The 72089-nt window shown below is 44.6% G+C and overlaps 1 protein-coding gene across 2 annotated transcripts; it reads right to left on the minus strand.

Annotated features, from left to right (window-relative positions):
- Positions 1–30777: 30777 nt before the first annotated feature.
- LOC138769120 (indolethylamine N-methyltransferase-like) lies at positions 30778–57008 on the minus strand. 2 transcript variants are annotated; one of them, XM_069947350.1, is made up of 4 exons: positions 56952–57008; positions 45758–45981; positions 32655–32862; positions 30778–31334 (listed from the first exon to the last, which is right to left on the minus strand). In XM_069947350.1, exons 2-4 carry the CDS (start codon positions 45909–45911, stop codon positions 30911–30913), a joined length of 786 nt encoding a protein of 261 aa, XP_069803451.1. In that variant the 5' UTR covers positions 45912–45981; positions 56952–57008; the 3' UTR covers positions 30778–30910. The 2 variants fall into 2 exon arrangements, with proteins under 2 accessions (XP_069803451.1, XP_069803452.1); XM_069947351.1 differs by lacking the exon at positions 45758–45981 and having other exon boundaries at positions 56952–57001.
- Positions 57009–72089: the final 15081 nt, after the last annotated feature.

Below are 72089 nucleotides of genomic sequence, written 5' to 3' on the forward strand. Positions count from 1 at the left end.
TCCTTGTAGAAGAAGATGTCCCGTATGAGCCCCCCATCCAGAAGGACTGGCATCTGTTGTAATGGTCTTTACTTCTGTAATATTCCATGGAAGACCCTTGTCTAGATGTTCCTGTTGCTCCCACCAGGACAGGGATCTTAAAGTCTGTGGAGATAGAAGAAGAGGGAAATCTAGGGAATCAGTTACACCATCCCATTCAGACAGAATCTGATATTGGAGCCTTCTGGTGTGATATTGTGCCCACGGTACTGCCTGGATACAAGAGGTTAGTAGTTAGTAGGTTAGAGGGCAGCTGACCGTGCTGATAATTTTAAGGCGTCTGCCGATGCTTCGGCAATAAATGACACTGCATTGTCAATTGTAGTAAATGCCTGGTTATACTCCTGACTTGGATTACTTTCTTTGACTTTATCTTTAAGTTCAGTCATCCACATTTTCAGTGATCTGGCCACTGAAGTAGTCACAATTAAAGGCTTGAATGCGGATGTAGAGGCCTCCCAAGATTTTTTCAAGTAGATGTCAGCCCTCTTATCTAGAGGGTCTTTTAGCACTGCTGTGTCCTCAAAGGGTAGTGCATTCTTTTTTGAGATCTTTGTAACTGGATGATCTATCTTGGGAGCCCCTTCCCAGGATTCACAGTCCTCCTGACTGAAAGGATATTTCCTTTTGTACTAATAATAAGAAAGGTTAGAATTAATACAAGTGTTATACCACACAGTATATTTCAAAGATGGAGGGATTTAACACCAGACTTACGGCCCGAGGGATAAAGAATTTCCGATCTGGATTGGCCCACTCGTGGCAAATAAGTGTCTTAATACTCTGGTGTACTGGAAACACCAATTTTTTCTTTGGAGCTAACCCCTCGAACATTATGTCCTGTACGGATCTTGGTTGAGGAGTATCATCTATTTCCATAGTCAATCTGACATTCTTAATAAGAGAGTCTATACATTCAATCGGCAACAAGGACCTTGCAGATTCCTCCCCTGAGGCCTCCTCTGGTTCGGAGACTAATTCGCCCTGATCGTCCACCCCAACTGATAGATCCTGATCTTCCTCATTTATTGGAGAAGGATCCATATGCTGACTCGGTCCCGCAATTACAGGTGGCTGAGAGTCAGGAGGGGGGATTACGCTGACTTAAGGCGTCTCAGAGGAAGTAGAGCGAGAGGGTAAGGAGGCCTGCAGAAATACAACAATAAGCACACCTTGGTGGGGGGAGTCTAAAATAAAATTAAATAATGTAACAAGATACTTCTACCTACCCTGATTTCTCGCCTAACCATGTCTCTCATGTTTCTAATGAAGGATGGTCCTTGATCTTCTAATACTCGGTTCATGCACCCCCCACACAAGGTCTTATTGTATGCATTACTAAGTCTCTTTCTGCAGACCGGACACTCTTTAATCTTAGTACGCTCCTTTTTAGAGGATCCCTCCTAAAATATAAACCATAACATCCTGATAAGATAGTGTAACTTAATATGTATATGGGGAGAACCCCTCTTACCACACCATACCGCTGGATTTTCTGTAGCAGAGGTCTGGGATTGTTCAGCGCCTTGGGACTCCATCTGACCCATGATTGGCCTTAGGTCCCACAGCTGGCACAGCAGAAGCACAGCAACCAAATTTTAGTAGCAGGCTCCTTCTGCAAGTGCAAAGCACTCTGAGCCATCCTGCTGCTTGTTTAAATATGGCGCCAAAAAACGCACCTAGGGCCGGCTGACCCCGCCCCCGCCGCGGTGCTGATGCGGCACACCCTCCCGCAGTGCTTTTCCCGGCAGGCCGTGGCCTGGGCCTATTGAACATCCCCCCTCCGGAAGCCCGTCCGGCGTCATCACGGCTTCCGGGAGCGCGCCGCGACACGTGGGGACGCCGCGTCAGACGTCATTACGTCATCGCGTCCCCCTGTTCGAGCGTGCGCACACCTGCCGCCACTACTCGCCTGGAAGGACGCCAGAGGGGCCGGGAGGACTCGCGGGGCCCGATCAAGTGGAGGTGCTGGACGGGCATCAGTCTTCAGGCTCGGACGCCTCGGGAGCCGGTAAGACCGCTATGCCGGTGATCCCCAGCCCTATGAAGGTCCTCCTAAAGGAGACATCCTCCATGTCCTGCTCCCATGGGACAGAAAACAGTAACTGGTGTTGGTGAGAGGAGGCGATTCTTTTAAGGTCCAGTGTTCTGTTTCCTGTCCAATGGGAGTAGCAGGTGGTCCTCTCCAGGGGTGCCGTCATAGGGCGAGAATAGAAAAATCGGGCCGGACTGGTAATCTGGCAAGCCGGGCAAATGCCCACTGGGCTGGCCGAATTACGTGTCCGTGGGCCGTCCGGGCTGCATATTAAAAAAAAAATCATTGCTGCGGCCCCTCGTTGTTAGGGGAGCACGTCAGGAGCGGGAAAGGGGCGGGCCAGCCGGGCCAAGGTGAGCGGGCTGTGGTGGCGTGTCTCCGCCCCGCCTGATCATCCCCTAAGTGCCTAGGCCGCAGACGTCAGGCACCTACACCAGGTCCCCAGCGGCTGAGGTCACTTCCCTGACGCACTGCTGAGGACCTGGAGAAGAGAGAGGAGAGGTTGCTGCCGCCGCCGTCCTGTACCAGCGTTCCCGGCTGAGGACAAAGCTGCTGGGGAGCATGTGGCCAGAAATGCAGAGGAGATTGGGGTGGGTGGGTGCAGGGGACTATTCTGTATGGGGGGATGCAGGGGGGCTATTCTGTATGGGGGGATGCAGGGGGGCTATTCTGTATGGGGGTGGTGCAGGGGGCTATTCTTTATGGGGGTGGTGCAGGGGGGCTATTCTGTATGGGGGGTGCAAGGGGGGCTGTATGGGAGTGCAAGGGGGGCTATTATATATGCGGGGATGCAGGGGGGGCTATTCTATATGGGGGGATTGCACAGGGGAAGCTATTCTATATGGGGGATGCAGGGGGGCTATTCTATATGGGCGGATGCAGGGGGGCTATTCTATATGGGGGGATGCAGGGGGGCTATTCTATATGGGGGAATGCAGGGGGGGCTATTCTATATGGGGGGATGCATGGGGGCTATTCTATATGGGGAGATGCAGGGGGGCTATTCTATATGGGAGAGATGTACATGTACAACAGGGGGCTATTCTATATATAGGGATGTATAGCAGGGGGGCTATTCCATATGGGGGGATGTACATCAACAGGAGGTTATTCTATATGGGGAGGAAGTACCATGGGGGGGGGGGCTATTCTATATGGAAAGATGTGCAGTGATGGGCTATTCTAAATGGGGGGATGTATAGATGAGGATGTTGCCTAAAATGTCTGTCTGACAGATCCTGTGGAGATGATTCATGACCAGAGAAGCCTTCATGATGGCCGGAGTCAGATGGAGAAGAAAAGGAAAAGTGGATGCCCCTCCATGCAGAGAAGATGCCTACTGTGAGTCACTGAATGTAACTGCACTATTATTACTTAAGGTCTGCAGAACCTTTATAAAGCTAGGATCTACCTCTGTATCAGGGGTATCAAACTCGGTGTCAAACTATCTCTCTATCGAGATAGATAGATAGATAGATAGATAGACAGATAGATAGACAGATATCCAGTAGGAAATATCTATCTAGCTGCTCATTATGTAGCTTTGATTACACATGAGATCACGACCAGCAGACACATTTTAATAATTAAATCCTTACTACTTATACCGCCATTATATGGGGTGCAGACATAGCCAGGATAAAAGGGATTTAGAAAATATAGTAACTTTTGTCCAAAAACAGCACCACCCTGTCCTCAGACTGTGTGTGGTATTACAGCTTGGCTCCATTCACTTCAATGGAACTGAGCTGCAATACCTCACACAAACTGAAAAAGAGTGTGGCGTTGTTTCTTGAAGAAAGTGACCAGGGAATCTGTGAGGTCCATACCAAGTCTAGGGCTGTAGATCTCAGCAGACAGGTGTGAGGGAGATATCACTGACAGGACCTTTAGTCCAGTGTAAACTCTTACAATTGTCCTTTTCATTACCAACTAAAGTTTCACAACAGCAACAGCAGCCTATACGTTCATCAGTCAGAACAGGAAGGGGCGGGGCAGAGGGTGCTGCTGTGGCTCCACCTCTGTGACACTTCAGCTGGTAATGAAAAGATTGATTATAGAGGTTTACAGTTGACTAAAGGTCCAGTCCCTGACCCGTATGCTGAGATCTACAGCTCTGTACCTGGTATAGACCTCAAAAGTTCCCTTTAAGGGCACGTTCATACCTAATCCAATGCGGATTTAATGCTTCTGATTTAATTGAAATAAACACATAAATATGCCGCATCAAATCCACAGCAGATTATGTTATATCATTATTTTTAGGTGCTGATGGTGGGGTTCACATATTTAAGGGAGTAGTGGGGACACGGCTAAATAGTTCGGCCCTGCTGCCCATATTACATTGTACTACCACACAAATAGACACATGACATATATTTACAATAGATGCACAAACCCAGACTATACAAATAGGCAGAGAGACACAAATATGCACAAATACATCACCCCAGTGGCATAGCTACCATGAAGGCAGGGAGGGCGACTGCTATGGGGCCCCTGCAGGAAGGGGGCCCGAGGAAGCCTGCCCTGCCTTCATGGTAGGTACCCCGCTCCCCCAGGGGTCCAGAGAGGAAGAGGAACCCCCACTGCACTGTTCAGCCCCCTCACTGTAGTGCCGGGTGAGCGGGCTGAACAGAGGAGCAGGACCTGCCAGGTCCTGTACGGCACAGGAGAGGGATGAAGGACCTTTGGGTCACATGACCCAAAGGTCCTCAATACTTCTATGTGAAGATCAGCCCGGACTACAGGAGGAAGAGGGGGGGAAGCCTGGGAGCTGTAAGTGCTGTGTATGTGTGTCAGTGAGTGTATATATGTATCTGTGGGTAAATGTATATGTCAGTGTGTGTATATATGTATCTGTGTTTATATTTATATGTCAGTATGTGTATGTATCTGTGGCTATATGTGTGTGTGTGTGTATGTCAGCAATGTCTGTAGCACTGGTCTATATGTGTGTGTGTGTTTGTGTATGTCAGTAGTGTCTCAAGTGATTGACAGGTTTGCTCCCAAAGATGTTCTGCAGCAGCTTCTATTAATGCTGGGCTCTAATAAAAGAACCCACCATTAATATCTGCTGCATTTTCTTTTATTTCTGGTTGAGTATTTCTTATTACACTGAGATGATTTCACTGTGTACAGTCTATTCATGGTGTATACATCAGCACTAGTGTAATCACATTACAGTGTATGGCTAGGTTCAGACGCTGTAACTGTGCGGCTGTATTTTTTATGCGGCTGTAAATGTGCGGGTGAAACTGCGGCCGTGGGAAAAAATAGACATGCGGCTCAAAACATACGGTCATTTACTTGGAAATCTGGTTCAACTAAAAATAACAAATAAAATCTTAAGAAAGTGATGCAAACACCTCTGGATGCATCTGGGAAAGCAGGGAACACAGTTTACATGACTTGCTATTACCGGGGTTTGCGATCCTCTGCACTATAGCCGATGCCTCTCATGGTTAATATATTGAATTAATAAAACACATTTTCTTTGTAATAAAGTCCCTTTCATTGTTCAATAATTAAATGTAAACGATTTCATCATTTTGCAATTAAATATACTGTTAAAATAAATATATATATAAATAAATGTATATTTATATATATATTTATTTTTTGACAGTATATTTAATTGCACAATGATGGATTCGTTAGAATTAAATTATTGAACAAAGAAACTGTATTTATTTCAACGAAAATGTGTTTTATTAATTAAATATTAATTAGTACAGGAAGCTCCATAAGCCGTTAATTCATATTCCCGGCAATAGAGCTTTCTGTACTAATCATCACTTTACTTTAATTAAAACATCAAATGTTTCTTCTAATTATGTTATGACAATAGCATTATTAGAAGAAACACTTAGAATTATATGTGCGCTCAGCTGATTGGCTGTTCGGCTGAGCGCACATATAATGAGCCGGTCCGCAGTACAGTCACTTCATTGTGCTGCGAACCAGCGAAGAGGACACATCGGGGTGAGTATAGAGCTCTCCCCACCCCCTCCCCTGCACTGCACCCCTCCCAGCAAGGAAGGGGGGGGTCACTTAACCCCTTCCTTGCTGGGATGGGTGCAGTCTGGCATCAGTCTGGCCCCCAAGGGGTTAAGGGGGATGCAATACATCCTCCCTTAACCCCTTGGGGGCCAGACTGTAAGCAGCGATCTGTAAAGATGCTGCATACTGTAAGGAGCACAACACCGCTCACAATGATGGGTGTTGTGCTCCTGTTTGTGTTTTTTTTGTGTGTTTCTCCCTTTTTGTTTTTCAGATATCGGTATCCTGTGGATTACGTCGGATTCCGTGGACTACGTCGATGACCAGCGGTTGTTGTTTTAATTTTTTAATAAAATGGTCAATGAGGGGTGTGGGGGTGTTTTTATTTGAATAAAAAAAATTTTAAACTTGTGTCTTCTCTTTATTTCTTTACTTTATAGACTTAGTAGTGGAAGCCGTCTAATAGACGGAATCCATTACTAAGTTGGGGCCTAGTGTTAGCCGGTATAAAATGGCTAACACTAACCCCCTATTATTACCCCAGTACCCAATGCCACCAGGGGTACTGGGAAGAGCCGGGTGCCAGTGGTCCCGGAGCGTCAAAATTGGCGCTCCTGGACCGGGCGGCAGCAGGCTGGTAAGATTTAGGCTGGGGAGGGCCTAAACCAATGGCTCTTCCCACCCTGGTGTTACCAGGCTGCTGTCGTTTGGTTTTTAACCCGGCTGGTTATAAAAATAGGGGGGACCCTATGCGTTTTTTTTTTAAATTATTTATTTATTTAAAAAAAAAACGCATAGGGTCCCCCCTATTTTTATAACCAGCCGGGTTAAAAACCAAACAACAGCAGCCTGGTAACACCAGGGTGGGAAGAGCCATTGGTTTAGGCCCTCCCCAACCTAAATCTTACCAGCCTGCTGCCGCCCGGTCCAGGAGCGCCAATTTTGACGCTCCGGGACCACTGGCACCCGGCTCTTCCCAGTACCCCTGGTGGCATTGGGTACTGGGGTAATAATAGGGGGTTAGTGTTAGCCATTTTATACCGGCTAACACTAGGCCCCAACTTAGTAATGGATTCCGTCTATTAGACGGCTTCTACTACTAAGTCTATAAAGTAAAGAAATAAAGAGAAGACACAAGTTTAAAAATTTTTTTATTCAAATAAAAACACCCCCACACCCCTCATTGACCATTTTATTAAAAAATTAAAACAACAACCGCTGGTCATCGACGTAGTCCACGTAATCCGACGTAATCCACAGGATACCGATATCTGAAAAACAAAAAGGGAGAAACACACAAAAAAAACACAAACAGGAGCACAACACCCATCATTGTGAGCGGTGTTGTGCTCCTTACAGTATGCAGCATCTTTACAGATCGCTGCTTACAGTCTGGCCCCCAAGGGGTTAAGGGAGGATGTATTGCATCCCCCTTAACCCCTTGGGGGCCAGACTGATGCCAGACTGCACCCATCCTAGCAAGGAAGTGGTTAAGTGACCCCCCCCCTTCCTTGCTGGGAGGGGTCTAGTGCAGGGGAGGGGGTGGGGAGAGCTCTATACTCACCCCGATGTGTCCTCTTCGCTGGTCCGCAGCACAATGAAGTGACTGTACTGCAGACCGGCTCATTATATGTGCGCTCAGCCGAACAGCCAATCAGCTGAGCGCACATATAATTCTAAGTGTTTCTTCTAATAATGCTATTGTCATAACATAATTAGAAGAAACATTTGATGTTTTAATTAAAGTAAAGTGATGATTAGTACAGAATGCTTTATTGCCGGGAATATGAATTAACGGCTTATGGAGCTTCCTGTACTAATTAATATTTAATTAATAAAACACATTTTCGTTGAAATAAATACAGTTTCTTTGTTCAATAATTTAATTCTAACGAATCCATCATTGTGCAATTAAATATACTGTCAAAAAATAAATATATAAATATACATTTATTTATATATATATTTATTTTAACAGTATATTTAATTGCAAAATGATGAAATCGTTTACATTTAATTATTGAACAATGAAAGGGACTTTATTACAAAGAAAATGTGTTTTATTAATTCAATATATTAACCATGAGAGGCATCGGCTATAGTGCAGAGGATCGCAAACCCCGGTAATAGCGATTCATGTAAACTGTGTTCCCTGCTTTCCCAGATGCATCCAGAGGTGTTTGCATCACTTTCTTAAGATTTTATTTGTTATTTTTAGTTGAACCAGATTTCCAAGTAAATGACCGTATGTTTTGAGCCGCATGTAGCAGCAGATATTAATGGTGGGTTCTTTTATTAGAGCCCAGCATTAATAGAAGCTGCTGCAGAACATCTTTGGGAGCAAACCTGTCAATCACTTGAGACACTACTGACATACACAAACACACACACACATATAGACCAGTGCTACAGACATTGCTGACATACACACACACACACACACACACACATATAGCCACAGATACATACACATACTGACATATAAATATAAACACAGATACATATATACACACACTGACATATACATTTACCCACAGATACATATATACACTCACTGACACACATACACAGCACTTACAGCTCCCAGGCTTCCCCCCCTCTTCCTCCTGTAGTCCGGGCTGATCTTCACATAGAAGTATTGAGGACCTTTGGGTCATGTGACCCAAAGGTCCTTCATCCCTCTCCTGTGCCGTACAGGACCTGGCAGGTCCTGCTCCTCTGTTCAGCCCGCTCACCCGGCACTACAGTGAGGGGGCTGAACAGTGCAGTGGGGGTTCCTCTTCCTCTCTGGACCCCTGGGGGAGCGGGGTACCTACCATGAAGGCAGGGCAGGCTTCCTCGGGCCCCCTTCCTGCAGGGGCCCCATAGCAGTCGCCCTCCCTGCCTTCATGGTAGCTACGCCACTGGGGTGATGTATTTGTGCATATTTGTGTCTCTCTGCCTATTTGTATAGTCTGGGTTTGTGCATCTATTGTAAATATATGTCATGTGTCTATTTGTGTGGTAGTACAATGTAATATGGGCAGCAGGGCCGAACTAGGAGCCCTGGCAGTCAAACCCCAGCAGCCCACATAACCTATCATGGATAGCTGTGTAAAATACGTGCTGTAGCAAATTCTGCTTCATTTAGCCGTGTCCCCACTACTCCCTTAAACATGTGAACCCAATGAAGTGTCTGTACTGCGGACCGGCTCATTATATGTGCGCTCAGCCGAACAGCCAATCAGCTGAGCGCAAATATAATTCTAAATGTTTCTTCTAATAATGCTATTGTCATAACATAATTAGAAGAAACATTTGATGTTTTAATTAAAGTTAAGTGATGATTAGTACAGAAAGCTCTATTGCCGGGAATATGAATTAACGGCTTATGGAGCTTCCTGTACTAATTAATATTTAATTAATAAAACACATTTTCGTGGAAATAAATTCAGTTTCGGTGTTCAATAATTTAATTCTAACGAATCCATCATTGTGCAATTAAATATACTGTCAAAAAATAAATATATAAATATACATTTATTTATATATCTATTTATTTTAACAGTATATTTAACCCCTTAACGACATCGGGCGTAAATTTACGCCCTGATGCCGGTAAGGGAGTTCAGAGCGGGGCCGCGCGGCGACCCCGCTCTGAACCGCGGCGGTCCCGGGTGCCGTGTGTAGCCCGGGACCGCAGGTATTAGCGGGCACAGTCCGATCGCCGTGCCCGCTAATACAGTAATCAGATGCAGCTGTCAAACATGACAGCTGCATCCGATTACCGGATCCAGCATCTCCCTGGTGTCTAGTGGAGGAGATCGCTCCTCCGGGATGTTATCCCGGAGGAGCGATCTCCGTTTCTGAAGCCGGCCGGGGACCGCTCCAAGATGGCGCCGTCCCCGGCTCGGCACTCGTTTACTTCCGGCTGCAGCAGCCGAAAGCAAACGAGTGCCGATCTCATGGATCTCTGCAGCATATCTATGCTGCAGAGATCTCTATGAGAGATCAAAGCACTTATACTAGAAGTCCCCTAAGGGGGCTTCTAGTATAAGTGTTAAAGTAAAAAAAAAAGTGTTGTTAACAGTAAAAAGCCCCCTCCCCTAATAAAAGTCTGAATCACCCCCCTTTTCCCAGGTTATAAATAAAAGTAAATAAATAAATAAATAAATAAACAAACATGTTTGCTATCGCCGCATGCGTAATCGCCCAAACTATTAATTAATCACATTCATGATCTCGTACGGTAAACGACGTGAGCGCAAAAAAATCCCAAAGTGCAAAATTGCGCATTTTTGGTCTCATCAAATCCAGAAAAATTTAATAAAAAGCGATCAAAAAGTCGTATATGCGCAATCAAGGTACCGATAGAAAGATCACATCATGGCGCAAAAAATGACACCTCACACAGCCGCATAGACCAAAGGATAAAAGCGCTATAAGCCTGGGAATGGAGCGATTTTAAGTGACGTATATTTGTTGACAATGGTTTAATTTTTTTACAGGCCATCCGATACAATATAAGTTATACATGTTACATATCGTTTTAATCGTAACGACTTGAGGAACATATATAACAAGTCAGTTTTACCCCAGGGCGAATGGCGTAAAAACACATATCCCCCAAATAAACAAAATGCTTTTTTTTTTTTTCAATTTCACCACACTTTGAATTTTTTTCAGGTTTCGCAGTGTACTTTATGCAAAAATTCAGCCTGTCATTGCAAAGTACAATTAGTGATGCAAAAAATAAGGGCTCATGTGGGTTTCTAGGTGGAAAAATGCAAGTGCTATGGCCTTTTAAGCACAAGGAGGAAAAAACTAAAACGCAAAAATCGAAATTGGCTCTGTCCTTAAAGGGTTAATTGCAAAATGATGGATTCGTTAGAAATAAATTATTGAACAACGAAAGTGGCTTTATTACAAAGAAAATGTGTTTTAGTAATTTAATAGATTAATTATTATAGGTATCGGCATTCGGCATCATTGCCGGCTATTTTTGAAGTACTCCGTACGGACCGCCTGTCAATCCTCGGCCGCATGTCCAGCCGCAAACAATGGTCTTGTTCATTTTTTACGGGTCCGTTTACGATCGGGCCGTAGATTCAGACATAGTGTGCACTGTGCAGCCGTATATCCTATACTTCCAAGCATACACACGAACCACCAAAAATACCGCCGCACAATTACAGCCGCAAATACAGCCGCACAGTTACAGCGTCTGAACCTAGCCCCCATATGTATGTCAGTGGTGTATCTGTGTATATGTTAATGGTTCCTCTGTGTGTGTATATGTGCGTCATTGTCTGTGTTTGGCGAGGGGGGGGGGGGGGTAGGGGAGCATACAGGATTCATTTGGCCCGTACAGTTTTTTGCTATGGGGCCCCATGAATCCTAGCTATGCCCCTGCATCACACAGATACAAACACAGACAGATTACATATATACCTCTATCACAAATAGACACAAGACGTAGATGCAGAAACACACACATGCACATTACACAGACAGACAAATATGAACATAGTCACACAGTCACTTACTTTTTAAACATGACGCCGGGGGTTGGGGGTCCACTAGTGAAGTGTCTGCTCCCAGCCTGGAATGCAGCCTGCAGGCCCTCCCCCCCCCCCCCCACCTGCAACGACTGCAGAGCTGTACACTGGAGGGAACAGACCTCACTGCTGGGAGGGGGGAGGCAGGATAGAGGAGAGGGGAACCCACTGCGTCTCTGCTTCTTCCTGTCACGTGGGAGAGTGTGGACACGGTGTGGTAAGCCCCCGCCGTGCTATGGCAAAGGAATGGCCATTCACTTGCTAGATGGTGAGGTGTGACGCCACTTCTTTGGTGGTTGGCCAAGATGTAGCTGGTCCCTGAGATGCTGTGTCGTGACGCCAGTGCCCGTTGGGCACACAGGTATGGTGGCACATCTGCTTTTATTTTAAAGGGCCAGTTACACCTTGTTCCCCTGTGGACAGTGACCTTCCGGGTTGCTACGGGGTCCCTTGGGTTAGTGTAGTAACGATTGGCCGGAGTGGTGTAGTGACCCACCTGGACGATTGGTACCCCCACCCACAGAAAGGGGAAATGTCCAAAGGATATAGTGTGCACTGTGTCGGTGTGGAGCGAAGAGTCACAATGTCTCTTTATGATAAATATATATATTGAGGGATGTTATCTATAAGGAAGGGGATTATTCTCCTAGGGGATGCCTGCTTAAAGGTAGAATATCTACAGGGGAATTGGCTACAAATAGAGATGAGTGAACTGGGTTCGGGTTCGAGTCCATCCGAACCCGAACAATCGGCATTTGATTAGCGGTGGCTGCTGAACTTGGATAAAGCTCTAATGTTGTCTGGAAAACATGGATACAGCCGATGACTATATCCATGTTTTCCACATAGCCTTAGGGCTTTATCCAACTTCAGCAGCCACCACTAATCAAATGCCGAAAGTTCGGGTTTGGATCGACTCGAGCATGCTCGAGGTTCGCTCGTCTCTAGCTACAAGTTACCTAATATACATGTGGCACAGAGGAAGACCTGACTAATATATAAGGGGGAACAGGGAAGGGCCTGACTACAATATGTATGCACAGAGTTGGGACCTGACTACTTTATGGATGCACAGTGGAGGCCTGACTACCATATGGATGCACAGAGTTGGGCCTGACTACTATGTGGATGCACAGAGTTTGGCCTGACTACTATGTGGATGCACAGTGGGGGTCTGACTACTATGTAGATACACAGTGGGGGCCTGACTACTATGTGGATGCACAGTGGGGGCCTGACTATTATGTGGATGCACAGTGGGGGACTGACTACTATGTGGATACACAGAGAGGGACCAAACTACTATATGGATGAACAGAAGGGGACCTGACTACTATACAGAGGCAGGGAGGCACAGAGGAGGGCCTGATTACTATACGGAGGCACAGAGGAGGGCCTGACTACCATACAGAGGCACAGAGGAGGGCCTGACTATTCTACAGAGGCACAAAGGAGGGCCTGACTACTATACAGAGGCACAGAGGAGGGCCTGACTACTATACGGAGGCACAGAGGAGGGCCTGACTACTATAATGGATGCACAGAGCAGGCTTATCTACTATATGATGGCACATACTGGGGCCATTCTACTATGTGATGGAATAGAGGGGGCCTATAGTGATAATATGATATCAGTCCAGGTGATAACAAGGTCAGAGTGTTGCTTCTCACTAGTTTTTCATTGGAGGCCCCCAGGATCAGTTCCACTGGTGGGCCCTTTGTACCCCAGTCCCACACTGGGCTCACTGCTCTACAGCGTTATACAGTAGTCACCAGACACAGAAGATCATGTTGTAGTGTTTTATTATCCAGGTATAGTAACCTGGATTCAGGTAATTCAGGTAAAAGGCTGACAATATTTTTTGCTGGTAAAGGGGTATTGCTACAATTTACAGCTATTCCCTATCCACTAGTTGATTGGTGAGGGTCCTACTGCTGGAACCCCTGCAGGATAGGGGATAACCAGGAGATTTGTAAGGAAAGGTGTTATACCTCCCTTTCTGCTCAAACCACCTCTGGCTTTCACCACATTTTACCTGCAAAAAAATCAGCAGTGTGTGGAGCTAGCCTGGGGCGTGTCTATAGAGGAGTGGCTATGGAGGGTTGCTATTGTGTGTGTGGCTACATGGAAGTGTCCCTCTTTGCTCTAAGTAAAAGTTGGGAGGTATGTACACTTGATAACACACACAGTAGAACACTTAATAATAAAGGATGCAGCTCTGTGATAGGAGTATAGTGAAGAGTACAGTCGTGTTGACTGACTTGCGTGTAGAAGATACAAAGAATCAGAGGGGCAGAGAGGAAGATGTTGAGAGAGTCCCAACCCAAGTAGTACTGTGCTCTGCCAGGATGTTAGAGGATGAGGTAGAAGAATACTTAGAAGAAGAAGAAGAGAATACCTTGTGCTCGTGTTTTGACCTTTGGGTCTTCACACCACCTAATGCCCACCAGTGTCGGGTGACCCGTCCTATGAAGGTGACACAAGGCCCCAGACCTTGTTATCTGGGATGAGCGGAATGCTGAGGGTTCCCTGCTGCGAGATAGAGTTCCTAGGCTCTTTCTGGATCAGTTCCTAGCTTACTGCTGGCTGTCGATACTGTCCTGCACTGTGACTCTCCTAGTCCACGGCGTGGTTTGAGATGACCTCTGACTTGTCCTCTCTTGTAGAAGTTCTAACACTGTATAGTGTTGTGTAAAGTAAACGGAGGAGAAAATGTTATCTGTGTCTTGTCTTGCTTCCTACTCACACAGGAACCTGACTAAGATTGACTCGAGATTGGGAGGACCAGGGCCTGAAGGAACAACTGTAGGGAGCTTTCTAGCTTTCGTCTTTCCCCTACAACGTCCAACACAAAAGACTCACACACTTCCTCTACCCATGTGACTTCCTATCTCCAGCGTATCTAAAGGGCACTGTGAGTGGGTGAAGAGTGCATTAGAAGAAGTAAAGTAAGAGGTGATAGGATAGAAGTAGGAGAGACTCCTATAGGTTCACAGAACCATGTGACACACCAGTAAACAATACCCCTTTACATACATCAGCTGTGTAGCATTTAAGTACATACATCTATAATAGCGACATGTAGTGGCGAAACTTTACACTACCTTCATCACCACTGATTATTAATAAGTACAGGCTTTTACGAAGGGTGTAACCAATAGCAACACCTGTGGTGGGACACCACAAAGGCACAGCTACTGAGGAGGGAGACCGTTTCATTGGGGAGAGGGGGTTCTGCAGCCCATCCACAGAGAGTGCAGAATCATCAGCAGGTCCCGTCTCCTCCCCCTGCACTCTCTGTAAACCAGGCTTTCTACAAACTGCAATGATGTGTGTGGGAGGCAGCGTTGGGCCTCTGATGGCGGCCCTGCAAAAGTGATTGGCAGGGTCCAGAGCCACTGGCTCCTGACCCTGTTAGTCACAGCCATACATTTAATTGGGAGCGCTCATCAGGAGTGCTCGCAGTTAAAACCCCATACCCTCTGGAAAGATTTGCAGCACCCAGGATGCCCGCTCTGTGGCCGATGTGCGGCAAGTGACTGCACAGGGGACCTGATTCATTATAGGACCCCCTTATACGGCGGCCCTATAGCAGATTCTATGGCTGCTATAGCGGTATATTGATCATGCAGTATGGATTGACAAATGGATTGTGAATTGCACCCAGTAGGCGACCACCCAATAGGATTAAATTTGCAGCAAAGACAGAGGGGGAGAGTTATCAAAGGGTGTAAAATATACACTGGTGTTAACTGCCCATTAAAACCAATTACAGCTCAGCTTTAAGTAAAGGCATAGCTACCGCTGAACCGCTGCGACCTGGCCCTCCACAAGGGGGGATGGGGGGAACGCAAGGCCCTTGCCCCTGCACTGCCCCTCAATCAACCACTCTTGTGACTGCAAGCATTGTTTTGCTTGCGGTCACAACAGGCAAGCTCCGTCTCATGCGCGGCTGCCTGGGGTGTCCCGCCCTATCCCCAGGCAGTGCACATCAGAGACCTCACTGTGTGCCTGTGGCCATGACTTTCGGTACAGGGAACGCTTGTTAGATATGTTCCCTGTGCCGGAAGTCCCATCCCCGGCGCACAGTGAGGTCTCTAATGCACGCGCTGCCCGGGGATCGGACCAGACACCTCAGGCAGCCGCGCATCATCTGGGGGCCAGACAGAGCCTCAACGGGGGAGAGCGTTGTTAGGTGAGTAGGGGGGAAGGGTCAATCTATAAGGGGACAACATAGGGGGGCCATCTATAAGGGGGACAACATGGGGGGCATCTATAAGGGGGACAACATAGGGGGGCCATCTATAAGGGGGACGACACAAGGGGGCCATCAATAAGGGGGACAACACGAGGGGTGTATATAATAGGACATGCATAGATGGGGTCATCTACTATAATGGGCTACACAGAGGAGCCATCTATAGGGAGGCAACCGAGAGGGGGGCCATATACTATAGGGGATACACATAGAATGTCATCTACTATAGGGGAACTACACATGGGGGGCTCTCAAGGAGAGGCAAACGGGGCCATCTATATGGAAGACAGAACAAGGGGCCATCTGTAAGGTGGCTACATAGAGGGGGGCATATACTATAAGGGGGGGGGGTCACATAGTCTCAGTGCTACCCACTAAATGAGGGTGTAAAGGGACCAATACAGATGTGCAGTTAGTATAGAGATAAGGATGGAGCCAGAGTGAGGAGTGTCTGTCTGGCAGATTCTGTGGATTTGTGGCTCGGAGAAGTTCTCATAATGGCCCAGGGCAGATGGAGAAGAAGATAAAAATGACTCTTTTCAGAGAAGATGTCCCCTGTGAGTCACTTGATATAACTGCACTGTAATTTATATGGAGTACAGAGCCTGTGTAGAGCTGGGTCTACCTCTTTATGACTGCATGAGGTGATATTGGTCTTTGTACAGTGGATTATTCAGTAGCAGCGGTGGTGTTAGTCAGTATGTGATTGAGTTAGTCAGTATGTGGTGGTGTTAGTCAGTATGTGGTGTTATTTGTTACTTGTAATCTTGTACTGTGTTTTTGTCTTAGTATACTGGATTTGGTCAGTAACAATATGATGGTAGTGGTTGTAATGTGGTGGTAATATTTCCTGCCTATATACTGGTATTATTGGTTATATTGGTCTCAGTATACAGGACTTGGTCAGTAACAGTATGGTGGTAATCTATATGGTCAGAATATTAGAATATTTCCTCTTCTAATATACTGGTATTATTGGTTATATCGGTCTTGATTATATATATATATATATATATATATATATATATATATATATATATATATATATATATATATAATCAATAGCATCGCTTGGTCGTGAAAGCTGAGATGTGGGCAATTGCTTTTGGCAGTTTATACCAGTGTATATTTTACAGTCTTTGAAAAATCTGGGGAAGTGTTTGTCTTTTTGTGTGTTAATCGTATTTGTTCCTAGGGTGTCTAGGGAGCCAGTCCATGTTCTTTTTTTCCGTTTACCAGGCAATCTCTAATAGCGTTATATTCCCTCTAATAGCCTTATATTCTCAGTTACCTAAATCATGAACAATACAGTTTTCTTAAAAGGCCCTGAAATTGGAATCCCCACTCTATCAATCCTTTAAAAAGTATCCATGTATGAGATGGCAAGTGCGATAGCTCTGAAATCGCTGAACCACCAGTTGGCCCAGGCATGGCACGTGTGGGAGTTAGGGGTGGGGGTGGAGGTGGAGGAGGGGGTCAGTGCCGAAGAACAGGGAGACAGGACTCCAACATATACCCATGTTTGAGGCACTTTGAATTTAAATAAAAATTTACATTAAAATTTTTTCTTGAAATTGAAGATAAAAAAAAAAAAAAACATCCATTAGAGTCATCTCTACCAACCTGTGTAATCTTTCCTGTGAAACAGCGACTACTTCTACGGAAGAAAGATGGTGCAAAAATCATCCCTTCTAACTCTAAGGGGCAGAAAACAGTACAGTATTCTTAAGAGGCCATAGAATTTGATGATGACCCCCGTAAAAATTGTGGGTGAGAGCCTGGTGTGACTATTTTAAACTTATAACTGCTGTATAATGATGACTAGTCCTGAAAAGTACTTTTGAATTTTTTTGTGGCTATAGGCCTGCCTCTAGCCACAACCATTTGCAGTGACAATAAATAACAATACAGTATTCTTAAAGGAGAAGTCAGGCAAAAATTTATATTAAAGTATTGTATTGCCCCCAAAAGTTATACAAATCACCAATATACACTTATTACGGGAAATGCTTATAAAGTGCTTTTTCCCCTGCACTTACTACTGCATCAAGGCTTCACTTCCTGGATAACATGGGGATGTCACAACCCGCTAGAACTCCCAGAGCTGTGAGAGCTGTGCGGTGGCTGATGGAGAGGGGCACCAGGACAATGAAGAACACGGGGGACTGAGGGACACTGAGCATCCCCCTGTCATCATCCTCTCCAGCAGCTACCGCACAGCCAGCTCTGAGAGTTCCAGCGGGTCGTGACCACCATTTTATGCAGGAAGTGAAGCTTTGATGCAGTAATTAGTGCAGAGAAAAAAAGCACTTTATGTGCACTTTCTGTAAAAGGTGTATATTAGTAATTTGTATATATTTTTTTTTTTTTGGGGGGGGGGGGGGGAGGGGTAGGGGGGCAATACAATACTTTAATAAAAAAATTTCGCCGGACTTCTCCTTAAAGAGGCCATGGAATTTGGTTTTGGTGACCCCTGTAAAAATTGTGGTTGAGGGCCTGGAGGTGAAACCTATGATTTTTTTTGGGTGAAAGCCTGTTTGACCCTCTTAAAAATTGTGGGATGACCCTCCTAATAATTGTTGGTAAGAACCTAGTAGCTGTTCTGAGCATGTGCATATCCCTTACAAACTAAAGTGTACTCTGTATTAGACACTTGATAAAGAAGTCAGTCCGACTTTGAAATGCGTTGTGGTAAAAAAAATAAATATTTCATACATTTTATCTTCTGGCTACTTGGACCTGTGTCCGAGTCAACCGGGGTTTGTTGGAGTGGAGGAATTTTTTGCTACTAGAATCCTGTCATGGTACCTGGGAGTGGCTGCAGTTCTCTTTTAAAAAATAATATAATGATTCACCTAAGAATCAACAATTTGATGGATCCAAACCAGCATGGCTTTACTGCGGGCCAATCATGTCATACTAATCTCATTCATTTCTTTGATTATGTCACAAAAGTGCTGGATGAAGGTGGTGCTGTGGATATCGCCTATTTGGACTTCGGCAAAGTCTTTGATATGGTTCCCCATAAAGATCTGATAGAGAAGTTGGAGAAAAATGGACCTAATCCCTGGATAGTTGAGTGGATGTGTCGTTGACTGAAGGATAGATATCAGAGGGTTGTGGTTAATGGTATATATTCAGAGCAGAGACTGGTTACATGTGGTGTGCCACAAGGGTCTGGTCTGGGTCCTATTCTTTTTACTATGTTTGTAAGTGACCTAGGAGAAGGTTTAGTAGGTAAAATTTGACTGTTTGCTGACGACACAAAAGTGTGCAATAGGGCTGATATTCCTGGAGGTGTCAGTAGTATGGAAAATGATTTTGCTTTGCTAGATAAGTGGTCCAAACATTGAAAATTGAAGTTCAATGTACCCAAATGTAAATTAATGCACTTGGGGAGGAGGAATCCTCTGTCCGAGTATCACATCGGCAGTACTGTGTTGGAAAAGACTTTAGAAGAGAAGGATTTAGGGGTAGTGATTTCTGACAGCCTTAAAATGAGTCACCAGTGCAACCAGGCAGTTGGGAAAGCAAATCGTATGCTGGGCTGTATATATAATGGTATGCCGGGCTGTATATATAATGATGTGCTGGGTTGTATAGCTAAAGGTATAACCAATAGGAAGAGGGAGATTGTGATCCCGCTGTATAGAGCTCTGGTGAGGCCACATCTGGAATACTGTGTCCAGTTCTGGAGACCTCACCTAAAAAAGGACATTGATAAAATAGAACGGGTCGAAAGACGACTACAAAAATGGTGGAGGGTGTGAGGCATAAACCATATCAGGAAAGACTTAAGGATTTGAATCTGTATAGTCTGGAAGAAAGAAGGGAAAGGGGGGACATGATTGAAACCTTTAAGTATGTTACAGGACTAAATAAGGTTTAGGAGGAAAGTGTTTTTAGTAAAAAAAAAAAAAAAAAAAACTGAGCTCAAGAATAAGAGGACAGTGAGAGATTTGTTGGGGGAAAGATCAGAAGCAATGTGAGAAAATATTACTTTACTGAAAGAGTAGTAGGAACTTCCAGCAGAAGTGGTTGGTAAATCTACAACAGAACAGAATTTAAACACGCCTGGGATAAACACACATATGTATCTTAAGATAATAAGAAGGGAAATACTAAAAGGGCAGACTAGATGGACCCAGTGGGCTTTGTCTTCCGACAATCTTCTATGTTTCTATGATTTAGCAATTTCTTGCTCTTTTGAGGCTTTGGCAGCATTTATTAGCTGCTTTGCCTCCTTCTGTCTAGTTGTATACGTCTCATTTTATACAATCGTATTTTTCGCATTATAAGATGTGAGGGGAAAAACTCAATGCCTCTTATACTAGAGCCAAATGTCAGCATCCCGCTAACTATTAAACAAGGAAAATTAAGACTGTAGGGAAAATTCTTTCTTAAAAATCAGGACCACAAGCCCCGAGGATAAGTAAAGATTTGTTTTACTTGCCGGCAAGAAGACAATACACACAGAGGGCTGCTTTTAGTGATGTCTTACAAAATACAGCGTAGTTAGCCCTTATGAGAGTTAAGACAACAAAGAGCCTTAGGGCCCATTCACACTGAGAAAAACAGGTAGACATTGTGAGCGGAATGCGGGCCGTGGACCCCGCTTGAAATCATGTCTGCTTCACTGTCTTGATATGATGTCTCATGCGCCGCTGCTCTCTGATTAAAGAATTTACATTCCTTCTCATATACCATTAGTGTGTATGAGGAGGTGTGTGTGTGTGTGTGGGGGGGGGGGGTCAGACAATGACATCATCTTTGTGAGGTCAAATCTGATCTCCAGAACATCCTACTATTTAGCTCCTCATGAGCTACCAAAAGGCCTGGCTGTTATATTTTTTACTGTAATACTTGGGCTCCTGCACATTCATGTCTCTATAGCTCTAATGATGATGTCACATGTGTGTGCAGTGCGATCTTTGATCCAACATTCCCAGGCATCCAATGTATCTGTGTGGTATTTGAGGTCAAATGGTTCAGGTGTTTGGAAGTCTTTAGATGGACGGACGGACGGACAGACAGACATTCATTTTTATTATATACAGTAGATAAGGGGATGAAAGATAGGTCACAAGAAAAACCACTAAAAAGTTGTATGTAAGGAATCCAAACCTCTCTCTTCTGGATCCAAGTTGGTGTATAAGCTTGGCTATATTGCCTGGTCAGTGCTGATATTTCATGTATAATTTGTTTTACCTTCCTAGTAACAAGGTTAATAAGGTTGAAAAAAGACTAGAGTCTATCAAGTTCAACCTATAACTCTACTATCAGGACTGGCGAGAACAGACAGGACAGAGACAGTGGGCCCTGAATCTGAACCCACCACTGACCCTGCCTAATTGCCTCGGTCGACCCTAAACGGTCGGGGAAACAACGAATGCGTTCCCTACGCTGCGTAAGCGAAACACAGAACAGCACAGACAGACAAAACACAATAAAGAATCGTAGAACAAGCCGGGTCAAAAAACACAGGCAACGCAGTACAAAGTCGGTAACACAAGAGATAGTCGGAGGTCAGGCGGAGGTCAGAACACGAGTAGTCAGGCAGAAGGAATTAGGACAGGATACGTAGGAAAAGGACAGGGGGAGCTGGGATCAGATTAACTAATAGCCAGCGACTTGCAACTGGCACTTACAACACTTTATACTGGATCAGGAGCCCGGACCAAAGACTGATTGGTCCGGCCTCCTGAATCCAGCCACATAGCAGCTGGTGCACTGCAGGCTGAGTGGCAGAGAGATCCGTCACTCAGCCTGAGTGCAACAGCACTCAGCTGCTCGGCCGGGTGACGCTTACTAACATGAGACCCGCGCTCCCTTGGTTACTAGGGACGCCGTCGGGTCTCCGTGACGTCACCCGGCCCCGGCGAGGAGGGCGGCGCTGTGCTCCAGCCGGGCCAGACGACGCTGGAGCGCGGTCAGGAAAGTTGCTGACATTACCCCCCCCCCCCTTCAGGAGGGGCCTCCGGACCTCTACCCAAGGGACCAGGCTTAGACGGATTGTGCAAATGAAATTGTCTAACCAGACGTGGCGCATGCATATGCCTACTTGCTACCCAAGTGCGCTCTTCTGGGCCAAATCCTCTCCAATGAACTAAATATTGCAAGGAATTCTGAACTCAACGAGAATCCAGAATTCTCTCCACCTCATACTCTAGCTCACCCTGAATAACCAACGGAGCGGGAGGAGCAGATGGTAACACGGGATTAACATATTTTTTCAACAGAGATTTATGGAAAACATCGTGAATTCTTAGACTCTTAGGCAAAAGCTATTTAAATGATACCGGATTTATGATCTCTACTATAGCATAAGGACCAATGTATTTAGGAGAAAGTTTACCAGGTGGTGTCTTTAATCTCAAGTTTCTAGTAGAGAGCCATACCTTGTCACCTACCCTGTACTTAGGGCCAGATACACGTCTTTTATTTGATTGTTTTTTACAATTTTCTTGGGCTTTAATCAGGTTCTGAAGAGCCTGGGCCCAAACTGTGCACAGTTTTCTGTAGATTCTTTCGGTGGATGGATTAATGGACTCGGACGCATGTACAGAAAAACATCGAGGATTAAACCCAAAATTACAAAAGAACAGCGACATTTTGAGAGACTGACTTTTACGATTATTTAGGGCAAACTCAGCCAATGGTAAGTATTCTCTCCATTTCTCCTGTGAACCTGCAACAAAACATCTTAAGAACTGCTCCAGTGACTGATTAACCCTCTCCGTCTGACCATTGGACTGAGGATGAAAAGCTGAAGAAAATGACAAGGATATACCCAGGCGACCACAAAACTCTCTCCAGAATTTAGATACGAACTGTACTCCCCTGTCAGAAACAATATTCTCTGGTACCCCATGCAAACGTAAGATATGACTGATAAAAAGAGAGGCCAAGGTACGAGCATTGGGAAGCTTGCTGAGAGGAATTAAATGGCCCATCCTAAAGAATCTGTCTACAGCCACCCAAATCACAGTTTTACCCTTAGAGTTTGGTAAATCAGTTATGAAATCCATGGAGATGTGGGTCCAAGGTCTAGCAGGTAGAGGCAGGGGTTGAAGAAGTCCCTCGGGTAACCTGCGAGGAACCTTGGGCCTGGTGCAAATCTCACAAGCCTCTACAAACAGCTTAGTATCTCTAGCCCAAGATGGCCCCCATTAATGGCGAGACAGTAAATATTTGGTACCAGCAATACCTGGATGACCTGCCAGTACTGAACAATGTGTTTCTTCCAGCACTTTCAACCGAAGATTTGGGGGAACAAATAGTTTGTTCTCCGGGGTGTTCCTAGGCACCATAGACTGAGACTGAACCACCTGAGCAGCCAGATCGGGCTGCAGTATAGCCACCACCACCCCAGGAGATAAAATAGTTTCAGATTCCTTTACGGGGACTTAGTTAATGTTGAAACTACGAGACAAAGCGTCTGCCCTTACATTTTTGGAACCCGGCCTGAAGGGGATTTCCAGGGCCGGACTAGGATATAAAAATCAGCCCTGGCACTCAAACCTCAGCAGCCCACATATAACATATTCTCGCCGATATATTATATCTGTAGCGAATTCTTCTTCATTTGACCATGTTCCTCACTATTTAATTATGTGAATGCCAACCAGCAAGGCATAAAAATAAAGATACAACATAATCTGCTGTGGATTTGATGTTGCATATTTATGTATTTCAGCAGCACCAAATCCACTATGGATTAGGTATGTACGTCCAGTGTAAACTTTTATAATCCTCCTTTTCATTACCAGCGGAAGTGTCACCTCCTGTCCCGCCCCTTCCTGCTCTGACACACATGGCGGTGCTGGGACTGTCACTGTGAAACTTCAGCTGATAATGAAAAGAATGAATGTAAATGGAGTGATTATGGTGCAATTACAGCCACATACTCACAGAAAGCGTCTTCTCTTCTTTTCTGCATTAATTGCAACTGACATTTTTGCTGAAGTTGGTCGCTTTTTCTTGCTCGGCATCATGAAGTCTTCTCCGGCCACGAGTCCTCTCTGCAGCATCTACCAGACAAACATTTTAGGTTCCTCGCTCCAGCATCACACACATCTATATACAAACTCCCCAAGAGTATTTCTTCACTCAGTAACCTTGCGCCCTCTGTGCCCCCATATATGTAGTTAGGCCCAGTTTGTGACCCAAAATAGTAGTCCCCCCCCCTCTTGTAACCTCATCATAAAGTATAGGCCTCTATGTAACATCCCTGTACAAAGGGTCATTCTTTGTAACATCCCTTTAAAAAAAAAAAAAGTCCCCCACCCACTTTGTAATATCTTCATATATAATAGCCCTCCTTTTGTAACATTCCAAAATAGAATAGTCCCCCCTTTGTAATATGCCCATATAGAATAGTTTCCCCCATTTGTAAGATGCCCATATAGAATAGTTTTTACTTTGTAATATCCTCATATATAATATTCCCCCCACACTTTGTTATATGCCCATATGGAATAGCCCCCCCTCTTTGTTATATGCCCATATAGAATAGCCCCCCCCCCCTTTGTAATATGCCCATATAGAATAGCCCCCCTCTTTGTTATATGCCCATATAGAATAGCCCCATCTTTGTTATATGCCCATATAGAATAGTCCCCCCTTTGTAATATGCCCATATAGAATAGCCCCCCCCCTTTGTTATATGCCCATATAGAATAGCCCCCCTCTTTGTTATATGCCCATATAGAATAGCCCCCCCTCTTTGTTATATGCCCATATAGAATAGCCCCCTCTTTGTTATATGCCCATATAGAATAACCCCCCCATTTTGTTATATGCCCATATAGAATAGCCCCCCTTTGTTATATGCCCATATAGAATAGCCCCCCTCTTTGTAATATGTCCATATAGAATAGCCCCATCTTTGTTATATGCCCATATAGAATAGCCCCCCTCTTTGTAATATGCCCATATAAAATAGCCCCTCCCTTTGTAATATGCCCATATAGAATAGCCCCCCTCTTTGTTATATGCCCATATAGAATAGCCCCCCTCTTTGTTATATGCCCATATAGAATAGCCCCCCCTCTTTGTTATATGCCCATATAGAATAGTCCCCCCTTTGTAATATGCCCATATAGAATAGCCCCCTCTCTTTGTTATATGCCCATATAGAATAGCCCCCCTCTTTGTTATATGCCCATATAGAATAGCCCCCCCTCTTTGTTATATGCCCATATGGAATAGCCCCCCCTTTGTTATATGCCCATATAGAATAGCCCCCTCTCTTTGTTATATGCCCATATAGAATAGCCCCCTCTCTTTGTTATATGCCCATATAGAATAGCCCCCCTCTTTGTTATATGCCCATATAGAATAGCCCCCTCTCTTTGTTATATGCCCATATGGAATAGCCCCCCCTCTTTGTTATATGCCCATATAGAATAGTCCCCCCTTTGTAATATGCCCATATAAAATAGCCCCTCCCTTTGTAATATGTCCATATAGAATAGCCCCCCTCTTTGTTATATGCCCATATAGAATAGTCCCCCCTTTGTTATATGCCCATATAGAATAGTCCCCCCCCCTTTGTTATATGCCCATATAGAATAGCCCCCTCTCTTTGTAATATGTCCATATAGAATAGCCCCCTTTGTAATATGTCCATATAGAATAGCCCCCCTTTTTGTAATATGTCCATATAGAATAGCCCCCCCTCTTTGTTATATGCCCATATAGAATAGCCCCCTTTGTAATATGTCCATATAGAATAGCCCCCTTTGTAATATGTCCATATAGAATAGCCCCCCTCTTTGTAATATGTCCATATAGAATAGCCCCCCTCTTTGTAATATGCCCATATAGAATAGCCTTATATGCAATGTGCAGCACCAGTGTGAAAAAAAAGAAAAGAAAACATATTCACCTGTCACATGGATCCCCCGAAGCAGCGTCTCCTTCCTTCCCAGGCTTCCGGCGGCATCTTCTGCTCTGTGGCCCTGCATCCTCTGCGGCGCGTCCCGGAAGTGACATCAGCCGGCAGGGGCGGGCTGTAACAGACGCGCTGCTCGCTCGTGCGGCACGTCTGCTACGCAAAGGGGGATTTTAAAGGGGCGGAACGGCCCCTTAGTGTTGGCAGAGCAGCCGTGTTCACAACGGTTGCAGAGTGCTGCTGGTGAAAGTGTGCAGCGGAACCAGCAGCCCACGGATTGGTAACCTTGGCGGCCCAGCGGGCATTTGCCTGGTCCGCCAGATTACCAATCCGGGCCTGGTGATTTCAAAATTAAACCGTGTGAAAAATAATGCCCATCTGGCTTGCCGTGGAGTAAGACGCTTGGCTTTATCTAAATAAACGAGGTTTTTATGGTCGGTTAAAACCTTAATTTTGTGTTTAGCCCCCTCTAAAAAATGTCTCCATTCGTCAAATACCCACTTAATGGCAAGGAGTTCTCTATTGCCTATATCATAATTGCATTCGGCTTTGGAGAATTTTCTAGAGAAGTAGGCTATGGGTCTAAGATTGGTGAGTGTTTCCGGACCTTGTGAAAGGACAGCCCCTACTCCCACCTCTGAGGCATCCACCTCGACAATAAAAGGCTGTTCAAAGTCAGGTTGAATCAACACCGGGGCTACAGAAAAACATGTTTTAAGTTTGTCGAAGGCCAGAATGGCATCAGGAGTCCAGTTATCCATATCAGCTCCCTTTCTGGTAAGATCAGTTAAGGGTTTAGCAATCACTGAGAACCCCTTAATAAATTTTCTGTAGTAATTAGCGAATCCCAAAAATCTCTGAAGAGCCTTAAGATTCCTTGGGCGCTCCCACTTTTCAATGGCTGCCACTTTAAGGGGATCCATACCAAAAGAACTAGGGGTGATTTTATATCCCAGAAAAGAGACCTCCTGAACACCAAACTGGCACTTCGACAACTTGGCAAAAAACTGATTTTGTCTTAGGAGTTCCATAACCCTGCGGACATGATCAACATGTGAAGACCATTCTGGAGAGAAAATCAAGATATCGTCCAAGTATACCACTAAAAAACGTCCCAGGTACTCACGAAACACATTGTTAACAAAGCCGAAGGGCATGACCAGGTATTCAAAGTGCCCTTCGGGGGTATTGAAGGCAGTTTTCCACTCATCACCCTCCTTTATTCGAATCAAATTATAGGCCCCTCAGAGGTCAATCTTGGAAAACCTCCAGGCCCCTACAATCTGATCAAACAAATCAGGAATCCAAGGGAGAGGGTGTTGATTTTTAATGGTAATTTTATTTAGCTCCCGATAATCAATACAAGGGCTTAAGCCACCATCCTTTTTACCTACAAAGAAAAATCCCGCCCCAAGGGGAGAACAGGATGGACGGATGTGACCCTTATGTAAGCTTTCTTTAACATAATCCCGCATAGCCTCCCTCTCTGGTCTAGACAAATTAAAGATTCGTCCTTTCGGGTATTTAGAATCAGGAACTAAATCAATAGCACAATCGTATGGGCGATGAGGGGGTAGCTCGTCCACCGATTTTTCGTCAAAAACATCAAGAAAATCAGATAGAAACTCGGGGAGCTCCCCTTCTAATGAAGAACATTCTGTTAAATTCAAGGAAATACAATGAGCAGCACATCCTGGCCCCCATTGAACAAGTTCTCTGTTTGCCCAATCAAATACAGGATTATGCTGGGTCAACCAGGGCAAACTTAAAATAACATCAGAAGACAAATTGTCCATAACCAAAAAATCAAGACACTCAGAATGGATCAACCCCACTTTTACTTCAAGAGGGGGAGTGATATATTTTACTCTACCTTGAGCCAATGGGGTAAAGTCTGCCCCCGTAATACTCAGCGGGCATTTAAGCTGAAGCGGACATACCCCCAGACTGGACCAAAACCCGGAATTAATAAAATTAGCCGATGCCCCTGAATCAACATGGGCAAACCCCGAAATACATCTCTCACCCAAACATAGTGAGATGGGGACCATTAACTTATTCTTATCGAGTGGTACCTGTGCGCCTGAGTGACCCCCTCGATAGTCACACAGGCGCTGGAGTTTCCCGGCGATGTTCCAAGCCTGGAGGTACATTCCCGCACACGGTGTCCAGCTTTGCCACAGTACAGACAAAGATTATGTTGCATACGATGGGCTCGTCTAGTTCTCGCATCGGTGGCACCGATCTGCATGGGTTCCTCCGGTGGTGGTAACAGGGAAGGAGGAGGTTTAGAAGGAGACAGAAGAGAGGTATGGGTTTTACAGAGTTCAGAGGTTCCTTTCTCCCTACGTCTGTCCCGCATACGACGATCCACCCTAATGGCTAACGTCATGGTCTCTTCTAACATTTCAGGGGGAGGATAAGCTACCAACAAGTCCTTTAACTGATCAGAGAGACCCACCCGAAACTGATAGCGCAGAGCAGAGTCGTTCCAACCAGATGGGATACACCACTGGCGAAACTCTGCGCAATAGTCCTCAACTGGCCTTTTTCCTTGTTTTAGGGAATGCAATTGTCGCTCAGCTACTGCAGTCCTGTTAGGGTCGTCATACAATAGTCCCAAGGCTGAAAAGAAATAATCAACGGAGGTTAATTCTATGGCATTGGGAGGGAGAGAGAACGCCCACTCCTGTGGTGGACCCTGCAACAGGGACATGATAATTCCCACTCTTTGGGACTCATCCCTGAGGAGTGGGGACGTAGTCGAAAGAACAATCGGCACCCTTCTCTGAAGGTTCGAAAATTCTTTCTATCCCCCTTGAATTTTTCTGGGAGTTGTACAGGTGGTTCAGGGGGAGAGGGGGTGGTCATGGTTACTTGTCGGGGAGCAGCCTCCTGCTCCTGAACCCGTTCAGCGAGACTCTGTACCAATGTGTTCAGGTTCTGCATTTGTTCCACTAATGCTTTCATAGGATCCATAATAAAAAATCTCTGGCACACGTCACTTAACTGTTTTTGGGCTGGCTATTCTGTCAGGACTGGCGAGAACAGATAGGACAGAGAAAGTGGGCCCTGAATCTGAACCCACCACTGACCCTGCCTAATTGCCTCGGTCGACCCTAAACGGTCACGGACAACCACGAAGGTGTTCCCTACGCTGCGTAAGTGAAACACAGAACAGCACGGACAGACAAAACACAATAAAGAATCGTAGAACAAGCCGGGTCAAACCACACAGGCAACGCAGTACAAAACCGGTAACACAAGAGATAGTCGGAGGTCAGGCGGAGGTCAGAACACGAGTAGTCAGGCAGAAGGAATTAGGACGCGATACGTAGGAAAAGGACAGGGGGAGCTGGGATCAGATTAACTAATAGCCAGCGACTTGCAACTGGCACTTACAACACTTTATACAGACTGATTGGTCCGGCCTCCTGAATCCAGCCACATAGCAGCTGGTGCACTGCAGGCTGAGTGGCAGAGGGATCCGTCACTCAGCCTGAGTACAACAGCACTCAGCTGCTCGGCCGGGTAACGCTTACTAACGCGAGACCCGCGGCTCCCTTGGTTACTAGGGACGCCGTCGGGTCTCCGTGAAGTCACCCGGCCCTGCCGAGGAGGGCGGCGCTGCGCTCCAGCGGGGCCAGACGACACTGGAGCGTGGTCAGGTAAGTTGCTGACATCTACTGTATTGATCCAGAGGAAAGTATAAAAAAAACAAAACAATATGAAGCAGATGCCAATTGGCCCATACCAGGAGTGGAGGGGTGGAGGGGGAGAGTAGGAGGGGGGATACCTTCCCGACTCCAAACATGGCATTCAGAATAAATCCATGGATCAACATCCTACCACCATCCGTTTATTAGATGTAAGCAGAATCCGTGGCTCAAATATCAAGATTCATAAGGGTTCATAAGAATGACCACAATGGAAGCACATAGGGGGGCATTTATCAAACTAATGGCGCTTTTTTAGACAAGACTATCCAAATTAGATGCAACTTTTTGAATTAGATTTTTTTGGTGTTAATTAGATCAAAAGTGCGCCAGAATTCTTTTTTAGCTAAATTTATTAACTGCTCAATTTTTTTAAAAGTCGCATACTGTATATTGGCGCATCGCTACGTCTGCTCCGAACCAGGAGACTTTATTAGACTAATTAAAAGACCATTATTTTAAAGACATATTTACTATGCTATTAGACAATTTACATAAATTTGACTAAGCGCATTAGATTGGAAATTATGGCAAAACATCTTTGACAAAATTGTGTTTTTAGATTTGTTAGTAAATATCCCCCATAGTTCTTTATTATATGGTTACTTTTATTACATTGATGTAATGCAAATACAAGCCTCATAATATCTCATGATGTCCCAGATGATCTGTCTGTATAAGAGACATCTAGTTATGCATTAGGATTAGGAAATTGTTATTCAAATCATTTAAAGATTCATTTCCACTTAGTAGTAGCATGCAGTACTAGAGTTGAGCGAACCGGGTTCGGGTTAGAGTCCATCCGAACCCCAACGTTCGGCATGTGATTAGCGGTGGCTGCTGAACTTGAATAAAGCCCTAAGGCTATGTGGAAAACATGGATATAGTCATTGGCTGTATCCATGTTTTCCAGACAGCCTTAGAGCTTTATCCAAGTTCAGCAGCCCCAGCTAATCAAATGCCGAACGTTCGGGTTCGGATGGACTCGAAATCCGAACCCGGGTCGCTCATCTCTATGCAGTACTTAAAGGATTTTTAAGGCACAACACAAATAGAATACACCCTTGTGGATCTATAGCACACAATACTAGTTATACAATACAATATATTTCAGCAAATTAAGAGGATTCTTCATAAACTCTCGGGGGAAATAAAATAATAGAGGAAGCATCCCTTTCTTTAGGTTGAGCGCTAGCCACCTGCAAGGAACACGTTTTTGCATAACATGTATGCTGCCCCATGTGGCATGTTTGTTGCAATATGTTTAAAAGGAAAAAAAAAATCTAATAAAATATTTGTAAAAGTGTTAAGCCTTTATTTATTGCTTAAATCTATGGGCAAAATTATTGCTATTGTATGTCTATAAAGTGGCATATGTCAGGAAATCCTATGTTTGTGTATGATCTAGCTCATCTGTCTACTCAAATCTACTCCTGTTTGTGAGCTGCAATAAATATGATGCCCTTATAGTCAGTAAGGTGACTCTCAGCTGTTCTCTTCTTAACCTTACAGTCATCAATAACAAATCCTTCTCCAACTAGAACTCTCCTGACAAAATCCTCATCATATGAGAAAGTACGGATCTTGTCTTTCCCGACTGTGTAATATGAGAAACCTAATCCCCCTATCAATAAGAGGTGTGCTCCTGGTTTCAGTAGCTTCGAGAACTTCCTCAGATTTCTAATGTAATCATCTTCATTTTTGCAGATATTGTCTAGGAGCCAGACACTGATGATACAATCGGCTGGTGGTAGGACTATCGGATTCGTCATATTTTCCTTCTCAAGGCAACATTTAATCACATGATTAATGGCTAATCTCATGTTTTCTTCTTTGTCCTCCAACTGGTCACTGAGAAAAATTGGAAAATTTAAAGAAAGTTATTGTCTCACAATCAACATCAATTTAGATTTTTGGCTTCTGGTACTGGTAAATTTAACCAAAAAAAATTTGCATTCCCCCAGTGTCCTCCTCTGTGTAATTAGGCTCCTCCAGGCCACTCAGCCAATTACTGACTGAGATGGGACAGCACCGTGACCAGTGATTGGCTGAGAAGGCTGTCACTCTTGTCTGGAGAGTGACAGCCCACTCAGCCAATTACTGCCCGTGGCACTGTCCCGTCTCAGTCAGTAATTAGTTGAGCGGGCTGGAGGCGGCTGAAGACACAGTGGAGGACAGCCGGGGAGCATGGAGAAGTATTGTACCAAAATTGCACCAAAACAGCTGAACACTTGTTAACAAGTTTGCATATTTTCAGCCACAATTTAGCAAAACTGGCAAGCCAAATTTATGAAAATTTTGCTCATCTCTAGCTGTGCCCCACTAACAGTTACCATATACCAGACCTTATAGGTGAATTTATTGAGTAGACAATAGAGATGAGCGAACATGCTTGTTCGAGCCTACTATTTGCCTGAGTATCAACAAAGTACAGCATGGTGCTCGAGTAAAAATAATAGTCTCCTCCTGCTTGTTTTCCGGCTTTACGAATGTGTGGAAAAGGGACTGGCACATCCTGCTATGTCACAGCTATATTGGCTGCAAGCACAGCAGTGATTGGCCAAACACATCAAGTGACCTGGGTGTATATAGACCCAGGTCTCCTGGTGCTCGATTCACTTGTGGCTTGCTAGCTGCATGAGCTGCTGGAGCAGGGACAGAGGTAGTGGAGGTCTTAGTCTGGTTAGCTAGGTACTGGCAATTAACTTACAAAAAAACACCAGTTCCAGGACTAGTAGTAAGTGTGAATAAAAACAAAAAAATACATTTTCCATATATATCCACCCCCCCCTACTTTTGGGGGGGGGGGGGGGGGGAAGAAGTAGTAGTAGATAAGTAAAAGTTTGGTTTGTAGGGTTTGCACCAATATTTGGACTAGGGGTGGTCCGAACCCGCCGAGGTTCGGGTTCAGCCGAACCCAAACGCTCGGCATCGAATTTACCGCTGTCTGCCCGCTCCGTGCAGCGGGCGGATACAGCGGGAGGACCGCCTGGAAAACTGGGATACAGCCTATGGCTATGGCTGTATCCCAGTTTTCCAGGAGTTCCTCCCACTGGATCCGCCAGCTGCACGGAGCGGGCAGACAGTGGTAATCATTGCGGATGGTTTGGGTTCGTACGAACTCCGTACAAACTCGGTTCAGACCATCCCTAATTTGGACAAATAATTTACCTCTTTCCTCCGATCTTTCCATGGAGTTTTGCAGCATGTACCCAGTCAAATGCTCCTGTCCGTGAGTTCAGCCATCTCTTCAGCTCCAGGATGCATCTGTCACTAACCTTCAGCACTAGGATGTGCTTGAAAATCCCACAGGAAGCATAGAGATGATGAATCATGGAACTGACGCTGAGGTCAATCAAGACATCTCCTTTAATATGACCTAAAAAAAGGTAATAAACAATAAATCGTAATAAACAATAAAACAATAGTTATCCTCATCCTCAACTTCACATTTTCTTTAGAGGCAGATTTTGTTATGTTCCTGTCTGTTCAGACCTCAGCCGTTTCCTTGACTTATGGTACACAGCCAAGACTGCGCTCTTAGTCATGATTTTATATTTGTATTCTATGTTTTATTTTCACTTCTCAAGCACTGTCTGAATGCAGCTCTACTTCTTCTGCTCTGCTGGTTGATCTTTCTGTCACACTTCTCCAAGTTCCCTCTGGCCACTAAACAGTTGACCTCCGTTTTGCTTAGGTGATTGATATCTGATTCTTCCACTCATCCTTGCAGTGTCTGCTTCAGTGTGTGCGCATCCTGGACCGGGTCTCTGATCTCCTATATAGTGTATCAGTGCCCTGATATCCATGCTGGCTATTAGACTATTTTTTTTAGTGTGCAAGCGGCCTCATATATTTTCCCCTATTTTTACCTGGCTTTTAATGACTTTGGCACTGTTACCTGACTATTCTCTTGGATCCTGTCTGTGTGCTTGTCCCCCAGGATAAAATTTGCCAGCTAGCCCCTGGCTATACCCTATCTATGGTCGTGTCAGGTAGCACTCTTTTTTTTTCATTAGTTAACCCTTTCACGACCTGGGGTCATTGATGCCTCATTGCCCAGGTCGTGTTTGGACATAATGATCATATAAGCTAATGTCCATATGTCTGCCCCCTCTCTGCTGTCCCCTGCGGCTGTTACTATCTTGTAACAGCGTCAGGGGAGAGAAGGGAGGGGGCAGAGCTCATGTGCCCAGCCTTCCCTCCCGACCCCGCAGGCTTCCGTAGCCAGGAAACCGGAAGCCTGAGCGTCAGGAACTTACCTTTCCTGGCTCCAGCGGCGTCTCCTTCCAGCTCGGCTCCGGCGGTCGGCTCGCTGGAGCCGAGTGATGTCACGGAGACCCGACAGCGTCCCTAGCAACCGGGGACGCAGTGGGCTCATGTGACTGTCAGCCGGCCGGCACGCAGCTGCAGTAGTGTCTTGCACTCAGGCTGAGTAACAGGTCGCCCGGCCACTCAGCCTGCAGTGCACCAGCTGCAGTGAGGCTGGACTCAGGAGGCCGGACCAATCAGCCTTTGGTCCAGGCTCCTGGTCCAGTATAAAGTTCAATCATTGCCAGTAGTAAATCGCTGGCTATTAGGTTAATCCCTGGTCCCAGCTCTCCCCAGTCTTTTTCTGCGTTCCCCGTCCTATTCCCTTCTACCTGTTTTTTCGTGTTCCTGACCTCCCTCCTGACCTGTGACTATTCTTTGCTTGCCGATTCTGTACGGCGTTGCCCGTGTGGTTTGACCTGGCTTTGTTCACTTCTTTCTATTGTGTTTTGTCCGTCTGTTGTGTTTTGTGTCCCACCTGCAGGGAACGTCTTCGTGGTTGTCCGCGACCGCCTAGGGTCGAATGAGGCAATTAGGCAGGGACAGTGGGTGGATTTGATTTCAGTTTCGAGTGGGTCTTAGTGACTGACTGAAGGACATGTTGGTAGCATACCCCACTCCCGACTCGCTCGAAGAGAGCATGACGCTAGCTATCTGAGTTGACCGAAGATTAAGGGATCGACAGAAGGAAAAGGGTACTCCTGACCATTCCAGAACCCCTATCTCTCCTATCCCGTCTTCCAAACCTCCCCTTCCTGTCTCACCCACTTCCGAGGAGCCGATGCAAGTAGACTTCGCCGATGCCAAGGCCCGACGAGCCCATCGCCTGCAGAATAATCTGTGTTTTTACTGTGGGAAGACAGGACACCAGGTTCGGCAATGTCCCACCAAGCCGGGGTCTCCGAAAGAAAACTTCAGCGCCTGAGAGACTATCGAGGGGGTCTCTCAGGCGCACAAGTAACCTTCAAATATAAGCTGTTGTTGCCTATTTCTTTATTGTTGGGAAATAAAAGTATCAGGTATGCCCAGATCGATTCTGGATCCTCAGCAAATTTTATTAATCCCATGTTTTTTTCAGGCTTAGAGGTATGTCCCTTGCTGCTCCAGCGTCCAGTTAATGTCACTGGAGCAGACTCTGCTCCCTTTGCCCAGGGTGATGTATGGTATATGACCCTCTGCATGGAGGTTAAAATAGGGTCCGTCCATGTTGAAAATCTTGATTTTCTTATTATGCATAATCTATCGTCTGATGTTATCCTGGGATTATCCTGGCTGGATGCTTATAACCCGGTCTTTGATTGGTCCAGCAGGGAACTTGTGCGGTGGGGGCCTGGGTGTGCTTCCCATTGTATCGCTGTGTCCCTTGCAGAATACTCCCCGGCAGAGGGGGAGATTTCCGAATTCTTGTTGGATTATTCTGATGTGTTCGACGGGTTGCCACCCTATAGGCCGTATGATTGTGCCATTGGTTTGGTTCCCGATGCCAGATATCCTCGAGGTCGAATATTTAATTTGTCCTGCCCTGAGAGAGAAGCTATGTGTGAATACATAAAGGACAGTCTACGCAAGGGCCACATACGTCCATCCTCTTCTCCTATGGGTGCAGGCTTCTTTTTTGTGGGCAAGAAAGATGGGGGTCTACGGCCCTGTATTGATTACAGGGAACTAAACAAAATTACTATTAAAAACCAACACCCACTACCGTTAATTCCGGATCTTTTTCAAATTGTGGGCTCTAAATGGTTTTCCAAGGTTGATTTGCGGGGGGCTTATAATTTAATCAGAATCAGGGAAGGTGACGAGTGGAAGACCGCCTTCAATACCCCAGAGGGCCACTTCGAGTACCGTGTTATGCCCTTTGGGTTATGCAATGCCCCGGCGGTCTTCCAACACTTTGTTAATGACATCTTCCGTGAGCACCTTGGACGTTTTCTTGTTGTCTACCTTGATGACATATTGATCTTTTCCTCAGATTGGTCTTCCCACGTAAAGCAGGTTTACATGGTAATGGAGCTTCTGAGACAAAATAATCTTTGCGCCAAGGTGTCGAAATGCTAATTCGGTATCCAGGAGGTCTCGTTTTTGGGCTATAACATCACTCCCAATTCGTTTGGTATGGATCCCCTTAAAGTTGCTGCCATTGAAAATTGGGAACGACCTAATAGCCTGAAAGCCTTACAAAGGTTTTTAGGTTTCGCTAATTATTACAGGAAATTTATTAAGGGGTTCTCATTTATAGCTAAACCTCTCACAGATCTAACCAGAAAGGGGGAGGATCCGGTACACTGGTCCACAGAGGCAATCATGGCATTCGACACCCTTCGGCACTGTTTTTCAGAGGCTCCAGTAATGGCCCAACCCAACTTCGAGCGCCCATTTATTGTAGAGGTGGATGCGTCCGAGGTGGGTGTGGCAGCAGTTTTATCCCAGGGAGCGGACACTCTTACCCATCTTCGGCCAGTTGCGTACCTCAAGGAAGTTCAAACGGAGCACAACTACGATATTGGGAATAGAGAATTACTGGCTATCAAGATGGCATTTGATGAGTGGAGGCATTTCTTGGAAGGTGCCAAACATAAAGTCACTGTGTTGACGGATCATAAGAATCTCATTTATCTCGATACTGCCAAACGTCTCTCTCCACGTCAGGACCGATGGGCCCTATTTTTTACTAGATTTGACTTTGAGATCACATATCGACCTGGCTCTCGTAATATCAAAGCAGATGCCCTCTCTCACAGTTTTGATCTCGAAGACATTCCTGACAAACAGGTTGATATGATCTTAAAACCTGGTGTTGTGGTATCCGTCCTGCAACTTGATCTGGTTACGCTTGTTGCTGAGTCTCAGAATTTAGCCCCCCATAACACTCCTGATTCCCTCCTATTTGTGCCGCCGAACCTTCGCCTCCGGGTTTTGGAGGAAATTCATAGTTCCGTTTTGGCAGGACATCTAGGGATAGCAGGCACTAAATATTTCCTCTCGCGTCATTTCTGGTGGCCAACCTGGGGCCGAGATGTTAAATCATTTGTCGAAGCGTGTGAGGTCTGTGCTAGGTCCAAGGTTCCCCGTAGGCCACCGGAGGGATTGTTACATCCTCTGCCGGTCCCTACGAGACCTTGGACACATATCGATGGATTTTATTTCCGACTTACCAGTATCTAGTAGTAAGACTGTCATTTGAGTAGTGGTGGATCGGTTTTCTAAAATGTGTCACCTTATTCCACTGCATAAACTCCCTAGCGCTCGTTTGCTGGCCACATTGTTTATCAATAATATTCTGCGTTTACATGGTGTCCCGGAGAACATTGTTTCCGATAGAGGTGTCCAGTTTGTGGCCAGATTCTGGAGGCAGTTCTGTGGTAAGCTGGGGATCTCTTTGTCCTTCTCGTCTGCCTTCCATCCCCAGACGAATGGACAAACTGAGAGGGTCAACCAGTCTTTGGAGCAATTCCTGAGATGTTTTGTAGCTAATACGCAGGATAGATGGCGAGATTTCATTTCTCTAGCTGAATTTGCTATTAACAACCATGAACAACGTTCTACTAATATGTCACCTTTTTTTTGTAATTATGGTTTCAATCCCAGGTATTCGTCTGTTCACTCTGCAGAATCTGTTAATCCTTCAGCTGAGACTATCTTTTCTAAACGGTGCACAGTTTGGGCCCAAGCTCATCAGAGCTTGGTTAAAGCTCAAGAGTCTTACCAAAAATTCGCTAACAAAAGATGCATATCTGGCCATCAATATGTAGTAGGTGATAAGGTCTGGCTCTCTACTCGAAATCTTAAATTAAGGGTACAATCTGGGAACCTGGCGCCCAAATACATTGGACCGTATACTATTGTAGAGATTAACCCGGTTACTTTCAGACTTAAACTACCTGCGTCGTTGAGGATTCATTCTGTATTTCATAAGGCTCTGCTGAAAAAATATAAAATTACTAACCGGTAATTTCTTTTCTTTGAGCCTATGACGGCACCCCTGGAGAGGACCACCTCCTCCCATTGGACAGGAAACAGGACCACTGGACCTTTAAAAGAAGCGCTCCGCCCCAAACACACCAGTCTGTCAGCAAGAACCTAGGAGCGAAGGCTTAAAAACACACATGTAGAAAAACACACAGCAAAAAAGTGTAACACGTGTCAACCAGACCAAATTATAAGTCTGTTCAAATGAAAGTATTCTATTTTATATACATATGAATCTATATTAAATCTAGCTTTACATTATATATATAAATTCCCCTAATGGGTGGGTTTAGGCGGGGTGCCGTCATAGGCTCAAAGAAAAGAAATTACCGGTTAGTAATTTTATATTTTTCTCCTCTCGCCCTATGACGGCACCCCTGGAGATTAGACTAGGAATAACCGCCTGGGGGGGGGGGGACTACTGCTTCTAACACTCTGCGCCCAAATCTGAGGTCTTCTGAAGGAGAGAGCTGTAATCTGTAGTGTCTAAAGAATGTATGCGGTGTGCTCCAGGTAGCTGCTCTGCAGATTTCTTCTATAGATACTGAAGCCCTCTCTGCCCACGAGGTAGACACTGATCTAGTAGAGTGAGCAGTAATGGAGATAGGAAGGTCCTTACCACTGATCCTGTAACACTCCTTAATAGCTTGCTTAATCCACCTAGAAATAGTCTGAGAGGTGGCTGCTCTACCTTTATTCTTCCCTTGAAAAGCTATCAGAATATTATTATCTTTCCTCCACTCCTTAGTGACTTCTAGGTAGTGAACTAATGCACGTTTAACATCTAAACAGTGAAAGGAGGCCTCTCTGTCATTAGATGGATGTGCACAAAAGGACGGTAAGACCACTTCCTGGGATCTGTGGAAGTCTGATACTACCTTAGGAAGGAAGGCTGGGTCAGGGGAAAGAGTGACCCTATCGTCCCTAATGACCATGTATGGTTGAGCTACGGAGAAGGCTCTGATCTCTCCAACCCTCCTTGCAGAAGTAATGGCTAGGAGAAATGCCATCTTCCAGGAAAGGAATTTCATCTGTATATCTGATATTGGTTCGAATGGGGTTGATGTTAATCCTGAGAGGACCAGATTTAGATCCCAAGGTGGAAGCTGCTCTTTATGGAAGGGTGAAGCCTCACTGCTGCTTTAATGAAACGCTTGATCCAAGGGTGTTCTGCCAGTCTAGAATCATAAAGAGCGCTTAAGGCAGACACCTGCACTTTAATGGTGCTGGGTCTTAAATGCTTATCGAGACCTTCCTGAAGGAAATTCAGTATTAACGGAATGTTGGGTGGCTCCAAGACATTAACCGGGTGACCAACGAACTTAAGAAAAGTTCTCCAGGTTCTGAAATAGATGTCCGAGGTGACTCTCTTTCTACTGGCTAACAAAGTGGATATCACTTCTCCGACAGACCACGATCTCTTAGAAGCTGCCTCTCAAAAGCCAGGCTGTTAGATGGAGGTTCTTTACTCCTGGGTGATATACTGGGCCCTGGCTCAGGAGATCCACTTGCTCTGGCAAAACCCAAGGATCCGTCAGTGACATCTTGCGTAGCCAGGTGAACCACACCCTCCTTGGCCAAAATGGGGCAATCAATATCACCTCTGCTTGGTCCTGCCTGATCTTCCTGATTACTCGGGGCAGGAGCCTTATCGGAGGGAAGGCGTATAACAGGCCTGTCTGCCACGATTGCGCTAGAGCATCCAGGGCTAGTGGTCTGTCTGACTGACATCGGGAATAGGAGGCTTTGATCTTTCTGTTCTGCCGGGAGGTGAACAGGTCTATTTGTGGGGTTCCCCATAGCTGACAAATCCGATGAAACACTTCCTGACTTAATTCCCACTCCCCCTGATGGAGCTGGTGCCTGCTTAGGAAGTCCGCTCTGCCATTGTCCACCCCTCTGAGATGTAGAGCTGTCAGGGAGAGAAGGTGAAGCTCTGCAAGTTTGAAAATGAAATGCGCAATCCTCATTAGTTCCACTGACCTTGTGCCCCCTTGATGGTTTAGATACGCTACTGCGGTGGCATTGTCTGTGAGGATCCTTACATTTCTTTCCCTGATGACTGGAAGGGATTGTGCTAATGCTAGGAACACTGCTCTTAGCTCTCTCGTGTTCTGCGAGTCTCTGGAGTGTTCTGGGCTCCAGACCCCTTGGAGCACCAGGGAGTCTGAGTGTGCTCCCCATCCGTAAGGACTTGCATCCGTTGTTATTGTCAGCAGATCCTGAATGTTCCATGGCAGTCCTTTGTCTAAATTGTCCCTCTTTGTCCACCAGGATAGAGACCCGAGGGTCTGTGGAGACAAAATAAATACATCGTCCAGATTGTCATTATTTCCATTCCAGACCTCTAGTACCTGAGCCTGTAAAGATCTTGAATGGTATTGAGCCCACTGAACTGCAGGGATACAAGAGGTGAGCAGACCCAAAACTGACATGGCTCCTCTAATAGAAACTTGTGAGTTATCTATCAGACCCTGAACCCTCTGAGTGACAAGGGTTATCTTACTCTCGGGTAAAAAAGATCTCTGGGACACAGAATCTAGGCAGATCCCCAGGAATTTGCAATATTGGGATGCGATTTTATTAGATTTTTCATTGTTCACCTCCCATCCAAACTTAGCGAAGACCTCCTCGACCAAGGTGATGTTAGATGCTACTGTGGAAACAGAATCACCAACAATAAGAAAATCATCAAGGTATGGGATTATGATAATGTCTTTCTCTGACGTGTGCCATAACCTCCGCCATGACCTTGGTAAAGATTCTGGGAGCCTGACAGATGCCAAAGGGCATGGCCGTGTACTGGTAGTGGCAAACTGATACATCTATCTTCACAGCCACCCTAAGAAATCTCTGGTGATCCGGATGAATAGGGATATGGTAATATGCATCCCTAAGGTCTATTGTTGCCATAAAACAATTATGAGATAAGTTTAGGATAGCAGATGAAATTGACTCCATCCTAAACTTCTCATAAGTAAGAACCTGGTTAAGCGGTTTGAGATTAATAATGGTTCGAAACGAACCATTAGGTTCTTTAACAAAAAAAGAGGGTAGAATAAAACCCCCTGCCCTTCTATTCATCTGGTACAGGTATTAGGACTATCTTGTCTAACAAGGATTTAACTTCTGTTACCATAGCCGCATGTTTATCAGGGTTAGAGGTAAGATTGGTGATAAGAAATCTTTCTCCTTGGGAGGACAAAAAAGAAATTTTAAGGCCATACTTTATTATATTGCAAACAAAAGCACTGTTTGAAATTGCACACCATTCCAAACAAAAAAACTGAAGTCGCCCTCCCACAGGAATCTGGCGTCATTGTGACGGCTTTTTAGAGGTGTCCCCCCCTGAGAACATGAGACCTCTACCTCTCTTGGGGGGGGGTCTCCAATCCTTTCTTCCAGGCTGAGTGCCACCTCTGCCTCTTCTGCCTCTACCTCTGGAAGGTCTGGCTGTCTGGCTAGAGACAAGTGGAAAGCCCTTCTTGTCTGAGGCCTTTTCTAGAACTTTTTCTCAGAGCTGAGCCAAACAAGAGATCGCCCTGACAGGGAACAGCACAGAGCTTAGCTCTAGAGGTTACATCACCCTTCCAATCTCTAAGCCATAAGGGTTCTCCTTGCCGAGTTGGAAAGAGCTGCTGATCTGGCGGACAACCTTAGGGCGTCCGCGGAAGCCTCAGCCATGAATGTTACTGAACTTTCAATAATAGGAAATTTTGATAACAGTTCCCCACTACTAGCACCGGATCTGATATCCTCTTTTAGTTGTGTAAGCCAGACCTCTGTCGCCCTGGCAACCGAAGTTGTTGCAGTAAGAGGTTTGAATGAGGCGGTGGTGGCTTCCCAGTGGTGGAGTCCCAAGAAGCCGATTCCGCCATATCAAATGGATATTTTCTTTTGTACTGAAAAAAATAAATAAATAAATAAATTAAATACAAAAGAATACTGTGGGAAGGAAAGAACGATTGGAGTCTTATAGAACTTACAGCCCGAGGAACAAAGAATTTTCTATCCGGGCGAGACCACTCATTGGAGATCAAAGTCTTTATACTTTGGTGAATGGGAAAGACAGACCGCTGTTTAGGAGCCAGGCTTTCAAACATGCTGTCTTGAATAGTCTTAGGCTGAGGGTTATCTTCAATGGCCATAGCTGTCTCACAGCCTTTACAATACTGTCAACCAACTCAATCGGCATAAGCTTTTTAGCCGAATCCTCCCCTGAGGCTTCTATGGTATTTGGAAGCTCTCCAGGTTCCTCTAGGCCAGACAATTGTTCATCCCCCTCTATTTCTTCCTCCTCCAATTCCTCCTCCTCATCATCATATTGGGAGGGGGGAGCCTCACCACTAGGCCCCGGAATCTCTACTGGGGCTTCGTGAACAGGAATAACCACCGTAGGTGGGGTAGGAGTAGCTGTAGAAGGGAGAGAGGCCCGAATTTGCCTCTTAATTAACCCCTTCATACTTCTCAAAAATGCTGGCCCTTGATCATCCAGAACCCTGTTCATACATCCGCCACACAAAGTTTTATTATAAGCGCTACTGAGACGCTTCTTTACAAATAGGACATTCTCTAGGTTTACTCCTAGATTTCTTAGCTTCCTCCTGTGTATAACAAACAATCATGCATTAGAAAAAAAGCATAGATGATAAGACTGGGGGGGGGGGACCCCACTTACCCAACCATACCGCAGCAGCCACAGGTTGAGGGTCTCCAGATGTCTTAGCGCCCAGGGATTCCATGACACACACTTGCAGAATTGATAGGAGCCACAGCAGAGTACACCCACAAGGGAAGCACTCCAGTACACCAGATAATCCTGGACCTACCCAGAGCAAAGGCCCTGCGTCCACTTTTAAATCTGGCGCCAAAAAAAAAAAGTCAGAGCTGGCTGGCCCCGCCCCCTGCCGCGGCACTGATGCGGCTCACCCTCCTGTGCCCGGAAGCAATCCTGCCCCCCCGACAGGCCGCAGCCCGGATACCGACGGCAAGGCCTACGGGTAATCCCTACTCACAGGGAGCCCGGGCCGACGTCATCCGGCCGCGACCCCGTCCCGGCGAGTGACGTCCTCACGCTCGCGCACACGGCCGCAAGTCACATGGGCCGCCGGAGCGTGCGCGCCGCGCGCACGCCATGGCTCTCAGGCAGGCAAGCAGCCGGAGACCCACAGCCCAGGTCCTGGAGGCGCCGGGGGAGCACAGGGACCCTCTTCTGGAGGTGTGGGGGCTAGGACTCAGACTCAGCCGTGGCTCCAGCAGCGGAGTCTTACACAGCTCAGGATGTCGGCCAGGTAAAAGCCGGGTGCCTCAGCTCAATCTAAAAAGAATCCAGTATGCAGGTGGAAAGACCACCTGCTGACCTACTCCCATGGGACAGGAAACAGATACTGGTGTGTTTGGGGCGGAGCGCTTCTTTTAAAGGTCCAGTGGTCCTGTTTCCTGTCCAATGGGAGGAGGTGGTCCTCTCCAGGGGTGCCGTCATAGGGCGAGAGGAGAAAATATGTACCGCCGGTGTCCCCGTCGCCTACCCCTGCTCCATTTATCATTCAGGGCGAGTTGGAGTATGAGGTGGAGCGAATTCTGAACTTGCGTTGGGTACAGGGCTCATTACAGTATCTGGTCCACTGGAAGGGCTTCGGACCAGAGGAGCGTACATGGGTGGCACTTAGTGACGTGCACGCTCCTCAGTTGCTCCGACGATACCATGCTCAGAACCCGTCTAAGCCTGGTCCAATGGATAAGGGTCCTGAGGCCCCTCATAAGAGGGGGGGTAATGTCAGGAACTTACCTTGCCTGGCTCCAGGGGCGTCTCCTTCCAGCTCGGCTCTGGCGGTTGGCTCGGGAGCGCGCCGTCGCTCCGCCCGCTGGAGCCGAGTGACGTCACGAAGACCCGACGGCGTCCCTAGCAACCGGGGACGCCGTGGGCTCACGTGACTGTTGGCCGGCCGGCACGCAGCTGCAGTGTTTTGCACTCAGGCTGAGTGACAGGTCGCCCGGCCGTTCAGCCTGCAGTGCACCAGCTTGCAATCAGCCTTTGGTCCGGGCTCCTGGTCCAGTATAAAGTTCAATCATTGCCAGTAGTAAATCGCTGGCTATTAGGTTAATCCCTGGTCCCAGCTCTCCCCAGTCTATTCCTGCGTTCCCCGTTCTATTCCCTTCTGCCCGTTTTCTCGTGTTCCTGACCTCCCGCCTGACCTGTGACTATTCTTTGCTTGCCGATTCTGTACGGCGTTGCCCGTGTGGTTTGACCTGGCTTTGTTCACTTCTCTCTATTGTGTTTTGTCCGTCTGTTGTGTTTTGTGTCCCACGTACTCAGTGCAGGGAACGTCTTCGTGGTTGTCCGCGACCGCCTAAGGTCGACTGAGGCAATTAGGCAGGGACAGTGGGTGGATTCAGATCAGGGCCCACTGTCTGGTCGTGTTTGTCCTCGCTGACACTGAGGCTTCCGGTTTCCATGGCTACCATCGGGGCTCTGTGATCACTTCGCAGAGCCCCGAAGGACACCGGAGAGAGAATTCTCCCTCTGTAGAGGGAGAATTCTCTATCTGGAACCCTATAGATACTGCGGTCGTACTGACTCCGGTGCTGAGAGTTACTGTGAGTATCATATATAGCCGGGACCTGCCAGAAATGACACAGGCACAGCTTCTGTGCCTGTGTCATCCTGAATCATTAATTAACATCACTGCAGCATCGGGCATAGGCTTCAGCAATGTTAATTAACAGTGGAGCGGCGTGAGGGGGTTAAGCTAAATGTTTTGTGTATTATGTGTATGTTTTCCCAGTTGCACATGGCTAATAAAATATTAAGTATTCCTTATACCGCCATGATTTTTTACATTACCTATATGTATTTTGTCCTCTACTGTTGTGTTAATATATCATTTACTCATCCACATACATGTTGTGATTACTTTCACATTAATATTTCTTTAAAGGAAAACTATTACCAGCTGAGCTCTCTTCATAGAGCCTCTGGCCCTACTGACATACCGGTACATCATGGGTCTTGAAGTGACAGGGTCCCATGATGTACTGGTACGTCATGGATCCTGAATAGGGTTAATTTTGATCACTGTTTTTCAATTATCCCATTTACATTTATAGGCTATGTTCACACTGCGTACGAATCCGTACGCATTTCGTACGGCGCCGTACATGTGCGGCTGAAACTACGGGCGTGCGAATATTCGATGTGCGGGCGGATGCGTACGCAATGTGTACGCAATGCGTACGCATTGCGAACGTACGGCCGTACTCTACTTACGCTTCCTGAGCCCCCTACGAAGCATCTGACAGCGGTCTTTTACTTGGAAATCTTCGCCTAGCCCCGGACACCCCACAGAACCTTTTGGATCGGCATAGAAGAGTGGAAAAATGAAGAAATCACCACTTCGTACGGATTCACGCGATACGCTACGGGCGTAAGTTACAAGCCTTCCGGCCGGAAACAATGGTCTGGTTCATTTCTTATGAATCCGGGTGTACATCCGGGTGTACAATCGTACGAAGTGCAAACTGTGCGTCCGGGATCGTATACTTTGCATTGTACGCTAACTATGTAAGTTTACGGCCGCATATTCACGGAGCGCACTACGGCCGGAAGCTTACGTAGTGTGAACATAGCCATATTCTGTGCTTTGGAATGTATATAATTTATGAAATAAGCTTAAAATACTGATATTTTACTCATGTTAGGAAATACTGCCTGTCCCCTTGATTTAATGGGATTTCTCAAGCACAATTTGCCTTCTGCCAAAGAATTAAAATTCCTTGCCAATTCCATAGTGTGAACATAACCAAAGAGGGACGCCACTAATCCTTGAGACTCTTTTTCCTCATATTCAGTGACCAAAGCTTGAATTTGTAACTGCCCCTTCTGATTTCACCCCCCTTCAAAAAAAAAAAAAAAAAAAAAAAAAAAGGTTTGCCGATGAGTTTTGCATTTCAAATTGTCATGAACCAGTTAACACTAGGAAAATATACATACATACCCTGTGCGAACGTTCTTGTAAGATTTTCAATGGGAAATTTCAAGGTGTCGTCTGCAAAGACCATATCAGGTTTATCTGAGAAATAATGTTCCAAGTGTTGTCTGGGATCATAGCCGTGTACATGATAGATCTTAAAGATGCTGGGATCCATCATTTAATCAGGTATAGTGGACAAAGTAATTCCCTTCATACGGTGCTCAAGGTCTTTATATATAACAAGGAATCTGTTTACAAAGCATAATGAGGTTTACTTTACATGAAAGATTCATGTGATAGTATATAAACCCTTAAAGGCACAGTGGATTTCAGCCTTAAAGGGGAACTCCAGATAAGCAAAACTTGTTTTCTATTAAAAGTACATTAAAAGTTATAACCATGCGTCTATATAATGTATAACCATATCTCTACGGTTCTGCCACACTGATAGCTGTTTGAAATCCAGGAAGTGAAAAAAAATTGCCTCTGTGCCAATTCACATTGTCTCCTGCTCCCTCTGCTCTCCCACCTTAGGAGACAAATATTCCATGCCTCTGTCTCACACTGTGTGTGTTTGCTGAGCACTGGCTGATGATGCAGACAGGGGGCAAGACGTGATGTCAGAGGAGGCTTGGCTGGATCCCCCAATCCCGTGAGTGATTCACCATCTCTGACCAGCCAGAAGCAGGTGTTGCACTGATTTCACTGATTGTGCAAAAGTCTGCAGTGATGCAGTGGTGTGTTCACACATGTTGGAGTTTCCTTGCAGTACTGCAGCTTATTCATAAAAATGATGCAGTAACACAAGTAAATTATGCTAAACGGCAGAGAGGATCAGAGCCGGCACTGCCAATCCCAAGATCGTATTGGATAAACTCCCTATTGTGGGGCTCAACTTCAAAGATAAAAGATGCTTGATCATAATATGTGCGTGGAAAATTAAAAAAAAGTTCTTTACTTTATTCCAATATCAGCGTTACAGGTAGAGAATACAGCGTGCTGTTACAGATAGAGAATACAGCGTGCTGTGTGGTGTTACAGGTAGAGAATACAGAGTGCTGTGTGGTGTTACAAGTAGAGAATACAGGGTGCTGTGTGGTGTTACAGCTAGAGAATACAGTGTGCTGTGTGGGTGGGACCACAATGAAATGATAAATTACTGCAAATAATTCAGTACACAATGAAACTGCAATGTGTGAACACAGCCTAGATGTTCTGCAACAGATTTGGGCGGGGAACGGGCAGGGTGGAGGACTGTGATGAACAGCTGAGGGAAAGCATTGCATTCTGGAACCAGTACTGCATTCTAGGAACTGCTCAACCAGGAAGTACAGAAACACAATACAGAACAAAAAACCCCCAAACAAATGGATTTTTGGTAGTTTCAAAACTGGGATAGATAGGTAAGTAATGCTTAACGCTTCTGCGGAAGTTTCATTCTTTTTAACCTTTTTTTTTTTTTAACCCCTTCCTGCAGAAGGATTTACTGGCACTAGGGATGAGCAAACCGAACCGTTGCAAACCAGATTCGTTACAAACTTTTGCAAAAAGTTTGGTTCGGTACCGAACCGAACTTTCAAAAAGTTTGTGACGAAGTTCGTTAAAATCGCAACGGCGTCGCAAAACTGTACTTTAATCAGAGAATAGAACAGGCTACAAGGGATTATTACTCCTATAATCCTTTGTATCCTGTTATTATGTGAATATCAAGGTGTGTGACGTCACTCCAGGAACAGGAAGTGCCTGAGCGTCCATGCTCTCTCATTGTGTGTCTAGACTGCAGAGAGAGAGGAGGTGTACGTTAGGCAGAGAGGGAAAACACATAGATTACATATCAAAACAACTGGATAAGTACAGGGAGAGATAGAGAAGGAGTATATATGGTTTGTGTGAGAAGCCGGAGAGAGGTAGATTTAAAAAAAAAAAAAAAAAAAAAAAAAAAAAAAAATCGCAAGATAAAGGGAAATCTTGATAAGCTCATACATAGTGAAAGAGGCTGAGAAATCAAGAGTTAGGTAGAGAGAGGGAGAGATAGCCATCTAACTCAAGAATCGTGATATCTAGGGAGAGATAGGGAGATAAAAAAAAGAAATAGGGAGAGAAAAGTGAGAAGAGTCACTCAGGAGTCAGGACACGTAGCATTGAACCAGCTACTGTTTCGTGACAGAGGAGACGCTAGACGTTTGTTTGTTTGTGATCAGCTGTTGTAGGTGACGCTAAGTCAGCGCCTCACAAAAGCTGTCCGTTTGTGCTCTGCTGGTTGCCGTCAAACCCCTCTAGCCACCCGCAACCAAAAAAGTTTAAAAAAACCTTAAAAAAATAAAATAAAAAAAAGTTTGTTTGTTTGTTTGTTTGTGACCAGCTGTTCTATTTGAGGCGAAGTCAGCGCCCCACAAAAGCGGTCCGTTTGTGCTCTGCTGGTTGCCGTCAAACCCCTCTAGCCACCTGCAACCAAAAAAGTTAAAAATAATAAAAAAAAAAAATAAAAATGTTGTCTTGGGATAACCTGTAAATTTCTGCTTTGTTGGGTGCCTCCAACCCACAAAGCAATAGTCACTGAAAATGTGTGCCTTCTGCCCAATAGATTATTTCTTTTGCAAAATTTACACCAACCAAAGAACTATGTCCAAGCGTCCTACTTCCAGCACTTCCCAGGCAAGGACTGCAACGGCAGGCAGTGAGGGTAGGAGAAGTGGCAGCATCAGGCTCGGCGGCAGCCGGGGCAACAGGCATGGCAGCAGGGTGCAGCTACCCCAGACACCCAGTGGTTCTGTAAGAACCACACAGCCAGCGGTTCTAGATTGGCTTACCCAATCCTCCACTTCCACCGCCCAAAGCTCCCAAACGAGGTCGGCTGGATCATCCGACACCACCCTTACATGGGAGGGTCAGCGACAGTCCTCTTCCCCGTCCCCTGTTATTACTATGCCACCCACCTCTGGGGCACCTTCTGCCAGGGAACTGTTGGCAAATCTTGATCTGCCTTTGGATTCTCTACCACTTTTTAGTGATGATGAGGAGGAGGATGAGGTAGTCCATCAAAGGCAGCAGGTGGAACGTGCAGAGACTGCAGAGGAGGTGGTGGCTGTAAGCCAGGGAGGGGCATCCAGTGCCACACCTGAGATCCTGTCCCAGCCACTGGAGGACAGTAGCAGTGGTGGTGATGATGATGATGTCGCCGATCAGACGTGGCGCCCCCAAGCACCATTATCCTCAGTGTCATCAGGGGAGGAATGTGAGGTGCTACCGAAGCAGCAACATCCCACTGCTGCAAGGAAGCGAGGCACAAGAGGGAGGGGTAGAAGACAACCTACCAGGCAGAGTCACTTACCTTCAAGCCTTGGTCCTGAGAGGGGACCCTCAGGCAGCAGTGGCAGCCAACAGGCCGCAAGACCCCCCGTGGCTGGAAGCAAACCACGGTCCTCTGTCGTCTGGCAGTTCTTTCGGCTGGGTACAGATAAGCACATCGCTCTGTGCCTGCTGTGCAACGAGAGGGTCAGTTGTGGCAGGGGTGATAATCTTGGAACAACATCCATGAGGAAGCACATGGAAAGGCAACACCAACAGGCCTGGAAAAAACGTGACCCCAATACCACCTCCTGTCAGGATGCACCATACACTGCAGATCCCATCATGCAGCATCCTCTCACTGCAACTCAGGCCTCGTCAGCCTCAGTTGCCAGCAGCAGCACAGTCTCACTGCCATGTACACCCCTAATGAGGCAGCAATTCCTGACAGAGTCCATGGGCAAACGTCAGGTATACTCCAGCAGCCATCCCACGGCACAGAAACTGGCCGGACACCTAGTTAAGCTGCTGGTGCTTCAGTCCCTGCCATTTAATCTTGTGGACTCCCAGCCTTTCAGAGATATTGTGGCGTGTGCGCACCCCAGATGGCGAGTCCCCAGCCGCCACAACTTCTCGAGCAAAGCTGTCCCATCACTGCACAGTTATGTGAAGAGAAGGGTTGGCGACTCATTGGGACTTTCGGTGTCCAAGACCGTGCACCTGAGTGCTGATGTCTGGTCCTCTAATTATGGGCAAGGCCAGTACATGGCAGTTACTGCCCATTGGGTCAACATCCTCCCAGGAGACCATCAGGAAGTTGGCCCATTCTTGCCACTGTCACCTCCACGGTGCTTTAGGGGGCCAGCAGCGTGTAGCACAAGTTCTGCCTCCACCACCACTGCAGTCCAACCTGACACATTGTCTTACCACCGATGTCAGGCCCGCCGCTCTCAGGCTGTCCTCCATTTGGTGAGCCTGGGTCAACGAAGCCACAGTGGGCAGGAGCTCCTCCGGACTATCAGGGAGGAGATAGTCGACGTGGGGTCAGCCATTCAGCTAAAAGTGGAAAGTGTCGTAGCCGACAACGGGAGGAACATTGTCTCTGCAGTTCAGCGGGGAGGGCTGACTCATACACCTTGTATCGCACATGTGATCAACCTTATAGTGCACGGGTTTCTCCGATCATTTCATGCACTACATGACCTTCTGAGGATGTCACGTGGAGTGTGCAAACATTTCAGCCACTCCTACGCTGCAAGGAACACCCTGCTCAGAATACAGAGACAGCGCGGTATGCCCCAACATCGGCTAATCTGCGACGTGCCAACCTGCTGGAATTCTGCCCTCCATATGCTCGACCGCCTGTAAGAGCAAAGGTCTACCTCATGGGGCAATCAGGCAGCTTCACGCCACACTGCCACTTCCAAGTAACACACTGGCAGTTAATGCGGGAAGTCTGCCAATTGTTGATCCCTTTTGAGGACGCGACTCTTTGTGAGCAGGAAGGACTATGGGATCAACAACATCATCCCACTCCTCCATGTTCTGGAAATTGCGCTGAGCAACATCATCAGCGAGGATTCCCAGGCCCCAACTCCAAGGCTGAACATCACCTTGAGCCCAGAGCTGGATGAAGTGCAGATGGAGGTTGAGGAGGAGGAAGATGTCTACACCCAGCCATTCCACACACCGCCACCTGGCTTCTCTGCCTCTCCATCACAGGAGGAGATGGAGGATGAGGTGGTAGAGGAAGAGGAGGAAGACCCCAGCAGACCCTGGCACTACACCGAGGACAGTGGAGAGGAGAGGTGGTCATTGTCCTTGGTGCAGATGGCAAGGTGTCTGCGGTAGTGTCTGTGGAATGATAGCCGGATTGTAGACATCCGCCAGAGGGACCAATACTGGCTGGCCACCAGGGCCGGCCTTTGGGGTGTGCGACCTGTGCACTTGCACAAGGCACATCACCCCCGGCCAGCAGGGGGGCGGTAAGGCAGAGAGACAGCTGTGCAGCTGTCTTTCTGCCCGAGCGCTCCCCTAGCTGGCCGCCCAGCGCCCTCTACCTGAGGTGGTTCCTCCCGGGCTCCCCCCTGCCTCCACCTGGGCGCCGCATACTGTACTATCAAGCTTGTGACCTTGCAGTCACAAGACTTGATAGGACAGTACGCCTACGGCTAATGCGCGCTCCCCGGGGATTCCCCAGCAGAGCACGCATTAGTGACCTCAGCGTCAGCCAGTGTACTTCCGGCACAGGTAGGAAGTACCAACCCCGGCGCACTGAGTGTGCAGTGCCGGGACATGCTGAGGGAGCGTGCATCGTCTGGGGGCGATACAGAAGACGAGAGTCAGGTGAGTTATGTGCTTTTTTTTTTCTTTTTAACCTGCACAAAGGGGGAGACAACAGAAGGGGGCAATCTATAAGTGGAGGACAATAGATGAGGGGGAGACAACAGAAGGGGGCAATCTATAAGTGGAGGACAACAGAAGGGGGCAATGTGGGGGACAACAAAAGGGGACAATCTATAAGGGGGGGAGACAACAGAAGGGGGTAATCTATAAGTGGGGGACAACAGAAAGGGGCAATCTATAAGGGGGAGACAACTGAAGGGAGCAATCTATAAGGGGGGGGCAACAGCAGAAAGGGCAATCTATAAGGGGGAGACAACAGAAGAGGGCAATCTATAAGGGGGAGACAACAGAAGGGGGCAATCTAAAAGGAGTGAGACAACAGAAGGGGGCAATCAATAGGGGGGGGTAATCTATAAGTGGGGGGGCAACAGAAGGGGGGAGACAACAGAAGGGGGCAATCTATATGGTGGGGGCACCTGTAAGAGGGGACAGCATGGGGGGGCATATACTATAGGGGGACTACACAGAGGGGGGTTCTCAAGGAGATTCACATAGCCATATATAGGGAAGACTGAACAAGGGGCCATCTATAAGGAAGCTACACAGAGGGGGGGGGGGGGTATATACTACAAGGGCATCACATACAATCAGCCTACCCACTAAATGAGGGGGTAAAGGGGCCAATACAGATGTGCAGTTTGGTGTTAGAGTGTGGAGCTTAATATGTTTCTCTGGCAGATTCTGTGGATTCGTGGCTCGGAGAAGTTCTCATAACGACCCAGGGCAAATGGAGAAAGAAAAAAACAAACAAAATGAATGAGGTACAACTCTAATCAGAGAAGACGTCCCCTGTGAGTCACCTGATGTAACTGCACTGTAATGTATATGGTGTACAGAACCTGTGTAGGGCTGGCTCTACCTCTATATGACTGTATAAGGTGATAATGATCTGTGTACAGTGGATTTATTCAGTAGTGGTGTTAGTATGTGCTGGTATTAGTCGGTATGTGGCGGTGTTAGTCAGTAGTGGTGGAACTATTTGTTACTTGTAATTTGGTACTGTGTTTTATTGGTCTCAGTATACAGGATTTGGTCAGCAACAATATGGTGGCGATGGTAGTGGTTGTGGTGGTAATATTTCCCCCCTATATACTGGTAACATTGGTCTCTTGGTCTCAGTATACAGGATTTGGTCAATAACAGTATAGTGTGTGTGTGTGTGTGAGTGATATTTATAATTATATATATATATACACACATATATATATATATATACACACACACACATATATACACATACATATATACACATACATATATACACACACACACATATACACATACATACATACATACATATACACACACACACATACAGTGGCGGTCTTTGGCACCAAGCACCCCAAGCGATCGCTTGGGGCCCCCAACATCCAGGGGGGCCCCGTTCTTGTGCTCAAGACCCCCAGACAGGGCCGCTGCCCCGCTCGCTGCTGCCATCTGAACTGTAACTATGAGCACTCGTAATGAGCGCTCATAGTTACATGCAGCAGCACTGACAGGGCGGGAGACATTGGCTCCCTTCCTGTCAGTCACTCTTGTGGCCGCAGGAAGGGTTTTCCCTGCGGTCACAAGTGGCAGCTTTGTCCCTGTGGTGCCGGCGCTCCAGTGACATCACTGGAGCATCGGTGCCAGGCAGGGGGCTGGCTGGCAAATTTTAGCCTGGGGGGCAAGCACACAGCAGTGGCCCATGAGTAGCTGGTTAGCGGCCCATCCTTCAAGGACCACTACCTATTATTACCCTCCCCACATCAGTGCAGGGAAGGTAGACGGCAACTCGGACCTGTAAGTCCTCCAGCAGCAATGTTCCGACAGTTCGGATAACATCTTCAGCCCTTCCAGTCATTTGTAAACAGGGAATTCCTACTGCTCTCTGTGTCCGTGACCCAGCCAGTGTCAGATAGGATCATCCCGGCCAGTACTGCCTCATGCTCCATTGTGTGAACTGACAAGGTTTTCTGCGGCTGCTATTCAATAAATGACATGCCAGTTTCTTGTGGCGCCGCTAGGGATCCCGGCTGAAATGTACACTATGTGTATGTATATATGTACTTTGTGTATACACACAAGTCAATTCGCCCACATTATAATCCGCTACTGCGACCCCCCCCCCCCCCCCACACACACACACACACACAGTCCCCAATAAACACTGCCTGCCTCCCCTCCCTGCTGGCCCCAATAAACATAATGTTTGGTCCATTGCTGCTACGCCCAGTAAGCATTGCCCACCCCACCTCCACTGCCCCCAATAAACATATTGCCACCTCACCTGATCCCCTGATGTTGATTGACAAACTGACTTCTGTCCCCTTTACACAGAGCAGTAGGTATTCCCTGGTCACAAATGACCAGGAGGGCTGGAGACGTTATCCGAACTGTTGGAACCATCTACCGTCCCTGCACTGATGTGGGTAGGGTAATAATGGGTAAGGGCTGGAGTGCTCCTTTATAGGGAACCAATTAGAACAATTGTGCTGATGTGGTTTCCAGATGCACAGTATATAGATCTACTATACAGCTCCCCGAGGCTACCAGTCACTGAGTATAAGATGATGGGAAAGCTGAGCGACCACATCATGCTGAGTATAAGATGCAGGGAAAGCTGGGTGACCTCCATCATACTGAATACTATACAAGATGCTGGGAAAGCTGGGTGACCACTATTGTAATGCCTACTATACAAGATGCTAGGAAAGCTGGGTGACCACCATTATACTGACTACTATACAAGATGCTTGGAAAGCTGGGTGACTGCCATTATACTGACTACTATACAAGATGCTTGGAAAGCTGTGTGACCTTCATTACACTGACATACAGGATGCTGGGAAAGCTGTGTGACCTCCATTACACTGACATACAGGATGCTGGGAAAGCTGGGTGACCTCCATTACACTGACATACAGGATGCTGGGAAAGCTGGAAGACCTCCATTATACTGACATACAGGATGCCAGGAAAGCTGGGTGATCTCCATTATACTGAATACCAGATGCTGGGAACGCTGGGTGACCTGAGTATACAGAGAGGGGAAAGAGGATCCTTCTCACCCATGTACTGTTCAGGGCCTGGTGGCCATACAGACCACCCCCCTGCCCTGTATATATGGGCACCAGGCCCTGAACAGTACATGGGAAGGGGTACAGAATTGATTCTCCCCTGACAGTACTGCTTACTAGGCCATGGTGCAGGGGAGAGGGGATGCTGTATAATTCATACTAAACATCCCACCCAGATACTGTTCAGGTTTAATGGATGCCGCCGGCCGCGAGACTCCGCCCCCGCAATTTTGGCCCCTCCCGATTTCACCCGCTGACCCCCCCTTATTTCCCTTACCTAGGCCATGGCAGGTGGGGGTCCTCTCCTTCAGGCCCAGGCAGGAGGGGGTGGTCTGTTCTCTCTCCCAGGGCAGTGGGCAGCCCTCACAGATCCTTGCAGAGAGGAGTCTGCTCCTTCAATGAAGGAAGAGCAACACAAGTCAGCCTCCACACCCTCTCCCGTAAAGACCGTGGCCCCGCCCCCGCGATCATGGCCCCACCCACTCACCGGCATTACTGACATTCAGCTGCCGCAGCCCTTGGTGTACTGGGGGCACCGGCCCAGGGGGCATATGCCACCCAGCCCGCCCCTGGTGCCAGGACAATGGGAGTGCAGGCTCTTGTGATCGCAGGGAAAACTCTTTCCTGCGGTCACAAGAGTGAAGAGAAAAGGAGACGCCCGGACCCAGGTGAGTGTAAGTGTTTGTTTTATTGTGTTATATTCTATATGGGAGGGGGAGCACACGGGTCTGTTTAACTGGGGGAGCGCACATCGGTGGTCTATATAAATGGGGGGAGCACACAGGGGGGCTATATAACAGGGGGAGCACACATAGGTCTATATACTACTTGGGGCAGCAGAATGGGGTCTATATACAACTTGGAGAGCACACAGGAGGTCTATATCCAAGTGGGGGAGCACACGGGGGTCTATATACTACTTGTGAGGCACACAGGTGGTCTATATATAAATGGGGGAGCACACAGGGGTCTGTATACTAATGGGGCTGCACACAAGGGATCTATATAATACTGGTGGGGCACACAGGGGGTCTATATACTACTAAGGGAACCACACAGTGGGTTTATATACTACTGGAGGAGCACACAGGGGTCTATATCCAAGTGGGGGAGCACACAGGAGGTCTATATCCAAGTGGGGGAAGCACACAGGGGGGCTTAATACCCCTGTGGGAGCACACAGGGGGCCTATATACTAGTGGGGGAGCCCACAGGGGGTATATACAACTGGGGGCAGCACACAGGGGGTCTATATACTTCTGGGGGAGCACACGGAGGGCTACATATAACTGGGGGAACACAGGGGTCTATATACTACTAAGGGAAGCAAACAAGGGGTATAGACTACTGGAGGAAACACACAGAGGTCTATTGTTTTGGAACGGATGTCGGGGGGGGGGGGGGGAAGACATAACTTCGCTTGGGGCCCCAGAAATGCAAAGACCGCCCCTGTGTACAGTCCTCGCAGCCTCCTCCAGAGACCAGGGACCTGCATGTGTGGCCGAGAGGGGAGCGGGACGCTGTGTGTAAGGGGCAGGGGCAGGTCAGTCACTCACTGCTCTTTTAAGCGGCTGGAGGCTGTTAAGCGGACTGCCCGCACCACCCGCCCGCTGCAATTCCCGGCCTCCCCGATACTACGACACCTCACTGCAGCTCCCACCCGCCTTGAACCTCGCCGAACGGCCCGACACTCAGCGCCGCCGCACACTCCCAGCCGCACCACTCATCCTGCTGGAATGATTTTATTGAGAAAATCTAATTTATGATTGTCACAAAAGAATCAAAACAATTCAAACTTTCTGGGCAAATTAATTCGATTAATCGCCCAGCCCTTCCTGGGGCCCACCAATATAGAACGAGTGAGACACAACATGCTGACCCGCTCCTTTCCTGAATTCATCTGTATCTGCGACAAATCTCAGAACATCCTACATTTATACAGCTCTCAGGGTGTGCTGGGAGTTATAATCTCTAAATATTATATATATATATATATATATATAGCTAGTGGGCACCACTAATAATTACGGAGTGCTAAACCAATGCATATAAGTAGTACATTATCCATTTAAAAGAAAAAAAAAAAGCATGTGCACGCTATAAAAAAAGCATAAAAACACTAAAATGTCACCATAAGTCCTGCTGGTGTACCAGCCGGGACTAATCTACCACTCTGACTCTGGACCGTATGTACAATAACAGAAATCCAACATCTCCACCTAGACAGAGACCCAGTAAAACAAAATATAACCACAAATAATGGAGCATAGGATAAAAAAGAAAGTTGGAAAAGATCACCATATACAGTCCAACAGAATGAGAGCCAGATGGGATAAGGAAACACCCCACACATTCCGCCATCTAGCAGCTTCCTCAGGGATGTGGGCAGTAGAGTGAGGGGCATAGTATATATACCTATACAACATGTGAAAGCAATTACAGATTAGATGAAAAAAATATCATACCATGTGCAGGAGAATCAAACATCTCAAACATGTCCGGCGCCATCTTGGAAGAGCTGCACATGTGCAGTAGCATCAAGTAGCTGCCACTAGAGGCAGAAGTGTATGGGCTTCAAGAATATGGCAGCCGCATATATGAATATAAAAGCGACTGAGAAGCCGGCACCATTTTGGAGTAGTCACGCATGTGCAGTAGCATTGGAAGACATTGTCACTAGAGGTAAAGGTAACCAGACATGAATATGGCAGTCACTATACATATATAGAGAAGTCGGCGACATCTTGGAGTAGTCACACATGTTTAGTTGCATTGAAAGACATTGTCACTAGAGGTAAAAGTAACCAGACTACAAGAATATGGCAACCCCTACATATGAGTAGAGAAGCCGACGCCATTTTGGAGTAGTCACGCATGTGCAGTTGCATTGGAAGACATTGTCACTAGAGGTAAAAGTAACCAAACATGAATATGGCAGTCACTATACATATATAGAGAAGTCGGCGCCATCTTGGAGTAGTAACACATGTTTTGTAGCATTGAAGGACTCCGTCACTAGAGGTAAAAGTAACCAGACTACAAGAATATGGCAATCACTACACATGTATAGAGAAGCTGGCGCCATTTTGGAGCGGTCACGCATATGCATTAACTTTGGAAGACATTGTCACTGAAGGTAAAAGTAACCAGACTACAGGAGTATGGCAATTACCATATATGTATATAGAGAGGAATCTCACCCAGACAGCAGTACAATGACTGCTGATCTCAGTCAGTGTGACACTATATAGGGACCCTGAATCGTAATCGAGCTGTAAACTAATAACTGTCCATATGTGTGTAAAGCAAACCTCTCCATACAGACCAAGATACGTTATGGCCATCAATCCCGCTAGAGGTGATATACTTATACAGGCCAACATGAAATGGCCATCAGTATCACTCAAATAGTGCGGATAGTACAAATAGTATATTCAAAGAGTGAATAGGTAGCTAGCTGCTAACTGGTGTCGGCAGTATATATAAATGATCTAACGCATGCGCAATAGCAATGATGAATATCTGTATATAAAGTATCATCGGCGATATTAATAAACAATCTGGTTCATGCGCAGCGGCGTAATAGTAAAGTATATCTAAATAAGAAACAAATAAGATTGTGACTCCGTTCATATTCAATAGAAACATATATAGGGCGGAGACAAGATTACGGATCATCCCCCGTCCAGAATGATTAGCTACGTCATATTGTTATGTTGCTATAGTGCCGATCATAATTCAATGTATAGTCCCTTGGCATAATTAGATATGGAGGATTACTGATCCGCTATATCACACCCGAGCGTGGCCGCTCCAAAATGGCGCCAGCTTCTCTATACATGTGTAGTGATTGCCAAATTCTTGTAGTCTGGTTACTTTTACCTCTAGTGACGGTGTCCTTCAATGCTACTAAACATGTGTGACTACTCCAAGATGACTGCCATATTCATGTTTGGTTACTTTTACCTCTAGTGACAATGTCTTCCAATGCAACTGCACATGCGTGACTACTCCAAAATAGCGTCGGCTTCTCTACTCATATGTAGGGGTTGCCATATTCTTGTAGTCTGGTTACTTTTACCTCTAGTGACAATGTCTTTCAATGCTACTAAACATGTGTGACTACTCCAAGATGGCGCCGACTTCTCTATATATGTATAGTGACTGCCATATTCATGTCTGGTTACCTTTACCTCTAGTGACAATGTCTTCTAATGCTACTGCACATGCGTGACTATTCCAAAATGGTGCCGGCTTCTCAGTCGCTTTTATATTCATATATGCGGCTGCCATATTCTTGAAGCCCATACACTTCTGCCTCTAGTGGCAGCTACTTGATGCTACTGCACGTGTGCAGCTCTTCCAAGATGGCGCCGGACATGTTTGAGATGTTTGATTCTCCTGCACATGGTATGATATTTTTTTCATCTAATCTGTAATTGCTTTCACATGTTGTATAGGTATATATATTATGCCCCTCACTCTACTGCCCACATCCCTGAGGAAGCCGCTAGATGGTGGAACAAGTGGGGTGATTCCTTATCCCATCTGGCTCTCATTCTGTTGGACTGCATATGGTGATCTTTTCCAACTTTCTTTTTTATCCTATGCTCCATTATTTGTGGTTATATTTTGTTTTACTGGGTCTCTGTCTAGGTGGAGATGTTGGATTTCTGTTATTATACATACAGTCCAGAGTCAGAGTGGTATATTAGTCCCGGCTGGTACACCAGCAGGGCCTATGGTGACATTTTAGTGTTTTTAATGTAGAGCAGTATTTGGGGTGTTGTCTCCCTCATTTTACTACTCCTGTACATTCATATATTTATGTGGTATTTTGTATCTATGTCAGTGTTATAATAAAGATTTTTGTGATGAGCTGCCATTTTTTTTTTTTTGTGCATATGCTTTTTTTTTTTTTTTTTTTTTTTTTTTTTTTTTTTTTTTTTTTTTTTCTTTTGAGGGGATGTCGTCTCTTAAGAGGACAACCCTGTAATAAATCACTGTGTGCAGAGGTTCCTGTGGGTGACAATCATCAGCCCTGAAGGTCCAGCAATAATACATCTGTCTACAGCGGCAGCTTTTAGAGGATTGTACTACTTTACTACAACTCCAAGCATATCCTAAGCGGTGCAGACTGTCAGTACATGCTGGGAGTTGTAGTGCATCAGCTGTTGTAGTTGGGTCCTAGGTGCATTATACACTGGATGCTTTGTGGAATATAAGAATACGGAGATCTGTGGGGGCTCAGTGTAGGGAAGTGACCCTAGAACATCATTAATAGGGGATAGAACAAAAACATCTCCCCCTATTAGTGCTGTTCTGGGGTGACTTTCCTGCACTGAGCCCCCACAGATCTATGTATTCTCATATGCCACAAAGCATCCAGTGTATAATGCATCTAAGACCCAAATACAGCAGCTGCAGGCACTACAAGTCCCAGCATGTACTAACAGTCTGCAGCCCTCAAGATATGCTGCTAGTCGTAGTGCCTGCAGCTCTTGTAGTTGGATCCAAGTTTGAAAGTTTACGCTAGTGTACTGTAGTGACCACAGGGTTGTGTCAGTACACTACCGCAAACGCTCCACTTTTATTAGCTCCACTTTTATTAGCTCCACTTTTATTAGCTCCACTTTTATTAGCTCCACTTTTATTAGCTCCACTTTTATTAGCTCCACTTTTATTAGCTCCACTTTTATTAGCTCCACTTTTATTAGCTCCACTTTTATTAGCTCCACTTTTATTAGCTCCACTTTTATTAGCTCCACTTTTATTAGCTCCACTTTTATTAGCTCCACTTTTATTAGCTCCACTTTTATTAGCTCCACTTTTATTAGCTCCACTTTTATTAGCTCCACTTTTATTAGCTCCACTTTTATTAGCTCCACTTTTATTAGCTCCACTTTTATTAGCTCCACTTTTATTAGCTCCACTTTTATTAGCTCCACTTTTATTAGCTCCACTTTTATTAGCTCCACTTTTATTAGCTCCACTTTTATTAGCTCCACTTTTATTAGCTCCACTTTTATTAGCTCCACTTTTATTAGCTCCACTTTTATTAGCTCCACTTTTATTAGCTCCACTTTTATTAGCTCCACTTTTATTAGCTCCACTTTTATTAGCTCCACTTTTATTAGCTCCACTTTTATTAGCTCCACTTTTATTAGCTCCACTTTTATTAGCTCCACTTTTATTAGCTCCACTTTTATTAGCTCCACTTTTATTAGCTCCACTTTTATTAGCTCCACTTTTATTAGCTCCACTTTTATTAGCTCCACTTTTATTAGCTCCACTTTTATTAGCTCCACTTTTATTAGCTCCACTTTTATTAGCTCCACTTTTATTAGCTCCACTTTTATTAGCTCCACTTTTATTATCTCCACTTTTATTAGCTCCACTTTATTAGCTCCACTTTTATTAGCTCCACTTTTATTAGCTCCACTTTTATTAGCTCCACTTTTATTAGCTCCACTTTTATTAGCTCCACTTTTATTAGCTCCACTTTTATTAGCTCCACTTTTATTAGCTCCACTTTTATTAGCTCCACTTTTATTAGCTCCACTTTTATTAGCTCCACTTTTATTAGCTCCACTTTTATTAGCTCCACTTTTATTAGCTCCACTTTTATTAGCTCCACTTTTATTAGCTCCACTTTTATTAGCTCCACTTTTATTAGCTCCACTTTTATTAGCTCCACTTTTATTAGCTCCACTTTTATTAGCTCCACTTTTATTAGCTCCACTTTTATTAGCTCCACTTTTATTAGCTCCACTTTATTAGCTCCACTTTTATTAGCTCCACTTTTATTAGCTCCACTTTTATTAGCTCCACTTTTATTAGCTCCACTTTTATTAGCTCCACTTTTATCTCCACTTTTATTAGCTCCACTTTTATTAGCTCCACTTTTATTAGCTCCACTTTTATTAGCTCCACTTTTATTAGCTCCACTTTTATTAGCTCCACTTTTATTAGCTCCACTTTTATTAGCTCCACTTTTATTAGCTCCACTTTTATTAGCTCCACTTTTATTAGCTCCACTTTTATTAGCTCCACTTTATTAGCTCCACTTTATTAGCTCCACTTTTATTAGCTCCACTTTTATTAGCTCCACTTTTATTAGCTCCACTTTTATTAGCTCCACTTTTATTAGCTCCACTTTTATTAGCTCCACTTTTATTAGCTCCACTTTTATTAGCTCCACTTTTATTAGCTCCACTTTTATTAGCTCCACTTTTATTAGCTCCACTTTTATTAGCTCCACTTTTATTAGCTCCACTTTTATTAGCTCCACTTTTATTAGCTCCACTTTTATTAGCTCCACTTTTATTAGCTCCACTTTTATTAGCTCCACTTTTATTAGCTCCACTTTTATTAGCTCCACTTTTATTAGCTCCACTTTTATTAGCTCCACTTTTATTAGCTCCACTTTTATTAGCTCCACTTTTATTAGCTCCACTTTTATTAGCTCCACTTTTATTAGCTCCACTTTTATTAGCTCCACTTTTATTAGCTCCACTTTTATTAGCTCCACTTTTATTAGCTCCACTTTTATTAGCTCCACTTTTATTAGCTCCACTTTTATTAGCTCCACTTTTATTAGCTCCACTTTTATTAGCTCCACTTTTATTAGCTCCACTTTTATATAGCTCCACTTTATTAGCTCCACTTTTATTAGCTCCACTTTATTAGCTCCACTTTTATTAGCTCCACTTTTATTAGCTCCACTTTTATTAGCTCCACTTTTATTAGCTCCACTTTTATTAGCTCCACTTTTATTAGCTCCACTTTTATTAGCTCCACTTTTATTAGCTCACTTTATTAGCTCACTTTTATTAGCTCCACTTTTATTAGCTCCACTTTTATTAGCTCCACTTTTATTAGCTCCACTTTTATTAGCTCCACTTTTATTAGCTCCACTTTTATTAGCTCCACTTTTATTAGCTCCACTTTTATTAGCTCCACTTTTATTAGCTCCACTTTTATTAGCTCCACTTTTATTAGCTCCACTTTTATTAGCTCCACTTTTATTAGCTCCACTTTTATTAGCTCCACTTTTATTAGCTCCACTTTTATTAGCTCCACTTTTATTAGCTCCACTTTTATTAGCTCCACTTTTATTAGCTCCACTTTTATTAGCTCCACTTTTATTAGCTCCACTTTTATTAGCTCCACTTTTATTAGCTCCACTTTTATTAGCTCCACTTTTATTAGCTCCACTTTTATTAGCTCCACTTTTATTAGCTCCACTTTTATTAGCTCCACTTTTATTAGCTCCACTTTTATTAGCTCCACTTTTATTAGCTCCACTTTTATTAGCTCCACTTTTATTAGCTCCACTTTTATTAGCTCCACTTTTATTAGCTCCACTTTTATTAGCTCCACTTTTATTAGCTCCACTTTTATTAGCTCCACTTTTATTAGCTCCACTATTATTAGCTCCACTATTATTAGCTCCACTTTTATTAGCTCCACTATTATTAGCTCCACTATTATTAGCTCCACTATTATTAGCTCCACTTTTATTAGCTCCACTATTATTAGCTCCACTATTATTAGCTCCACTATTATTAGCTCCACTATTATTAGCTCCACTATTATTAGCTCCACTATTATTAGCTCCACTATTATTAGCTCCACTATTATTAGCTCCACTATTATTAGCTCCACTATTATTAGCTCCACTATTATTAGCTCCACTATTATTAGCTCCACTATTATTAGCTCCACTATTATTAGCTCCACTATTATTAGCTCCACTATTATTAGCTCCACTATTATTAGCTCCACTATTATTAGCTCCACTATTATTAGCTCCACTATTATTAGCTCCACTATTATTAGCTCCACTATTATTAGCTCCACTATTATTAGCTCCACTATTATTAGCTCCACTATTATTAGCTCCACTATTATTAGCTTCCACTATTATTAGCTCCACTATTATTAGCTCCACTATTATTAGCTCCACTATTATTAGCTCCACTATTATTAGCTCCACTATTATTAGCTCCACTATTATTAGCTCCACTATTATTAGCTCCACTATTATTAGCTCCACTATTATTAGCTCCACTATTATTAGCTCCACTATTATTAGCTCCACTATTATTAGCTCCACTATTATTAGCTCCACTATTATTAGCTCCACTATTATTAGCTCCACTATTATTAGCTCCACTATTATTAGCTCCACTATTATTAGCTCCACTATTATTAGCTCCACTTATTAGCTTCCACTATTATTAGCTCCACTATTATTAGCTCCACTATTATTAGCTCCACTATTATTAGCTCCACTATTATTAGCTCCACTATTATTAGCTCCACTATTATTAGCTCCACTATTATTAGCTCCACTATTATTAGCTCCACTTTTCGCTCCACTTTTCGCTCCACTTTTCGCTCCACTTTTCGCTCCACTTTTCGCTCCACTTTTCTCTCCACTTTTCTCTCCACTTTTCTCTCCACTTTTCTCTCCACTTTTCTCTCCACTTTTCTCTCCACTTTCTCTGCCAATTTTCTCTCCACTTTTCTCTCCACTTTTCTCTCCACTTTTCTCTCCACTTTTCTCTCCACTTTTCTCCTCTCACTTTTCTCTCCACTTTTCTCTCCACTTTTCTCTCCACTTTTCTCTCCACTTTTCTCACCACTTTTCTCTCCACTATTTTCTCTCCACTTTTCTCTCCACTTTTCTCTCCACTTTTCTCTCCACTTTCTCTCCACTTTTCTCTCCACTTTTCTCTCCACTTTTCTCTCCACTTTTCTCTCCACTTTTCTCTCCACTTTTCTCTCCACTTTTCTCTCCACTTTTCTCTCCACTTTTCTCTCCACTTTTCTCTCCACTTTTCTCTCCACTTTTCTCTCCACTTTTCTCTCCACTTTTCTCTCCACTTTTCTCTCCACTTTTCTCTCCACTTTTCTCTCCACTTTTCTCTCCACTTTTCTCTCCACTTTTCTCTCCACTTTTCTCTCCACTTTTCTCTCCACTTTTCTCTCCACTTTTCTCTCCACTTTTCTCTCCACTTTTCTCTCCACTTTTCTCTCCACTTTTCTCTCCACTTTTCTCTCCACTTTTCTCTCCACTTTTCTCTCCACTTTTCTCTCCACTTTTCTCTCCACTTTTCTCTCCACTTTTCTCTCCACTTTTCTCTCCACTTTCTCTCCACTTTTCTCTCCACTTTTCTCTCCACTTTCTCTCCACTTTTCTCTCCACTTTTCTCTCCACTTTTCTCTCCACTTTTCTCTCCACTTTTCTCTCCACTTTTCTCTCCACTTTTCTCTCCACTTTTCTCTCCACTTTTCTCTCCACTTTTCTCTCCACTTTTCTCTCCACCGTTCTCTCCACTTTTCTCTCCACTTTTCTCTCCACTTTTCTCTCCACTTTTCTCTCCACTTTTCTCTCCACTTTTCTCTCCACTTTTCTCTCCACTTTTCTCTCCACTTTTCTCTCCACTTTTCTCTCCACTTTTCTCTCCACTTTTCTCTCCACTTTTCTCTCCACTTTTCTCTCCACTTTTCTCTCCACTTTTCTCTCCACTTTTCTCTCCACTTTTCTCTCCACTTTTCTCTCCACTTTTCTCTCCACTTTTCTCTCCACTTTTCTCTCCACTTTTCTCTCCACTTTTCTCTCCACTTTTCTCTCCACTTTTCTCTCCACTTTTCTCTCCACTTTTCTCTCCACTTTTCTCTCCACTTTTCTCTCCACTTTTCTCTCCCTTTTCTCTCCACTTTTCTCTCCACTTTTCTCTCCACTTTTCTCTCCACTTTTCTCTCCACTTTTCTCTCCACTTTTCTCTCCACTTTTCTCTCCACTTTCTCTCCACTTTTCTCCCACTTTTCTCTCCACTTTCTCTCCACTTTTCTCTCCACTTTTCTCTCCACTTTTCTCTCCACTTTTCTCTCCACTTTTCTCTCCACTTTTCTCTCCACTTTCTCTCCACTTTTCTCTCCACTTTCTCTCCACTTTTCTCTCCACTTTTCTCTCCCTTTTCTCTCCACTTTTCTCTCCACTTTTCTCTCCAACTTTTCTCTCCACTTTCTCTCCACTTTTCTCTCCCACTTTTCTCTCCACTTTTCTCTCCACTTTTCTCTCCACTTTTCTCTCCACTTTTCTCTCCACTTTCTCTCCAACTTTTCTCTCACTTTTCTCTCCACTTTTCTCTCCACTTTTCTCTCCACTTTCTCTCCACTTTTCTCTCCACTTTTCTCTCCACTTTTCTCTCCACTTTTCTCTCCACTTTTCTCTCCACTTTCTCTCCACTTTTCTCTCCACTTTTCTCTCCACTTTTCTCTCCACTTTCTCTCCTTTCCTCCACGTTTCTCTCCACTTTTCTCTCCACTTTTCTCTGCCACTTTTCTCTCCACTTTTCTCTCCACTTTTCTCTCCACTTTTCTCTCCACTTTTCTCTCCACTTTTCTCTCCACTTTTCTCTCCACTTTTTCTCTCCACTTTTCTCTCCACTTTTCTCTCCACTTTTCTCCTCACACTTTTCTCTCCACTTTTCTCTCCACTTTTCTCTCCACTTTTCTCTCCACTTTTCTCTCCACTTTTCTCTCCCCTTTTCTCTCCACTTTTCTCTCACTTTTCTCTCCACTTTTCTCTCCACTTTTCTCTCCACTTTTCTCTCCACTTTTCTCTCCACTTTTCTCTCCACTTTTCTCTCCACTTTTCTCTCCACTTTTCTCTCCACTTTTCTCTCCACTTTTCTCTCCACTTTTCTCTCCACTTTCTCTCCACTTTTCTCTCCACTTTTCTCTCCACTTTTCTCTCCACTTTTCTCTCCACTTTTCTCTCCACTTTTCTCTCCACTTTTCTCTCCACTTTTCTCTCCACTTTTCTCTCCACTTTTCTCTCCACTTTTCTCTCCACTTTTCTCTCCACTTTTATTAGCTCCACTTTTATTAGCTCCACTTTTCGCTCCACTTTTCGCTCCACTTTTCTCTCCACTTTTATCTCCACTTTTATCTCCACTTTTCTCTCCACTTTTCTCTCCACTTTTCTCTCCACTTTTCTCTCCACTTTTCTCTCCACTTTTCTCTCCACTTTTATCTCCACTTTTATCTCCACTTTTCTCTCCACTTTTCTCTCCACTTTTCTCTCCACTTTTCTCTCCACTTTTCTCTCCACTTTTCTCTCCACTTTTCTCTCCACTTTTCTCTCCACTTTTCTCTCCACTTTTATCTCCACTTTTATCTCCACTTTTATCTCCACTTTTATCTCCACTTTTCTCTCCACTTTTATCTCCACTTTTATCTCCACTTTTATCTCCACTTTTATCTCCACTTTTCTCTCCACTTTTATCTCCACTTTTATCTCCACTTTTATCTCCACTTTTATCTCCACTTTTATCTCCACTTTTATCTCCACTTTTATCTCCACTTTTATCTCCACTTTTATCTCCACTTTTATCTCCACTTTTATCTCCACTTTTCTCTCCACTTTTATCTCCACTTTTATCTCCACTTTTATCTCCACTTTTATCTCCACTTTTATCTCCACTTTTATCTCCACTTTTATCTCCACTTTTATCTCCACTTTTATCTCCACTTTTATCTCCACTTTTATCTCCACTTTTATCTCCACTTTTATCTCCACTTTTATCTCCACTTTTATCTCCACTTTTATCTCCACTTTTATCTCCACTTTTATCTCCACTTTTCTCTCCACTTTTCTCTCCACTTTTCTCTCCACTTTTCTCTCCACTTTTCTCTCCACTTTTCTCTCCACTTTTCTCTCCACTTTTCTCTCCACTTTTCTCTCCACTTTTCTCTCCACTTTTCTCTCCACTTTTCTCTCCACTTTTCTCTCCACTTTTCTCTCCACTTTTCTCTCCACTTTTCTCTCCACTTTTCTCTCCACTTTTCTCTCCACTTTTCTCTCCACTTTTCTCTCCACTTTTCTCTCCACTTTTCTCTCCACTTTTATCTCCACTTTTATCTCCACTTTTCTCTCCACTTTTCTCTCCACTTTTCTCTCCACTTTTCTCTCCACTTTTCTCTCCACTTTTCTCTCCACTTTTCTCTCCACTTTTCTCTCCACTTTTCTCTCCACTTTTCTCTCCACTTTTCTCTCCACTTTTCTCTCCACTTTTATCTCCACTTTTCTCTCCACTTTTCTCTCCACTTTTCTCTCCACTTTTCTCTCCACTTTTCTCTCCACTTTTCTCTCCACTTTTCTCTCCACTTTCTCTCCACTTTTCTCTCCACTTTTCTCTCCACTTTTCTCTCCACTTTTCTCTCCACTTTTCTCTCCACTTTTCTCTCCACTTTTCTCTCCACTTTTCTCTCCACTTTTCTCTCCACTTTTCTCTCCACTTTTCTCTCCACTTTTCTCTCCACTTTTCTCTCCACTTTTCTCTCCACTTTTCTCTCCACTTTTCTCTCCACTTTTCTCTCCACTTTTCTCTCCACTTTTCTCTCCACTTTTCTCTCCACTTTTCTCTCCACTTTTCTCTCCACTTTTATCTCCACTTTTCTCTCCACTTTTCTCTCCACTTTTCTCTCCACTTTTCTCTCCACTTTTCTCTCCACTTTTCTCTCCACTTTTCTCTCCACTTTTCTCTCCACTTTTCTCTCCACTTTTCTCTCCACTTTTCTCTCCACTTTTCTCTCCACTTTTCTCTCCACTTTTCTCTCCACTTTTCTCTCCACTTTTCTCTCCACTTTTATCTCCACTTTTCTCTCCACTTTTCTCTCCACTTTTCTCTCCACTTTTCTCTCCACTTTTCTCTCCACTTTTCTCTCCACTTTTCTCTCCACTTTTCTCTCCACTTTTCTCTCCACTTTTATCTCCACTTTTATCTCCACTTTTATCTCCACTTTTATCTCCACTTTTATCTCCACTTTTATCTCCACTTTTATCTCCACTTTTATCTCCACTTTTATCTCCACTTTTCTCTCCACTTTTCTCTCCACTTTTCTCTCCACTTTTCTCTCCACTTTTATCTCCACTTTTATCTCCACTTTTATCTCCACTTTTATCTCCACTTTTATCTCCACTTTTCTCTCCACTTTTCTCTCCACTTTTCTCTCCACTTTTCTCTCCACTTTTCTCTCCACTTTTATCTCCACTTTTATCTCCACTTTTATCTCCACTTTTATCTCCACTTTTATCTCCACTTTTATCTCCACTTTTCTCTCCACTTTTATCTCCACTTTTATCTCCACTTTTATCTCCACTTTTATCTCCACTTTATCTCCACTTTTATCTCCACTTTTATCTCCACTTTTATCTCCACTTTTATCTCCACTTTTATCTCCACTTTTATCTCCACTTTTATCTCCACTTTTATCTCCACTTTTATCTCCACTTTTATCTCCACTTTTATCTCCACTTTTATCTCCACTGTTATCTCCACTTTTATCTCCACTTTTATCTCCACTTTTATCTCCACTTTTATCTCCACTTTTATCTCCACTTTTATCTCCACTTTTATCTCCACTTTTATATCCACTTTTATCTCCACTTTTATCTCCACTTTTATCTCCACTTTTATCTCCACTTTTATCTCAACTTTTATCTCCAATTTTATCTCCACTTTTATCTCCACTTTTATCTCCACTTTTATCTCCACTTTTATCTCCACTTTTATCTCCACTTTTATCTCCACTTTTATCTCCACTTTTATCTCCACTTTTATCTCCACTTTTATCTCCACTTTTATCTCCACTTTTATCTCCACTTTTCTCTCCACTTTTATCTCCACTTTTATCTCCACTTTTATCTCCACTTTTATCTCCACTTTTATCTCCACTTTTATCTCCACTTTTATCTCCACTTTTATCTCCACTTTTATCTCCACTTTTATCTCCACTTTTATCTCCACTTTTATCTCCACTTTTATCTCCACTTTTATCTCCACTTTTATCTCCACTTTTATCTCCACTTTTATCTCCACTTTTATCTCCACTTTTATCTCCACTTTTATCTCCACTTTTATCTCCACTTTTATCTCCACTTTTATCTCCACTTTTATCTCCACTTTTATCTCCACTTTTATCTCCACTTTTATCTCCACTTTTATCTCCACTTTTATCTCCACTTTTATCTCCACTTTTATCTCCACTTTTATCTCCACTTTTATCTCCACTTTTATCTCCACTTTTATCTCCACTTTTATCTCCACTTTTATCTCCACTTTTATCTCCACTTTTATCTCCACTTTTATCTCCACTTTTATCTCCACTTTTATCTCCACTTTTATCTCCACTTTTATCTCCACTTTTATCTCCACTTTTATCTCCACTTTTATCTCCACTTTTATCTCCACTTTTATCTCCACTTTTATCTCCACTTTTATCTCCACTTTTATCTCCACTTTTATCTCCACTTTTATCTCCACTTTTATCTCCACTTTTATCTCCACTTTTATCTCCACTTTTATCTCCACTTTTATCTCCACTTTTATCTCCACTTTTATCTCCACTTTTATCTCCACTTTATCTCCACTTTTATCTCCACTTTTATCTCCACTTTTATCTCCACTTTTATCTCCACTTTTATCTCCACTTTTATCTCCACTTTTATCTCCACTTTTATCTCCACTTTTATCTCCACTTTTATCTCCACTTTTATCTCCACTTTTATCTCCACTTTTATCTCCACTTTTATCTCCACTTTTATCTCCACTTTTATCTCCACTTTTATCTCCACTTTTATCTCCACTTTTATCTCCACTTTATCTCCACTTTTATCTCCACTTTTATCTCCACTTTTATCTCCACTTTTATCTCCACTTTTATCTCCACTTTTATCTCCACTTTTATCTCCACTTTTATCTCCACTTTTATCTCCACTTTTATCTCCACTTTTATCTCCACTTTTATCTCCACTTTTATCTCCACTTTTATCTCCACTTTTATCTCCACTTTTATCTCCACTTTTATCTCCACTTTTATCTCCACTTTTATCTCCACTTTTATCTCCACTTTTATCTCCACTTTTATCTCCACTTTTATCTCCACTTTTATCTCCACTTTTATCTCCACTTTTATCTCCACTTTTATCTCCACTTTTATCTCCACTTTTATCTCCACTTTTATCTCCACTTTTATCTCCACTTTTATCTCCACTTTTATCTCCACTTTTATCTCCACTTTTATCTCCACTTTTATCTCCACTTTTATCTCCACTTTTATCTCCACTTTTATCTCCACTTTTATCTCCACTTTTATCTCCACTTTTATCTCCACTTTTATCTCCACTTTTATCTCCACTTTTATCTCCACTTTTATCTCCACTTTTATCTCCACTTTTATCTCCACTTTTATCTCCACTTTTATCTCCACTTTTATCTCCACTTTTATCTCCACTTTTATCTCCACTTTATCTCCACTTTTATCTCCACTTTTATCTCCACTTTTATCTCCACTTTTATCTCCACTTTTATCTCCACTTTTATCTCCACTTTTATCTCCACTTTTATCTCCACTTTTATCTCCACTTTTATCTCCACTTTTATCTCCACTTTTATCTCCACTTTTATCTCCACTTTTATCTCCACTTTTATCTCCACTTTTATCTCCACTTTTATCTCCACTTTTATCTCCACTTTTATCTCCACTTTTATCTCCACTTTTATCTCCACTTTTATCTCCACTTTTATCTCCACTTTTATCTCCACTTTTATCTCCACTTTTATCTCCACTTTTATCTCCACTTTTATCTCCACTTTTATCTCCACTTTTATCTCCACTTTTATCTCCACTTTTATCTCCACTTTTATCTCCACTTTTATCTCCACTTTTATCTCCACTTTTATCTCCACTTTTATCTCCACTTTTATCTCCACTTTTATCTCCACTTTTATCTCCACTTTTATCTCCACTTTTATCTCCACTTTTATCTCCACTTTTATCTCCACTTTTATCTCCACTTTTATCTCCACTTTTATCTCCACTTTTATCTCCACTTTTATCTCCACTTTTATCTCCACTTTTATCTCCACTTTTATCTCCACTTTTATCTCCACTTTTATCTCCACTTTTATCTCCACTTTTATCTCCACTTTTATCTCCACTTTTATCTCCACTTTTATCTCCACTTTTATCTCCACTTTTATCTCCACTTTTATCTCCACTTTTATCTCCACTTTTATCTCCACTTTTATCTCCACTTTTATCTCCACTTTTATCTCCACTTTTATCTCCACTTTTATCTCCACTTTTATCTCCACTTTTATCTCCACTTTTATCTCCACTTTTATCTCCACTTTTATCTCCACTTTTATCTCCACTTTTATCTCCACTTTTATCTCCACTTTTATCTCCACTTTTATCTCCACTTTTATCTCCACTTTTATCTCCACTTTTATCTCCACTTTTATCTCCACTTTTATCTCCACTTTTATCTCCACTTTTATCTCCACTTTTATCTCCACTTTTATCTCCACTTTTATCTCCACTTTTATCTCCACTTTTATCTCCACTTTTATCTCCACTTTTATCTCCACTTTTATCTCCACTTTTATCTCCACTTTTATCTCCACTTTTATCTCCACTTTTATCTCCACTTTTATCTCCACTTTTATCTCCACTTTTATCTCCACTTTTATCTCCACTTTTATCTCCACTTTTATCTCCACTTTTATCTCCACTTTTATCTC

This window comes from Dendropsophus ebraccatus, chromosome 12, assembly GCF_027789765.1.
Source record: "Dendropsophus ebraccatus isolate aDenEbr1 chromosome 12, aDenEbr1.pat, whole genome shotgun sequence".
NCBI lineage: Eukaryota > Metazoa > Chordata > Amphibia > Anura > Hylidae > Dendropsophus > Dendropsophus ebraccatus.

What these genes read in the sequence shown, in the direction of transcription:
- LOC138769120 (XM_069947350.1), bottom strand. Translation starts at nt 45,911, where the DNA reads ATGATGGATCCCAGCATCTTTAAGATCTATCATGTACACGGCTATGAT. An exon ending in TACAAGAACGTTCGCACAGG is followed by an intron (nt 32,863 to 45,757) that starts GTATGTATGTAT and finishes ACCTTTTTTTAG; the next exon opens with GTCATATTAAAGGAGATGTC. An exon ending in GGAAAGATCGGAGGAAAGAG is followed by an intron (nt 31,335 to 32,654) that starts GTAAATTATTTG and finishes AATTTTTCTCAG; the next exon opens with TGACCAGTTGGAGGACAAAG.